The following is a 72,089-nucleotide window of genomic DNA, read 5'->3' as shown; positions in this document are numbered from 1 at the left end:
CTATACTAGTTTTGTGTGTTTCGAACAGCTACCATGACGTGTCTTCTGATAGCCTGTTTGGCGTCCGTGCCACAGCACTTCTTGACTGTGTACGAAAGTTTTAATGAGTTGCTTGGCTAGAGCTTGCGTTCTGCATTCATGATATTTGGAATTGATCTTCTTTCGGTGTCCCTTGTATTTGCGTCCTGATGTGGCCCAGAAAAACTGAATTTTGTCACTGCACTAAGGTGGAGGGACCAGTAGCTCCGCCCAGATGATACTGTTTGTTCGGGTTGTGTAAGACACAGTTGTTCTGTCTGAGTTGTCATAACCGCATCCTGCAGCTCTTCAAATTTGCTGTATACAACTGTGTGTGGCAGTCTTTCCTTTGCGGTGTTGTTGTACTGCAGTGACTATTGCAGAATCAGATGTCACTGATGTGTATAACATGGAATTCTTTGTGCCAACACAGACGGTACTAAAGCTTGAAAGAGTGGTCTCCACGGTGTGTCCCTTCTCTTGTGTCCCCATGTAAAATATTGCGCTGTTCGTTATTTATTACTAGAAATATTTCATGGATACTCAGCCCAAAAGACCTTAAATAAAGGCACAACATGTACTGGCGTGCCCAAAGCAAAGCCGTGGGAAGTTTTTGACCCATTTTTATGGACCTCCAGGCAACTATGAGACTGTTACAACTGAGGTCAGCGTGGCAAGATGTTACCCGACCAAGCAATTTCTGGGAGGAGCACTCAAACGGCACACATGTAACTGCTTAAACTGGAGGACCGAACCTCGGAAACTGCCGAAAAAGTATTCAATGCTTGGTATATTCATAGGTCGACTAGAAACATTCAGGAACAGAGCCTACGTACACATATCAAGGCAGCAAAACACGAGTAACACGCAGAAACGGCATCCTCTGATTAGGCAGGCGCTGTGAAAATGCGTATTTTAAACAAAAACTGTTTGAACAAAAGAAAACAAAACTGTTCATGCACAACCAAAGGAACAACCTAGTGTCACCCCTCAAACAGTAATATTCTGGGAGACAGTAGGCACAGATATACAAGAGCCCCAAATTTAGATTTATTTCAGCAACTTCAGAGAAGTGCAGAGAAGTGATCGCAATAACATAGATCACAACCTTCGCAGCAAGAAAACTCTCGAGGCCACATTTTCCAAACCTACTAGGCTAATCAGCGACAACATTTGTTAGTTCACAAGTACTGCATTGGTAGAATTTACTGCTCCTTCGCAGTTCATTCACAGCACACGAAGTCTAGCTTTTGACTAATGCTACTTCATGGTTGAAAAAGATTGCAAGAATCTAGTCAGTACAGAAGAACTGGAGACCGATCACAACCCACAACTGCCTTTTCTAGATCATCACAAAACGTCTTGTCAAAACAGAGAGGCAAACACAGTGCGATTACTCATAGGCACAAGAACTCAGTTCATGCGCTCCCCTATCAGTGAACTTTTAAAGGTATGCATACGCTACAAAAGAACTTTATGAAAGGGGATGATACTAAAAATGAAAAGCTATACTAGACATTGAGAGACTTCCCAACAATGCAGAAAGGAGCCTTAAATCAAGCACAGTCAACCCCATGAAAAATGACCAAAAAAACGGTATAGTCGGTTAGATATGGACTGTTCAGCCAGTTGGTTATTCAGATCTCTAGTGCCTAGGTCTGGAACAGAGGCATAGGAACTTGAGCCATTTGCTAAGTAATGTCTTGCAATTGAAGCAAAAGAAGTTCAAGTTCTCTGTTACCCAACAGAATAAGAGGTCCTCTTCATGCAGGAAAATATTGCTGCCTCTATGCGTCTTCATAGTTATTACATATCGTGCAAGGAGTCCAATAACCTGAAAATACGGCCATGCAGTTCTCTATTGGCCAAAAATAATGCCACCTGTACCAACCTACCGATTGTAGAAACACTACGTCGTGTGCCCGAGTTCGTGATTCACTGAAAATGATCTGCTGGAAGCATTATACGCACAACAACCCTGATAACTTGGTTTGTATTTGTGCCATGGACTGCAACGAATGATTTGCTGCTGTCCAAAATACTGAGCCTATGTTTCCATTCTACTAAGCTCTACAAGATGGAAATAAACCTGAATTTCCCACTCGCCCAAAAATTTTTTTCCCATCTCGTACATATAGTGACGCGATACTTCACAGAGCCTGTGGCGCCAAGTTCTTCATACTATTTCAACATTCACGGCCACACTATAGGCAGAAAAATGCCCAGACGTCAGTCCCAGGAAAAAACCCTGCAACCATGCAATCGCCGACTACTGTTCTAAACATCGTTAACATCACATCAGAAACAGCACGAGGCACACAGAACCTTTCAGCACCTATTCGCTAAAGATGGTGGAAGTGCGACTTGATGCACAGTACTCAGAAACAATCTGGACGATACAGACCTTGACCAGCGAAAAGGAAGTTGATGCTACAACACTCCAGTACTTCATATTATCATAAACGGAGCAGGAAGTTAACGAACAAGGCGAAGATTTATTAACATGACAGCAATAAAGAGCTGTTTCCAAGAAATTCGCACGTCGGTGTCTTTGGCTGTAAGTAAAACTTATTTTTTTTCGAAGAATAAATTGAGAAAGGCGCAAAAAAAACCAAATAATAAAATGCTTCAGTTTCAGTGAAAATCACATGCAAGGTGTCTAGATGGTAAGCAGGTGTCCTACCACAGAACCACCTTATTGTATCACACTGCTTCGAAAAAAAAAAAACTTTATCAAAATGATGTTGTGGTTGAATGAATGGATGGACGAAAAACTTTATTGGCGAAAAAAAAATACTAAAAGATGGAAAGCAGATTACCACTGCTCAAATTTGTAACTCCAAGTGCAAGTTACGTTAAAATTATTATTGGCTAATAAATTCACTAGGATAGCTTAAGCTTGGTTTGCATGGTACAGGTTGAAAGCGGAAAAGACAAAGACAGAGAAGAGGCTTTACACCCGTCTTTCGTGGGCGCCAAATGTATTTTCTGTCCGCGTCTTATGCGCTTTCATCCTATACCATTAACTAAACAAATTGAATACATAGAAGAGCATATCTCTGGGCAAGTTGGTTGTACATGCTGAAGACTAACAGAGTATGTAAGTGACAAATGCGTAGGGATGTAACAAACACGACAATGTTCTGTCATGTTCGCTGCTCTCCACCATAATTTTCATGCCTGCCCTCTAAGTCTGTAGAATAAAGCAATCACCATGCATGGAAATTATTGCAGTATTAGGTGAGCGAGCAATTGTGAAGTAAAACTGTGGCTGAAATATTATGCATCGCCCTAATCATGCTTTAGAGAGTGTTTTCGGATTAAATGCACAAGGAACAGATCTACTAAAACGGGAGCAACACGCTTGCGTGATTCAAGGCGAAAGCTACAACCAACCTCAGGATTGTCAAGAAATATGAAAGTGGAAGAAATAGGAGCCATGGCGCTAGAAAAACCGCCGTTTCACAGAGCCCTTACTCTTGGTGAACAAAAAAGGCAACGAATTGCTTCGAGTGAAAGGGGAAGACAGAAAAGGTTGTGGTTAGATATAGTAGAAAGTGATATCGTTGTCTAACTCACAATAAATATATAAACGTATTGAGGTTTCGGATAAAACAGGATGCCCATTCTGGGTAAAAACTGCCATATTACCTGTTTGCAGTTTGCAAGTATCTAGTAGCATTTGTGACTGTCAAGAAAGCATTTCTAGAACTGCTTGTAAGTAAAGATCAGCCAAAAATAAACAATTGTAAGAAAGTGCGTTAATATCTTACTGCCAAAGCTATCACTAACGGCACACGCAGCAAACACCAGGCCTGCAGAGCACACTGTCTGAAATCAAATGTAACCATCAAATTGCACCACGATGAAAGGGCACACTAATACACAAAGATGATCGCTCACAGCACACAAAGAAGACACCAACGTAGAGAAAGCAGGCCTGCTGAACACACTGTGTTATTGGTGCGAAAACCTAAAGCACCAATTCTACTATCGTTAAAGGCCACAGTAATCTGCACACACTACCAACAACAGAAAATATGACAGAAACAAAGTAGTAGATTCTATACCTGCTCATTAAGCAGGGCAAAAATAACACCAGAGCAGTGCAGTCTTTTTGTCATTCGTCCAAGGCCTGTATTCAGCTTCACTTTGACTGTAAGGCTTATGTCAGTTTGAATATATGCACCTATCGATTGTGATTCCCTTGCTGTTGTAGGCCAAGCGAGAAGATACACAACTGAGGCAAAGCTGCTAACGAGATACCATTCTTTCTTCAAATGACTTAACGCAGATTTTTATGCAGTTGATGTATAAGTAGCACCACGTTTACGCAGCTGTCTGGATTATTGACTAATTTCATGAACTCGAGTGTTTTTTCCAGTTGGTCACTACAAGAATAGCTGAGGCATTAGCCTCAGGCATGCTTCTTTCCCCTTAGCATACCACCATACACTTCAATGCCGTAAGATGTGGTCAATACTGGTCCCTCAACAACGGCTTTTTTCTATGGCACTCGAGGCGTGAACGGTCGTAATCTTAACGAAGTGTTCTTTCTTCAGCAGTGGCAGCTCCCATGCTTTCTCTCTGTAGTAGTTTTTTATTCATTCCATTTTTCCTTCTGATGAGGCTTTTAGTGTATTGTAGGTTATTTAGGCAGCATGTTTGTTGTCCACAGAGCAGGTATGGTAACCTATAAGAGGTTAGGCAGGCCTCACTTTTTCTTCCAGCAACCTATATATATATATCTGTGGTCAAAAAAAGCATAGGTGCAGCTCATGAAGAACTTCCAATGCTTTCTTGAATGAAGGCTTAGCTGCATTTATCATACTATCCAAAATACAATTTCACTAAGGATGATTTGAGATGGACGTCGGGTGCAAGCTGCCACTGCTTGATGAACTTGGCGAGCTCTGTACATGACAATTGTGGACCATTGTCGCTAGTCCGTAATAATGGTAATTGATACCTGTGGATGTTTTTTGTCCGATCATCTTGTCACATTCCTGCTCATTGTTACAATTATGCCCTTATTGGAGTGAGGCGGTGAGGAAAGAGCAGAAATGTTACTTAGCTTGCCGATTTCCACGGCGAAGGGTGTAGGAAATATACTCTTTGTAGTGTGTCAGCATAGTGTGCATGAAGTGTCTGCTACACGATAGAAAAGTCGCTTTCTGGTGGCAGAATCGCCTCAGTTGGAGGACCGATGTCTAAACGGTTGTACAAAATGGCAACAGGTGCACTGCTTATGGAAAGTCGCAGTATCACGGTCCTTTCAATAGATACAGCTTTTCGACTTGCAACAGTGAAATAAAGCTGAAATTCCTCTGTCAACAGCAATCAGTTGACCTTCAAATCGCCGATCAAGAACTCAGGCGTTCAGATGTCTCTGCTGTCGACGTTATTTTGTGCTGCAATATCCCCATAAAGTAAGCTCAATGATGATGCTTATCTTTTGCTGAGAAGTACTCTGCTTTTCCCACTAGAGCTTGTCTTTTTCGGTCACTTCTGCACGACTCCTCACACTTGATTAGGCCACCCTAACTTGACGCCTTTGACCGAGAATGCAGAGCGGTGGGAAAATGGTGATGTTTGGTAATGGTAATGCAGAGCGGTGGAAAAATGGTGATAAATTTCAGTGGGAAAATGTTGATTTATCTTTTTATCGTTTGTCCCTCCTCTCGCATTTGCTCGGAGCAGTCTTTGCAGGCGAGTTCACTTGTGGGATATATATGTAGGGACACACTTGTCGTCTACAAAATATCGACAAATATTATATGCTTGAACACACCTAAAACTAACTTTACCATGCTTCTCAAGCAATTACTTGCAAAACACTCCCTTGTTATTTGTCTTAAAACCCTCTTCCACCTACGTCTTGAGTTTCTGTTGGCTTCCTCGACGCTTGCAAGTGCTCACCTAGCAGACTTTTCAAAGGAAAAGGGCGCAGACCTGCAGGGAGCACAAAGGCTATGCTTGTTTCGACTGGGCATTTTATGGGTCATTCATATTTACAACGTAACAGATACAATTACAGGGGCACCCAGGAAGCCTTAATTTAAGAAAGTGGCCATTGCAATGACCACGTGCATGCGGTTTTTGGTTCATGTAGCCAGCTATGCTCACAGGAGAACCACGTTAGGTACCACCTCACTTGGCGCTCTCCAAAACCGAAATTGTGAGTTAGCGTTGTGAAACAATTTTTCAAGTAGCTAATCATTCCAACCACGGTAAGTGTATTGTTAACTGCTTAAGGCAACAAAAATATGCTACGTAAATTTTTTGTGTGAGTTTTCTTGCTAGGCCTATGAAAGCAAACTCAGTCCTTGAACACTCCTTCCATTCTGTGACAGGCAGGAGGCCAGTGGCTCGGATAGGAACCTTACCAACTGATACACGCAGTGAGCATGATTTATAGTAAAAACTGCAGTTTTGGGTTTTTTCGGAATTTATGTTTGGGTCGATGAGTTAGGCCTGTTTTCGAGGAGAGCGTGGTCCTTGTATTTAGTCGAGGTCGAAAGATCAAGGAGACAGGTGCAGGAGATAGCAGGGTCAACTGAAGAAAGTGTAAGCATGCTATCGTTGGACCTTTAGGATGATGAGCGTTCTTTTAGGAGCGAAGCTCCTTGAAGCGGCTACCGTTCGTCTCTCATCGTAGTACGTAACATGTCTTACGGTTGGACCTGCAAGGTGGTGCCGGTGGGAGATTTCTCCTTGGCGTTGTTGAAGAATAAAAAATTCGCAGTTAGCGCGTTAACTAAAAGCCAAATTCTCCTGTTTCTCATTCACCATTTGCAGCCATTGGTATGTACATTGGGCACTATCTAACAAGAAAGGGTTACTGCGTTTTACTCACTGGGCGTAACCTTCTTGGTTTTAGAAAAGTTTAGCGAGCATCGGGCTGCAGTGCCATGAATACAGTGAACTAGTATATACTATGAACTCGAGGTGGTTAAAGGTGGGAAGTAGACATGAAGCGCAAGCCGTAAGAAAGTGTGCGTGTGCCACCTCTCGTTCAGTCCTTGGACCATCCGCTGGATGGCGAAGCTTCTACATGCGGAATATATGATGAAAAGAGGCGAGGTGGTGGTACTTGGAGTTTGGACTAGATGGACGAACGGACACACAGACAGATGCATGAACGGACGCACGGATGGCTGCACGGACAGATAGAGTCATGGACGGATGCAGGAGCGGATGCATTAATGAACGCAGGGACAGACGCACGGATGGACGCACGAACACACGAACGGATGCACGCACAGATGGTTGGATGGACGCACGGACGGTCACACAGATGGACGCATGGATGGACGGAAGCAAAAAGGAATGGACGGACGGATGCTTCGCTCCGCTCTCCTTCATTCACTCCGTGGTTATGCTGCCATTTTTTTGGGGGGGGGGGTTATATTGGGAGGTGAGAAATTAGGCTGCATAATTTTCATTTTGACTATTCTGATAATATCATTCTAGTTCATGGTTTGGTTTTTTTGATAATTCTTTTTTTTCTTTGTACAGCTGACCCTTGCTCTAACTAGATAGCCATGTGAACAGAAAAATGTTTGTGTTTCAAGGTTTTGTTATTGTAAAATAACACAGTGCTTACTAAAATAAAAAAAATGACGCATAACAGCGGGGAGCGAAACTGAGGACAGAACAGAAGGGCGCCACTCGTAGCTAAGAGTATGCTCGAAAAATCAGTGAAACTTATACCTGTAGCTACTATGCGCACGCAGATGGCCTCAAATTCTAGTAAAAAAACGCACCATAAGATCGACAACAAAAAATGATGACAAAAAAGTTACAGAACAAAAAAAAAGATTCTAAAAAAATGAGCTTCATTGCTATGCAAAGCCACAGATGTATCACTAACACACGTATCGCCCTTATTTGAAAAGTAGTATGCATCCATATTTCACGTACCAAGATATCATTACTCTTTCTATGGATGCATAGTCGGAAAACCATGGCCCACACTCGCAGAAACTCCAATGTACAGGCCTCATCAATTATACTCCGTATGACCTGTTATTGTTGTTGGGACTTCATTCACCATGGAAAAGCCGCATGATTGATAGACACGCCGAGCCACTACGGCCGACAAGATCCGTCTTCTGAGAAGCAGTTTCTGAAAGGCACAGTTTTGTTGAGACATTTGACTTCGTTCCGGAGTGGTTTCTCCTTCTGGACGCTGGTGTGTTTGCCTGACTTCTGATGATGTATGCTGTGCGTAGTTCACAGCCCAACCGCGGAGGTCTAGTGGCTAAGGTACTCAGCTGCTCACCCGCAGGACGCGAGATCGGATCCCGGCTGCGGCAGCTGCATTTTCGATGGAGGCGGTATGTTTAGGCCCGTGTGCTCAGATTTGGGTGCACGTCGAAGAACCCGAGGTGGTCGAAATTTCCGGAGCCCTTCACTACGGCGTCTCTCATAATCATATAGTGGTTTTGTGACGTTAAATCTCGCATATCAATGAATCAATGCGTAGTTCACAATTACTGATGGTGATCTCATGCATGAGACGAGCAAAAAATACACTGGCATGGCTCAGTGACAAAATAGTGGGATGACAAGCAGCAGTGGACCCGCATTCGAATCCCACCACTTTGTACTTGGTGTTTTCAATGCGAAGCATTTCTTGGCGATCTTCGGCAACTTTGAGCATATCTATCTATCCATCTGCCCCGCCGCGGTGGTTTAGTCGCTAAGGTACTCGGCTGCTGGCCCGCAGGTCGTGGGTTGGAACACCGGCTGCGGCGGCTGCATTTCCGATGGAGGCGGAGATGTTGTAGGCCCGCGTGCTCAGATTTGGGTGAAAGAACCCCCGGTGGTCGAAATTTTCTGAGTCCTCCACTTCGGCGTCCCTCATAATCATATGGTGGTTTTGGGACATTAAACCGCACATATCTATCTATCTATCTATCTATCTATCTATCTATCTATCTATCTATCTATCTATCTATCTATCTATCTATCTATCTATCTATCTATCTATCTATCGATCTATCTATCTATCTATCTATCTATCTATCTATCTATCTATTTATCTATCTAGTCACCTACGACTTTTAGCTTTTCTGGCCGTTTGGATAAAGGTACCAATACTGTAGTTGGTATGATATAACATTAGTGTATGACAAACATAATAACTAGTCATAACATGAAAATAATGATATTTATGTTGTATGTATGTTACAAATGTTATGATATAAATGGCATAGTCTTACAGCTCTTGCGGTGGTTTCAATCACATGATATGTCGCAAAACTGGTATGGTGTGGCATGACTTCATGGCCATCCCAAGCGACAGACCCTAACATCAAAATCATGACATGGATGTCATGTAACAGCTTGACTACATGCCAGAGTCATGGTGTGCTCACGGCTGTTTCACTAGCTTTGCATATACCGAATTTGGCATTATGAGACGCGAATGAGTGACGAAGGTATGTGACTGGTGCAAACATGATAATCATGAGATGCGTGTCATGTAACTACATGACTACCTGCCACACTCATGATGTGCTCGTGGCCGTTTCGCTATCAACGTACCAGATTCGGTATTACGTGACGCGAACGGACGACATAGGTAAATAAAACACCCGAACTTGAGCACTACATACGTGTCATGTAACAACATGAATACGTGCCACACTCATGATGCGCTCACGTCCATTTAGCCAGCTTCACGTATGCCAAAATTTGATATCACGTCACGTGAATGGATTACAAAGGTAAGTGACTGGTGCAAACACGATTCTCATCAGATGCGTGTCATCTAAGAACATTAGTACACGCCGCACTCAGGGCGCCAATACACGTCGACGTGGGCCGTCGCGAGTGCCCGCCGGCGTTCGCTTTATCGCGTGCCGCCGCTGATGCCATGCCAAGTGTCGATATCTCCCTAGTAGAGATCAGTGGATATGTCCATTGACTTTCATTGTGGATCTGCATGCCATACACTCGCAGGCGCGCGCCGCGCTGCGTGGCTTTGACGCATGCGCGTTTGAGCACACACGGCATCCCTGCGTCACGAAGAGAGGCAGACGCAGTGATGTCTGAGCAACGCCGTCGGCGCGAAACTCAGTATGTCGCTTGTAGCGCCGGTTGCCACCGGGCCACACCGACGGACGCTGGTAGCATTATTCGTGCCTGGCGTCACAATATAGAGTGCTTGCGTTTTACTAGCGTTGCGTCGCGGCGCCCAGCCTGCGCTTGCGTCAACGTTGCGTCGGAGTATATTCGCCCTTTCATGACACGCTCTCCGCCGTTGCGCTAGCTCCACATGCACTAAATTTGATATCACGGGAAGTGAATAGACGACACAGGTAAATGACACGTCCAAACCTGATAATCATAATATGCGTTTCACGTAAAACATGACTACATGCTACACTCATAGCGTTCTCGCGGCCATTTCCTTAGTTCCACATATTCCAACTTTTGTATTACGTGACGTGACTGGAGGATGAATGTGAATTACACGTCAAAATATCATAATCATGATATGAATTTTATGTAAAACATGACTACATACTACGCTTATAGCACACTCGTGACCGTTTCGCTAGCTCCATATATGCGAAAGTTGGTATCAGGGGACGTTATTAGATGACGAAGGTAAATGGAACTTCCAAACATGATAATAATGACTTAGAAGTCATTTGCGGCATAATTTACTTTCGCCTCTTAATGTTGTGCTAATTTTAAAGCGACCTATCATCTTTCCTCATTTGTGCTTCGCTATCATCGATTCCCAATGTACGTGGGATCTGCAAACTTTTTATTTAGTTTGTTTTAATATTATGTGCGATATTGGTTACGAACGCCAGCAGCGGCGGCAGCGGAAAACAACGACGGTGCCACGCGTGACCTGTGTTGTGGTCTCATGACAGCTTTTGCTGCAAACGAACCACAAATAGAGGGGGCGTGGCTTGCCGAACTCCCATCATTCAGTGGCGGCTGAATTGGAAAGTTCAATGCATTGATCCATTCAAAAGCGCTCCCCTTGTGATTCAATGTCTTCTATGTTTAGGTTGCCTGTTCGGCTTAAAATAAACGACTAACGTCGAGGTGCCACAAATATTGCGCGACAGTGACGTGATAATTCGTGAAGCTTCCGCGGCAGCGCGAGCGGCGTTTGCAGCAACATTTGGCGGCTGCGGCGCGGTGGCGCACAGCTCTAGTATGTGATTACGTGAGGCAGTGCTTCTTGCACATGTGGGATGCGGTGTATATACTTTTTCGGGGCGAAGCTCCTTTAGTCGTCGTTCGTGTGTCCCCGACTTATGAGTAGTACTAAGTAGCCACCAGTGGCACATACCTACTCTAGAGCGGGTATATGCCACCTGGATTGCGATATCGCGGTACTTGTAGAGTGTACTATATGGACACACGTATGGGTTAACGGACATATGGACAGACAAACTAGCAGACGGACATAAGGGTGGATGGATACGCGGAAGTAAGGATGGATGGACGCGCGAACGGACAGACAGACGAATGGACGGACTCACGCACGGATGCATGGACAAACGAACGGACGCATGGACGGACGCACTGATGATCGCGCGGCCAGACGCGAGAAAGAGCGAACGGACGGATGTAAGCACGGACGGGCTGATAGACGCTTCGCCCCACTCATCATCATTCAGGAGGACGCGCCACAGACGCCACCAGAAGAGGCCGCGTTTCGCAAGCACTCCGGCAAAACTCCTGTTTCTGACTGTTTAAGTCATTCAATGGCAACTTGAACAAGTGTGAAGCTTTCTACGGAATCGACCGCATCATCTGAAGTGATTTCAAGTGAGTGCTTTGCTGTTCGCGTCCACGAAGATCGACTTTTTGGCAGCGTTCAACTACCTCGTTGGGCCTACCGGCTAGGCCTACCAACATGGTCATTCACGAAACAGAGGGAGAGGAGCTTCCCTCCACCGAAGATCTCGACGATGACGAAGGCAGCTGGCGTCAAGTGTATTCCAGGGCCAGGAAGCCCGTTTCATCCCCGAAGAAATCGACGCCTGACATCAACACTTCGCTAGAAGAGTCACAGAAAGCTCTCCTATCGACTCGTCGCACTGTCCCCAGACCCCCTCCACTTCCAGCGGATGACTACAAAATAGTTCTGCAAATACGTGGAGGCCTCAGCTGTGCTGACACTTTATTTCTGAAGCTCATTCATTCCGTCCTAAAAGCGGCAGCGCTCACAAGCTCCCTACATGACCAATACCGCATCAACTTTGTAAGCAACATTCTGCTCATAAGCACACCGGACTCGGCACGCACCGAAGCATACCACCGTATCAAATTCATCAAGATGGACGAGTGCAGCTTTGAAGTGGTCCCCCACATTACCGATTCATCGAATACCTGCCGAGGGGTCATCTGTAATATTCCTATAGAACACACATGTGAAACAGTCTTGTGAAGTCTGTTGGACTAAGACAGACTAGGCCTCATTCTGACCGGACGTCGCATGGGTTCCACAACGTCCATCTTGGTCACCTTCAGAGGTACGCGCGTGCCTTTCTACATAAGTTATCAGAATGGCATCTCCAGATGCGTATTCTATCGTCATAAGACGGAAGCCTGTAATCTCTGCTGCAAACTTGGCGACAGACCAGACGTATGCCCAGGCACCCCTCAGCCTTTATGTCCAATGCGTGGCATTCCGAACCCACTCCTTGATCACGAATGTGAACCTAAGCGTGTGGTTTGCAACAGTGACCACCCCACCGGCTCGCCCCAGTGCCCACAGCTCTACAAGCCCAAACCAAAGCACGCACCCTCAACTTTCCAGCATGATGCAGCTCCATTCCTTGACCCAAGCCCATCTTTCAAGAACGCTCCTAGAAGACGCTCGCCCAGTATCACAAGACAGCAAAGCCGAAAGAGCCGCAGCCGCAGCCGAAGCCGCAACAAAAGCAGTCGTCAAGACCCCAGCCCTCGGACTGGCCCTGGACACGAGGTGAGCTGGGTTGATGTAGCCTCCTCTTAAAGCTCCATTCAAAAGCAGCTCAAACTATTGCAGGATGAGATGGCTAAATTAAGGGCAGAAAATGAAAAACTACGCTTAGAGCGTCAGTTCCTAAAACACCCATCTACCTCCCGCCACCTCCCCGCCTCATTTTTCACCCCTACACCTATCTCACTAGCACCAGCTCCACTCTCAACTACCCCTATAGCTAGGCACCCCACTCAACCACCTGCGCAAAAACGAAAAGTCTCGACTCCCACGTTGTCATTCGATGAGCGAGTAGACCAAGTCGAAGCGCACTAGAGAAGGTTGACAAAGAGAAAGAAAAGGTAACCAAACTTGAGGAAAAACTAGACAATTTTATTACCTTCTCCACAGCTTCCTTGCAGAAGCTACACGAATCCGTCGCCTCGATATAACAAGCCATGTTACCGATGCAACAAACCCTAGATAGAGTCACGCAGTGGATCGACACGGTCCACGCTAACCATCCAGAGCTCACCCAACCTAAGCCAAATCAACTTAGTGAAAATGGCTTCTCGTAACCGCACTGAACTTTGCGTATGGCAATGGAATTGCAGGGGGTTTCGCCGAAAAAAGGCAAACCTCCTGCAGTACATCAAATCACAAACTACCCCTACCCCAATCATTGCGTTACAAGAAACAAATGGTGTAGTGCAGCTGCCAGGTTATAGAACGCATCAAACCCCGGCTGATACCAAACCAAACACTGCTGTCTTAACTCAGAAGCACCTTACCTATTCAAAATTTGCTGACATCGACATTGAGCACGACTATCTCAAAATACTGCCTGATACACTTAACTCGCCATTCTTATTCATTCTTAACGTATATAGTAGACCACAATAGCAAAGGCACCGCTTCAATTCCCTGTTTTCCCGAGCTACAGCCTCAGCAGGCAAACACACCCTCCTCATAGTGGGGGAATTCAACGCCTCCCACCCATCGTGGGGTTACACCGCATCTACACCGAAAGGTAGAGTCCTCTGGTCCCATATTCAGGCACATCGTTTTACGCCGCACAAGACCCGGAGGAGCCTACTCGTTTGGGCAACAGTGTGAACAAAGATACATCCCCCGATCTTACCCTCACTCACAATGCCCCCAAAATAGTTTGGACTAACACCTAAACTTATCTTGGCAGTGATCATTACATTATTAGCATTACTTTACAACTAAAACACAGACCTATTGCACCTAAACCACTGATGCTCACAGAATGGGACAAATTTAGAGAGTCCCGCAACAGCACCGCTCCTTCACGTATTGCAGACCTTAGCGAGTGGACCCAACATCTTGAAAAAGATGTTGAAATTCACACGAGAGCTCTACCCCCCGACACCCCAGTAACTACTCTCGACTCCAAACTTCTCCATATGTGGGAAGCAAAACAGTCACTTCTGTGACAGCGAAAACACCAGCACCACAACAGGAAACTCCGCATTAGGATAGCGAAGCTAGACCAACAAATCGAGCGATACACGACTCAACTGGTGACACAACAATAGGGTCAGCTTTGGGAAGGAATGCATGACCACCTCAGTAATAAACGAACGTGGCAACTTCTTAGACATCTGCTAGACCCCAGCACATCTCGCGCACGACACTCTCACGCTATCGCTAAACTGTTACACGAGCACAGTGACCATTTAGGATAGCTCTTCGATATCCTCTGCACGTTACATTTACCTCAATTACGTAAGAATCCTTTACCATCTTACACAGGGAAACCTAATGAGTCATTAGATGCTCCGATAACAGAAGGGGAAGTTAGGCACGCCCTCGCAACACTACGTACCACGTCGGCTTCAAGCCCAGACCGCGTTAACAACAAATTACTTAGAAATCTTGACCCTATCTCTATTAAAGCTTTGACTGAGTACTTTAACGACTGTTTCGACATGGGCACCCTTCAACCTTCGTGAAGAGATGCCAGAGTCATATTTATACCTAAACCGAACGAAGCTACCTTGGTAGAAAATCTGAGGCCCATTTCCTTAACATAGTGTCTCGGAAAGACTATGGAGCATGTTGTGCTTGCACGCCTCCAGGGACACGTGGAGGATAATGGACTACTGCCTCCAGAAATGTTTGGTTTCAGGGCCTCACTTTCAGCGCAAGATGCGATGCTTCGCCTTCAACACGACATCATAACTTCTAACCAGAGCGAGGATAGTCAGGCAATCCTTGGTCTGGACATACATGGAGCATTCAATAGCGTAGCCCACTCAGCTATATATGCTGGCCTCAACCGCATTTCTTGTGGCGCTAAAATGTACTCTTACTTCGAAAGCTTCCTCAAACACCACACAGCTACATTATCATTAGGACCAGAACATTCCTCGCCCTATACACTCGGCAGCTTCAGAACACCTCAAGGGTGAGTGCTTTCTCCAATCCTTTTTAACCTGAATATGCTACCTATACCCAACGCTCTTCAACGTATTCCTGACTTCAACTTCTCCAGCTATGCCGATGATATCACCTTATGGGTGAAAGGAGGCTCAGATGGACGCATTCAAGACACCCTACAAACAGCTGTAGATATAATAACAGACTAACATCTCAGATGAATCATTATTGTACCCCGAGTAAATCAGAGTTACTCCTTCTACCAGCTCATCGTCGGAATAAACACGTTCCAATGATCGAAGTTCACATAAATGGATGCCTCATTCCTAGAGTATCACGCATTCGCGTGTTAGGTTTATTTATCCAAAACAACCGACTTAATACGCACAAACTCGAAGATTTACGCAATACCGTTGTAAACACCCTAAGAATGATAGGAAGAATCTCAAGGAAAAATTGAGGGCTCCTAGAGTCAGAGCTACTTCGTAAAATACAAGCTTTTGTGATTATTAAAATCACATATACCCTCCTTTACCTTCACCTTAAATTAGCAGAGGAGGAATCGGTCAACACCCTCCTCCGCAGAGTTTACAAATACGCACTAGGCACTGCAATCAATACCTCTAGTGCACTACTCCACCAAACAGGAGTCATAAATACCCTATGTGAAATCCATGAAGCCCATTTAACAGCTCAATACGCAAGGCTCGCGACCACTAGCGCAAGTCGCCACATTTTATCGTCTACCCGAATTAACTTCACCTCACTCACCAATGCTAAATACAACATTCCCCTAAACATAAACAAACAATTACTCATACCGCCCCTTCCAAAAACATGCATTCAACATATCACACTAGGCATAGAATCCAAAGAGCAAAAGCTTTTCAGAAAAAATTGCATGGAGCCAATGACGTGCTCTATGTCGATGCGGCAGAACACCCATCCTCCTAATCCTATGCTCTCTCTGCTGTCGACAATAACGGCAAGGCGCTCACAACGGCATCCGTCACTGTCACCTCTTCGGAGGAAGCAGAGGAGGCTGCCATCGCTTTAGGCCTATCCATCCCCAATATCACTATGATTGTAAGTGACTCTAAAACTGCCCTCCGCAACTTCAGCGCAGGTAGCATCTCATCAACTGCCCTTTCAATTCTTAAGAAACATCCTCCCACACAAGACGTTGCTCTCATATGGACGCCCGCGCATGCGGGGTTGAGTGACAATGAGGCGGCTCATACCTGTGCTCGAGGAATGACTGGCCGAGCGCTGGCCTCAGATGGCGCCTCAGATGGCGCCTTAGACCACGCGGCCTTTTTCAGCGCGAGAGATTGTCTTTTGACCTTCCACGATATAACAAATAACTACCGCCTACAGCGCACTATATACCCCCCTTACATCATGGAGCTTTGCGCTATTATGAAATACTATGGCGCCAGTTATAGAAGCGTACGTTTCCTACCCATCTTTTCGCCATCTTATACACCCTGCAATATACCCCTCCCCTTTGTGTATTTTCTGTCAACAAAGAGCTAACCTAGACCATATCATGTGGGGGTGTACTCGAAACCCACCACATAAATCTCTACACATTAATAGTAAGGAGCAGTGGGAGGCTGCTATGTGCAGCTCGGCGCCCGAGGTCCAGGACCAGATCTTGGATTGAGCCAAGAGTGGTAGCGGAGACCTACGCTGGGTAGGCTCCTCTGACACTCCCCCACCACACCTTTCCCTCTTGGGATAAATAAAGTATTTTTTCTCCTCCTCCTCATCATTCACTCCGTGCATATGCTGTGTTTTTTCTGCAGTTCACCTACTAGTATCTAAGTTGTGAGCGATGCTCTTTCTTTCTGCTTCTTACTTATTCTTGTAGGGCCACTAAGGGCGAATATTTTTGTTATCCCTGACTTTTTTGTGATCATCTGAGTACTGAGGCTCGATTCTTTATCAGTACCTTTACGCAGTTCTTTCGGCGAGTCGTTAGTTTATTATTTCAACAGACCTTCCCAGTGGTCATCGTCAACGCTGAAAAAAAATTGAAACGTTTTCTTGCTCTTGAGGGTACCTGTGTGCACTGGTATGACCCTCCTCTACAACCATCCTGTAAAAGGCCTTACTGTAAAATGCCTTCTAGTGCTTCACAGCACACTGCAGTACACTGGGAGACAATGCAATGCGTTTGCAGCGCCACCCAGTGTGCTGAAAGACACAGGTAGGCAACGGAAGCGCTGCTTTCAGACATTATACAGGACATGCAGCGATGTTAGAGATTTGAGCTTCATACGCATAATTAGCGCAATGCCGAGAACACCCAGAAGTTGTGCATGCATTTTTGGTTGCGATAAAAAGAAGCAGTCGAAAGAACGTTGCGTTTGCCAGGAAAACCACACACACTTTCGTTCTTGTTGCATAGCTGCAGGTTCAAAATTTAGGTGTACATGAAGTTTCAAGTAATGTTCGAGTTAGGCGTATATGCAAACTTTAAAAGCGATACTTTTGTTGACATTTTTTGAAATTAAGTCAGATGATGAAGTTGTGTAAAGTAGGACAGAGCAAAATGGCACATTTATGATAACGAAAGATTTTGAGTTTGCTTCAACCTTTGCTGAAAAGACTCCAAACTTCTCTTGCTCTCAGCTGTGATGGTGTAGTGATTATGGCACTTCGCTGCTGATTCAAAGCTCACGGGTTCAGTCTTGGCCTCGGCAGTCGCATTTCTGTGAAGATGAATTGTCATGGGCCTATGTATTGTGAGTTTCAGTGCATGTTGAAGTACACCAGACAGTCAATATTGCCGGAGCCCTCCACTATGACGTCTCTGATAATCATATCGAAGTCTTGGGAAGCGAAATCCACGATCCAATAGAAAAGAATGTAATTGTGATCCCTATATTTTCGTACACTTTCTTAGAACTACTCTTGCCCGAGAACAGAAAACATTGATGTCATTTGAAAACCAGAAATAGTGTTCCTCGCGAAACAATAGTTTCGAAATTCTGCGTGCTAAAGCGAGAACTTTTAATCGATGTAATGAATATAAAAAGACAATCTTGGCGAAAATCATTGAATAAGGAGTAAAATAATCTTCATGAGCTAGTATATTTTATAACGGCGCAGTAAAATACGTTGTTTATGAAAGTGCTCCAGCCATACAAGAACAAATGATGAATAAAATTTTTAGGGCAGAGACAGAAAAAATGTACTGAAAAGAATTGAAGACAGTATACAAATGTTGAGTTTTGTCGAAGTTTGTTCATTCTCTCCGACGTTTTAAATTCAAGTCTCAATTGAGAACTCTATATAAATTTATAGTTGCTCATTTTTTGTTTTTACGTAAAGTCGCCTCGATGAGTTTATTGCATTTGCAGGAGTGGCAAAAGAAGAAATGAAAAAACAAAAAGTTAGTATTCATGGACAGGCATCTGGGAACTACGTAATTGCTAACGAACAGACACATCTGGACTAGGAATTCCAAGCTTCTATCGTTCAAGGAATGAAAGCTGTTCTGGAGCTTGTCGGAGCGTATGAATGAGGCTTTGATATTAGAAACGTGGCAGATTCTCGCAGACGACGGTCGGGAGAAAGTCTGGATGACTTTCTGGCTTTTAGAGAGAGGAGAATGAATGTCTCTGTAAAAACATAGCTGGAGTAGGAAGTTTGACGTGGAAAAATTGCTGTCATTATGTGGCAATGCGTGATCGACGAGCACACGACGCTTTATCGATCACAGGAAACGAATGCGACATCTTTTTTGTCTTTGTGCTCAGCGAAGGACACTCTCGCTGCTTCTTTGTCGCTGCTACTGGAACAAATGCGCAGCATTATTCCTCAGTGATAGAGCTTATAACACCTCCCTGCGTCTGTTGAGTACTAAGCATGATGCAGCATTTCAACTACAGAAGCACTCGCATGATAGAAACAAAAAAATGTAGAAAGCCTTGAATAAATTGTAATCTTTACCGATGCATTCAAGAAAAGAATACGTTGTACCATGATTTAATTCGTTCGCGGAACGCAGATGCCTTAAGTGAATATAGGAAATACAGGAACATCCTAAATTCACAATTACGTAAAGCTAGAATGAGCTACTATGAAAATTTATTGAAAGAATCCACAATGCTCAGAGGAAATATTAGAGGTCATAAATGGGCTTATGAACAGAAACAAGGGACGATATAGGACACTCGACTTAACAATTGATGGTCAGACATACAGTGGTGAAAGGGTGATAAAAGTTATGAATGAACACTTCATAAATGCCGGCTGCTTTGTTTCAACGGATGTAAATTGGGATAGGGCTCCAACCACTCATAAGTTTACTATGCCTCATTGTATTTTTCTTCTACCCACAGATTCGGCGGAGGTAGAAAACCTAACCGGTAACCTTAAAACTAATGTCGCATCAAGAATCAACAAAATGCGTTCTGTCGAGCTTGAAGGGAGGTCACCACTCATTTCTGACATGCTGGCTTATATTATTTATTTATTTATTTATTTATTTATTTTCATACTCTCAGGGCCCGAGGGCATTACAGAGAGGAGTGGTCTGACAACAATATATCAATAACTGCAATTTTGAAGGCGGCAGATTCTTCGATTGCAGAAATGGAGGCAGGAAGGTGGTTCCAGTCACTGCTTGTTTGAGGCAAGAAAGAAGCATGGCAAGTGTTAGTGCGGCATATGGGAACTTTAACTTTAAGATGATGGTCTAACCGTGGTGATACATAATCTGGGGGAAGGAAAAGATCATTTTTAAGTGTTGGATTTGTGTAAAAGATTTTGTGAAATAGGTTGAGACGGAAGTACTTACGGCGTGACTTAAGTGTTGGTAATCCTAGGGTAGCTTTCATTGAAGTACACATGAACCTCACCCTCACTAATGGCGTATTTCCTGAGCAGTTAAAGGTGCCAAAAGTGACTGCAGTAGATAAAGTTGCTGATATAAATATTTTGGCGAACTATTGCCCTATATCTGTGCTTTCGTGTCAAAAATTTTTGAAAGGGTGATTTTGGATAGACTTGCATCCTTTTTTCTTAACCATCAAATAATATTAAAAAGCCAGTATAGTTCTCTTAAAATAAATAAAGTGAACAAGCGTTGTTGTATGTTAAAGATTAGATAATAGAAAATATGAAAATAAAAAATACACGCTTGGGCTTTTGCTCAATCATCAGGAGGCGCTTGACATCATACAATTCAGACTATTGCTTAATAAATAAGCCAGGTATGGGGTGCATGCTGTAGCATTACAATTGTTGAAGAGTTACTTGTCAGATCCCTACCAGTTTGTACAAATCAACAATAGAATATCTACAACAATCAAATTAAACGAAGAAGTGCCCCACAAGTTCATACTGGGGCCAGAATTGTTCTTTGCTTATATAAATGATTAAATCAATATACCTATTTTTCCTTAAATTGTTGTCTACGCTGATGATACGATTGTGCTCTTTACATCAGACAAATTATTATCAATCGAAGTAAGCGTAAATAACCAAGTCATCTTTTGATTCGGTTAAAACAGAATGAACTGCGCTTGAATGAAAAAAACAACCTATATGATATTCCGGCCTTTGAACAAACTTATCAGCAACACAACTGTAAATTCTGAAGGAAATGGCATTGTGCGTGTTAGGGAACAATAATTTCTCTGCATGCGGTTTCAGGAAGAACTAATTATAAACACTTATGCCAACCACTTGATTACCACACTGGCACGAATAGTCGGTTGATTTTTTAGAACAATGCTTTTATTTCCACTAACGTTAAAAATAATTGTGTACTACGTGATTTTCCACTCTAAAGTGACCTATGATATGCTAGTTTGGGCAAAAACATCATAAAACAAATAATCATTAGCTTAGACTCATACAAAAAAAATACTGCGTTGTTTCAAAAAATAGAGAGGTAACATACAGGGCCTGAGAACTGCTCCATTATTGATCAAACATTCCATGTTCAGGGTAGATCAATTATATTACTTCAAATTGCCGCAGCTAACTAAAAAGGACCAGATATACGCGGAAACTTGTACCGAAACGTTACACTACTAATTGCGACAACAGAAAAAAAACGAACACCTAGAACAAGAACCAATAATGAAAAACAAAATGTCGCGTACCAAACATCTCACGTGATAAATACCCTAGCAAATAAATTGAACTTTAAGGCTAGCAAATCAGCCTTTAAGAAACAATCAAAGAACTTGTTACTAACTGCTGGTACACATTATCAAAACTAATGAGTAGAGTTTTATGCCTAGACTAATCCTGAAATCAATCAATAACTTCTAATTTTATTGTATTATGTACAGAGTTTTATCGGTGTTTCAATTTTTTTGTCTATTTTACTTGGCTATGAATCTCCTTATGAGTGACATTAAATTTTTCAAATGTGCTATGTAAACATCTTAACTTAGTGTTTGCGTGAATTACGTATGTAATCTTGCAAGCAACTTCTATACAATTTCTATGTATCCATTCTTTTGAGTTTTGTCTGTTTCTGTCTCAGCTCATAACGATGCCTGAACTGCAGAGAGACAGGGGCCTTTGTCGGGCTGATTGCCTTAAGCCCTTGCCTCTGCAGTGAGTTTTGCAATGTCCCTACTGTAAATAAAGCAATCTTACTCTTACTCTTTAAAACATCGTTCCGAGGGTTAACGCTCCGGAAGCAACGTAAAACCAAAACTGCACAGTTATTGACTGGAAGTAGGGCTTTATCTGAAGAATGTGGATAGATTCTGGTGAATGTCTGCGGGACTTCAAACACTGATTGCTGTCCCGAACAACCTCGTTGTTGACGTCACTGATGCGTCGCAGGACAGCGTAGAATCTGGCGTATCTTTGCAAGAGCTTTTCGGAGAGCCCACGCCAAAGAATAGGTGCCCAGACTCACACATTCTCGCCCACGTTGTATAAGGTGGTTCTGTGCCGGAGGCTGTATTGTTTGGCATCAACATCTTATTGTTCGATGATTCGCAACCTCTTCAGGTGTCTGAGTTCTTCTGCTCGCTGGGTAAACTCCTCGGCGTCCATTTCATTACCATCATTTTCATGGGGCAGCATCGCGTTTAAAGTTGTCGTAACTTCACGTTCGTAAACGAGACTGAAGGGTGTCTTCTGAGTGGTCTCCTGACGATCCGTGTTGTACGCGAACGTGACGTAGGGCAAAATGTCGCTCAGTTCTTGTGTTATATATCTACATACATGCTTATCATGTCAGCCAGGGTCTTGATGAAACATTCGGAGTGTCCATTGTGTTGGGTATGATACGCCGTTGTCTATCTGTGGGCTGTATTACTTAGATGTAAAATGGTGTGCAAAAGCTCAGCCATGAACACAGTGCCTTTGCCCTTGATAACTATTGTGGCAGCACCGTGTCTTCAAACTATGGCTGCGATGAAAACTTCTGCCGCTTCAGCTGCCGTTGCCCGTAGCAGAGCCCCTGTCTCCGCGTATCGGGTTATGTCATCAGTGGCAACGATTCTCCACTTGTTTCCAGTGGCAGACTTTGGGAACGTAATGAAAAAATCCATGCCAGTTCATGCGAATGGTGCCGTCGGGACTCGCACAGGCTGCAGCAGGCCGGCTGGTTTGCTGTATGGTGGCTTGCGACGCTGGCATCAAGACATTCCTGAACGGAAGTTTTGCCGACCCCGGCAAGTCTTGGCGAGTAATATTTTTACCTAATCTTCGCCAATGCTCTTATGTTTTCTAGCGACAAGCGGAAGGTTTTTCATGGCAGGCTTGTCATACATAAAGTCGAAGCGAAGAAAGAAGGACGAGCAAGTAGCTGCTGCCACCGGGTGCAAAGTTTCTTATAAAGGGCGTCACTCAGCAAGCACATGACGCCTACCTTCTCGCAAATAACTTCAGCACACTATTCATTCGTCCTTCTATGTAATTTATGGAAGGTAGCAGTTAAGCGTCGTCTCGCTGCCGCTGAGAAAAGGCGGCAGTGTCCGCAGTTCCTAAAGAGGCGGTGTCGTCGTCGTGACACCGAGACCAAAAAGGACAGTGGGCATTGATGTGTCGTTTTCCCGACTTGGCAACAGTGAAGTCAAACCCTTCGCGCCGATTATTCCAGCTAGCAAGCTGGCCAGAATTTTCTAATGTTAACTAACGAAAAGAGCGAGTGATGAATGATCATAATGGTGACTGGGCACCCGTACAAATATGAGCGAAACTTCAGGATGCCCATACCATTGCAAGACATTCTTTCTTTGTCTTAGTGTAGTTAACTTCTGCTTGGGAAACGTCTTACTGGCGTAGGCGATGACCATATTGTTGTCGTCCTGCGACTGTACGAGCAGTGCTCCCAACCTATATTACTAGCGTCTTTATGTAGTTTTGTTGGCGCATCTACATCGAAGTTGGAGAGAGTGATAGGTTGTTTGCATGCGCGGGCAAAGCTCGTGAAACTCCTGCTCCTGGTTTTCGCTCCACTTGAAGGGGATATCTTCCCTAGTGAGCTGTGTCAATGGCAATAGTATACGCACAAAACTGGCAAAAAACCGTTGGTAATGCCACAAACCGGTTTCCCGACGCCGGAAGATCAGCGGGTACTCACTGCTGAACTACGTTGTGGGGTTCACAAGATGGCCATACGGCAGTCTCGTCGGCGAGATAAGCGAGGTTAGGAATGTCGCTGGCGCTGAGAGCTGAGTTGGTGGTGGTCCACTAATTGGAGTCGCTGTTCTAAACGTGCGAGGACAAGGTGTCCGACTGCAAGGCGTAAGTAAGATGTCATCACACATCATCTTAGCCGGATGAAGAGAAAGCCTGACGGAATTCATCCCGGACAACATCGGCGACAATAGACAATGCCGGCGTCGGTTCAGTTGCTAGAATTATTCCAAACTGCCAAAGCTCCTTCCTTAGAATCTCTCAGATGACTTCTAGGAGAGGCTTGTGGTTGTCGCAGAGGCTTTCGCAGCTGCACCTAGACTACTCGCTAGAAAGGTGACCAGGTTTCGCTGGTGTTACCGTCGTGGTAGGACCCGTTCAATCGCTGTGCCTTCTTTCGTGAACTTAGCTTCTGTGGTTGGTGGATTCCTCACAAACCCTGCATACAGTTGCTCCTTCACGTCTCGCATGAGATACCGTAGCTGCATGTCTTCCGGAATCTTCGGATCTGCCCTGTTGAAAAGACAGGTCATGCCTTCGGCGAACACAGCAACGCTCTCGTCCGGTATTTAACTTCGAGCTTCCAAGAGACGTTGCACAATCTCCTGCCTGTCGAGGTGTTGGGATGTCAAGCAGCTGGTTGCTGAAGTCATCCTACGTAGCCAAGTTTTTTTTCTGCTCATGTACCACGTCTGAGAGTTGTTTTTCAGGTGGAAGTAGACATTCGAAAGCTTGTCCTTTAGGGTGGCCCACTGGTTGTACTTCAAACAGCGTTCGAACTGACCCAGGCAGCCTTTGGCGTCTTTATGAGCCTCACCATGAAAACAGTCACAAATATAGGGTTATGAAGTGTCATGTGGGATGTAGCTGCAGTGGCCATGCTGGCTGACAGAGGCAACTGATTGCTGGCAATTTCTCGCTGTGGATTGAGCTCAGGCGCCAGGCGTAGCAGACGGTGACTGAAACAGTGCACCAATGTGTTGATGCGTGGTAGCGATTCCTGGGCTCGATTGTTTGTTCCGCGAAGGCGTGCCAAGCATGAAGACCACCCAGCAGCTCCACCAGTTTGACGAAGAGGAATCGACTTGCACGCAAAAGACCACAAATGAATACACTTTTTTCGATCCCAGGAAAAGTTTGTTTCCTTCGATAAATGGCACGCACCCACTTTAGGGGATTGGTCAAGAGTGTGACGTAAAAACTGATGAATGATATTTCAGGTAAGATATGTAATTAAAAACCAAAAATAAAGCAGGCAATTCGCAATATTACTTGAAATATTCAGTTTAAATACAAGTTTTATGTTTTACAGCTAGTATTTCAGACTTCCATATGACCCTGCAGGGAACAATTAGGAAAACTTAGTTTGCTTTTAACCAATTGAAATGAATATATAAATACCAGAGTAAACAATCCTCATTGAGTAGCTATAATGAAATTACACACGGCATGAAAGGCATCCCTGTGGTAATATTCCAAGCTTGAGGCAACGAACCTAAACAATTTCCCACGATAAGCTCAAGCCTATTTTTGCAAGAGGAGTAAAATAAAAGTGAAGCTTTATTATGAGAATATCTTGAACAATACAAAAAGTAGTGTGCAATATTTCCCAAATCTCCACAGAATTGGCCGAGGAGTGGCATCGTCAGACCAGCTCTGTACAAGTAAAAGTTTATTGGGGGGAAACAATATCAAAATCTGGTGATCGACACTTCTGATTGCCGAAATTCGCTCCGCTGTGTCTTCCATGGATAGCTTAGGTGATTATATTCTGTCGACATGATTATTGTCTCCATCTTATCTGTGGGAATAGTTATCGCATACCTGAATGCGGTGAAGTATTTTACGATTGGGAGAACCTGAACTATTGGGAGATCTAGCGATGAGCAGGCTAAGGCGTCGGTTATTTTATTTGTGTTAATCCACAGTGAGCTAGGTTTCATACTAATTACAGGTACACCAAAGACGGAACTGAAGGTCATAATGTCGTGATCGCAAGAGTATCAGAAGCTGTAAGAACTGCGCATACTAAGAGCGAATCAATAGCTATTACTACCCTGTTCTTATCCATCGGCACTTTTCTCAGTGCCAAGACGACTGCCATAAGCTCCGCTTCAAAAACTGGAGTGAGATCAGGTAGCCTCACGGCAAATTGTCAGCCAAGGGATTGGGAGAATATTATTACGCCTCCCTCTCCTCACTGACGGAAGCATCGGTAGCTATGATGTTACGTGTCTCTGTATGTATCGAAAAATCTGCTAACCTGTTCTCTGAGAATTTGCAAGATTGAAATTTAGAATGTTGAGGAAACATCTCATTATATTCTATAATAAGAATGTGGTTTGAGTTATGAGATGCATATACCTTTTTAATGTTGAGATCTACACTTGTAAGTTTCTTTTGTACATAGATTATTTGTGGTGTATGAAAACGTGGCCAATGAGTCAGAAAGAAAGAATCTGGGTCACTGATGAAAGTTTATTCATCTCTTCTCACTGGCAACCTGTAAAGTTTTAGAAAGGTTTGTACTGTTAAGAAACGGATTCGACAAATTAATGTAGGCAGACGCGCTTTTTAATAAATATCAATATTGCTGGAAACATAGGGAGCCCCAGACACAAACGAAAACCCCCCGCTTCAAGAGACAGAACGGCTTTGTTTTGTACGCCGGTCCTCCTCAAAGCAACACACATCCGAATTCGAATATTGCGCGTATATAAATTTTGTGCAACATTAACATGAAGTATCTACCCACGCCTAATTCGAGATTACTCATTTTTTGCAGTAAGCGTAAAACCCGTTAATCCTTATTTATTATTTATTTATTTATTTATTTATTAGAATACCCTCAGGGCCCGTAGGGCATTACAGAGGGGGTGGGTACAACATATATAACACACAAGAAAAAAAGACAAAATAAAGAAACAAGTATCAGATGCGCAAATCAGGAAGGCAACATAAGTCAACTAAAAATGTATAAGAATTCAAGCACATACAAGACAAAGATAGATAATGGAAATTGCGTATAGTTACAAGCATTGCTGAGAAATTGCAGTCTTGAATAACAAAGGGTCTGTTATTGATACAACGGAAGAGGGAAGGTGGTTCCAATCGGCGGCTGTTTTCGGTAAGAAGGCTGCTGAAAAGAATTTGGTGCGGCAAAACGGAATGGCAACCTTATGCTGATGATCAATGCGCGATGAGTGGTATGACGGTTGTGCAATGAGGTCTCGCTTCATTGATGGATTGTGAAAAAATATCTTATGAAAAAAATGCAGTCGCTCCAGTTTCCTCCGGACAGTTAAATTGGGTAGGTCAAGGTTAGATTTCATTTCTGATATGCTAGCAGTACGGGAATAATTAGAACAAATGAACCGAACTGAGCGGTTCTGAACAGATTCTAACGCGTTAATTAAATTTTGCTGCACGGGATCCCATATAGCGGACGCGTACTCAAGCTTTGGGCGAATCAGTGATCGGTATAATAGAATTTTGAGGGACAGTGGAGCGCGAGAACAGTTGCGGCGTAAGTATCCTAGCGTTCGGTTAGCGTTATTACAGATGTAGGTAACATGCGTGTGCCAAGATAGATTGTTGGTAATGTAAACGCCGAGGTACTTATATGAAGAGACATGCTGGAGGGGAACGGCGTTAATTCTGTAGGTACAGGGGGGAGAAATAGATCGCCGGGTTATTGACATGCATTTAGATTTGTTAGAGTTGAGAGTCATAAGCCATTTATTGCACCAGGTTGAGACAGTGTCAAGGTCTGACTGTAGAAATTGGTTATCATATTCATTGTTTATTTCGCGGTAAATTACACAATCATCTGCAAATAACCTTATAGCGGAGTTAATGCTGTCTGGGAGATCATTAATATATATAAGAAAGAGTAAAGGGCCTAATACGGAACCTTGGGGTACACCGGATGTTACTTTAGAAAGAGGTGAGTTATAGCCATTAGTTGTTACAAACTGAGTGCGATTAGTCAGAAAGCATTCAATCCATTTAAGAATGTTCGGGTCAATGTTTAAGGCACTAATTTTCAGGAGGAGTAATTGGTGAGGTACTTTATCGAAAGCTTTTTGAAAGTCAAGAAAAATGCAATGCACAAGTGAGCCGCGATCTAAAGCCGATGCTATGTCATTAGTAAAATAAAGAAGTTGGGTTTCACATGAGTAACTTTTTCGGAATCCGTGCTGGTAGGGAGTAAAAAAAGAATTTGATTCTAGGAATGAGACAAGGTTGGAGTAAATTATATGTTCTAACATTTTACAAGGAACACTGGTTAGGAACACTTAGCCAAAATGTATACTATATGTGGACCCCAGTCAAATTTTCCTGTGTACAACACACACAAATATTTAGGAGAGTCTACTTGCGGAATAGGTTCATCATTGTATGTAATGAAAAGTGAAATAGTACTGGCTATAGAAAACTTTAAGTGAGCACTCTTATTTACCTTTAAAATCATTGAATTTGACTGCAGCCATCTTTCTGCATGTTCAAGTATACTTGTACTTTTGGCTGTAAAATACAAAATTACTGGTTATGGCAGCATTTTTCTTCTTCTTATGTATCAAAACAGTGCTTTCTTATTTTTTAGTTTTGAAAGGAAGTCGTCAAGTCTGTGACCCTGTTCCTCTTTCTCTCTAGCGGCTATGCGTTTATTAAAGGACCACTCACCAGGTTTAAAAGTCTTGAGCCGACAAGCGCAATGCGTGGACGAGGCGTTCATGCTCTGCGAAAATTTGCATCGCTACGCGCCGTGGAACTGGGTCAAATTTTAAGATGAACGCTGGTACCCCTCCCCTCTGCGGGCGCGTGCCTAGAGGATTAGGGCATGACTTGCGCGTATGAATGACCCTATGTACACGGCAATGCAGTGACTTTGGTCCGCTACGTATACGGCTCTGCTCTGACGTTGCAGACAGTGGCACGTGATATGGCGAAAATTATTTAACATAATATGCGTTGTTCACGTAATTTGTTGCTTGAAAAGATGAATAAAACCCTAGATAAATAATGAGCCACACTAAGGGAATGTAAGCGTCTTTTCCGTTTTTCTCCGGTGAATTGCAACGAGATGCGGGGCTAATGTGTCGGCGTTTCGCATGCATTCGTGTCACCGCGGTCAGCACATGAAGCAGACGACCACCATGGAACGCTCCTACGCGTTCGCGTACTCATTGTGCTCATCGATTCTACCGCGTCTAAGCCAGCGTTTTCAAACGATCCCGCAGAAACAGGCAGAAGACCACAAAATAACGCTGGCCAATAAAGCAACGCCGCTCGCGTGCTCGTTTGTTGGACCTGTTTGGGCCCATCTTGCGCACGTCACCTCTTGGTCGGATGCCGGCGAAGGGGGGTGGAAGAGATTTGGCTTGCGATGGCTATGCGGATAAGCGGCAAGGGTCTCCAGCTCACATCCTCTCATCTTCGTTTCGCGCCGCTGTAAAAAAAACCTTTTTTCTCCACTCGTGATGAACCGACTCAAAATATTTTTGTAGCGAAATTTTTCTCATTGGACACACAAGAACTTCCACTGTCTAACTAAAATTTGGTATGGGGTCTGGTGAGTGGCCCTTTAAAACTAGCTGCCATAGATTTATAGGAGACCAGTTTTTGGGAGATTATTTGTGAATGAGCTATTTCCAAGTTGCCTGGCAATGGCGGTGATCTTGTGCGGAATCCTCGTTCCACCAAAGACTCGAAGGCACCCTCCTGGCCGATTCAACAGAAAATTCAGCTTGTTTAAAAACATTTTTAATATTTGCGTTTAACTTCATTGTTTTTTAATCGTTAACCGTGTCGTAGGAAGCAGAAAATTCTGATTTCAGATCATGTTTATATTTTCTGTAATTCGCATAGCGTCTGGCCTCAGAGCAAGCAGACGTTCTCGGGCAAAAAAATCAAAGCGTATGAAAAGATAATCACTGCTTTTAGCACAGTCTAGCGCTGTCCAGGACTAGCTAGAAATATTCAAACATGCGTAATCTAAATTTTAGTTTGATCGACATCGATTGCGAATAAATGTGGGGTTCTGGCGTTTAAGCACGAAAAGTTATAATCTGTTGCCCACTCCCACAAACGTTTTCTACACCGATCAGTTTTCAAAATCAACACGTGTATTGAGAGTTAAAACCGCCCACTACAATTTTTCTTCACACCATGATCTGATTGCACTATCCAATCGTCTGGTGTCCTGTACACCATCGAGTAAGTACGCATTAAATAAAGAGAAAGATCGGCGGCTGGGTAATGTGACGTCTATTGCAAAACAACTCGCATTCTGGGCACACATACTTGTACAAGATTTTTGCCTTTAAATGATTATGTTAGAGGTAAAAGCTGTTAGTCCTCCACCTCTCGACGTGTGGTCTAGTCTTAACGAATGGTACTTGGTTAAATGAAACCGTTTATCTACAGAGAGCCATGTCTCCTATTATATGATTATAACAAGAATGAATTAGGAAAACAACTTTACTAAATTACTTATTGAAAAGTAAATAATCTCCACTTCCGATGAAACATTGACTCAACGACTCCTTTATTCAAAATGAATTTTAAAAAAAAAATCTGTCTTTGAGGTGGTCGCTGTGTCTTATAAGTGCTTTTTTGCTTTTAGCATGCTATGGCGAGCTTGTGTTCTTTGACAGAGGAGACCTAATGGGTTTTAGTGGTCTAGAGGCAAAATCCTTGTCACCGGACTCATCAATTTTTTATATACACCATTTTTTGGTTCTGGTGTCCATCTAGAGAGTGTCCTGCGTGGACCAAATCAGGTGGCGTGGTTGCCGTATTTCCTTCATTATTCGGTCGTGGAAGCTCAGCAGTCTGCAAGAATATAATATTTGGCGGCGTTCCAAATGTGCGAGCCATTTTGTTGGTCGAAATTTCAGACGTATCATCACAAATGTTTGCAGCAAAGCGCTCCATAGCCTTCTTTTTTGCTCGTTCGGCCACTTCCGCTAGGAATTGGGACAAAGATTCATCCGTCGACGTAGTTTGACAGAATGACAGAAAGCTACCCCAGCATAAACATGACTTCTAGTCTGAATTTCAGCTAAGGCCTCTTTTCTGGAGCAGCATCTCCGATCTACGATTTCGAGAATTTGGATTTCTCGCACCTCAGCAAAGCAGTTTGGATTTTCAGCACTGTGCGCTCCATTGCATAAACAACTTTTTTTTCTTGGCTTTGGCACTCACTGTCATTGTGAGTATCCCCGCACATGCAGCATCTGAGAGTGTACCTACAGCCTTTCCCCGTGTGACCATAGCCCGAGCATTTTACGCACAGCAGTGGTCGAAGAGAAAGCGGTTCAACAAGGTAGGTAAGGGGCCACGCCTTATTTTTTGTTGGTCGACTCCATCTAGCAAATGTTGTAATCACCAACTCCGTGGGGCCTTTGGTCTTTTCAACCACATGGGTGCACCTGTAAATGAAGTTGCACAAGCCACCGCGAACATCTCCAATACATTTGATAGAGTCAAATTAATGTCTAGGCTTCCCACAAGCTCTTTCATGCATGCTAAGTTAGAAGAGATGAATGCGCTCAGCGGATAGGAGGCGAACATAGAATACTTCAGGAGGTCTCGAACACAGAGCTGGTCTAACGACAAGCAGAGGATACCACCATTGCCAGGCTGTTGAACCTCTGAGATACTTTGAAATGAGCTGTGTCTCTGCTCACATCTCTGCCTGTAGTACTTTCAGATTCTTCATTCGATGGGGGCCCTATTTGTGGGCGCCAAAGACACAGGAACTGAGGAGATACCATTACGCAAGAACAAGTCCACTGAGTTCACTTGCGGTGGAAGAGAAGCAGACTAGAGGAAAGCTGCTAGTTCAGATGGCAGAATATTATCTAGCGTTAGATGTTAGCTTAATCAATGCCTCTGAAAACGCGTGATATGTTTTCCGCTAGATTTATATAGTTGTCCATCTTTAGAGCTGCTTGAAAATTGCTGTGTGTTTTTAGCGGCAATGGCTGCACTTTTCCGGTCATTTTCGACGTAGTAGGATGGCTTCCCAAACGTCCCTACAAATCGCCGGTTGGCCTCGTTTTTCTCGTCACACTTTCAAACAAAACGCGTTAACGAGACTCCTTCCACTACACGACATTTAGGTAGTGTTTTTTCCCGAAGTAACTGCAAGTGACATTGTGGCTTCGTGGTAGGACGCCTGCTTGCCCCGCTTACAGCCTGAGCACAATACTCAATGGAGCTGCGAATTTTATTCCTCACTTATTTGCTTCTTTCTCCATTTTTTGCTCACGGACGATTTTTCGCTGACAACGAACGGTGCCAACACCGCAGAATTTCTGTGACACGAGCTCTCTAACGCTATCGCGTTAAAAGTTCAGTTGTCCACGTTGTGCTATGCATATCATTCATTCGGCCTAGTAAATGGAAAAGTTGAATCTTCAACGGAAAAACGAAGTGGAATCCCCAGGCAAGTGCAACCATAGTTGTTAGGGTAGAAGAAAGGCCCTATTATTAAAATGAGCTGAAGTCACGGGCGCTGGTTAGCGTGACATTTTGCGGCTCACTTCTATTAGCCTTCCTAGAACCGCCACATACGAAGATGTCTACGTACTACGCAGCACTCTTTCAGAGTGTTCCAGCGGTGAACGCACATGCGCGTGGATTTTTTTTTGCTTTGAAATGAAATGTTCTGACGTACTATCATTTTTAATTATTTAATTATTCAACTACCCTAAATGCCCAATAGGGGCATTACATAGAGGAGGAAACATAAACAGAGTACAATTTGTACAGAGAATGAATAATTGCAGGTTAATACAATGCCATATATATAGTACAGAAATTCATAAAACGTAGTGACAAGGCAAGCAGAAAAACAAGAGTAAACATCAGATAAAGCAAATATAAATGAAAATAACAGAGCTGCAAATAGGTTAGTAATGCTGAATTAAACAAAGAAAGCTCAGTTATTCTAGCAATCCTGGAAGGTAATACATTCTTTTCCATTATCGGTAAATGTAAAGGCCAATTTTCTATTTATTTTAGTATGGGCAAAAATAGGGATGACTTTGAAAGAATGATCGGTGTGACTAGAAGTATGAGGTAGCGGTAAAATATGCTTTCAATATTTCCTTACTATTTTCACAATAACGGCTTTCGGAAATCCTGTATCAAGCATGCTTTTGTGTTTGCAATGGAAACGTTGGATTATGTATATTTAACTTAGCAGGAGCTTCGATATTTATAGATGCACATGCACGTGAATGTTTCTGCTTGATTTGTGTTGTAGCGGGCGATGACGCCGGTGATCGCGATAATTTTATTTGTGTTCGCATACCAATTCGTATGCCGAAGCGCACGGCGCAGACGCGGCCAACATGCCTCACGTTATCTCCGGAGGGCCGCAGAAGATACGCAGCCACGCCCCATTTGGTTTTCACCTTCGAAGCCTGTTTTTCTTGGAAAATAAACTAGTCTTGTCTAAACTCCAACTGACTATATATATATATATATATATATATATATATATACTTGATCTACTTGACTATATATATATATATATATATATATATATATATATATATATATATATATATATAGTCAAGTAGATCCTCCAATAACAATAACATCTTAAAAAGAGGAAGTACTCCAGCGCAGAGGCAGAGCATCGAGAGCACAGCAGAGGCCTGAGCTCATCGTGGTCAAGAATAACGGAAGTGGCAACAACCATACTTCGCTGCCGGGTTACCTCCCTCAACTTGTACCTGCATAGAGCAAATTAAGCGCTGTCTTCTCCCTGTATCTTCTGTAAGGAGAAGGAGGAGGAAAGAATGAGTCATTACGTTCTCTATTGTCGCCGGCACGTGTCATTGAGGAAAAGGTTCACATCACCACCTTCTCAAAACTTTGGTCTAAAAATATCCGATTCAGTTGTTCTTTCAGTTGGCGCCTCTACTCTGGGCTACAGTCACAGGGATGTTTATTACGCCAAAGAAGAATTTTGTCAGACTAAAGAATGTTCAGCTAAATTCTTCATTTCCTATACATTTAAATACTCAAATTCCGTAATTAAGTTTGTTTAGTAGCTATTCCTAGATCATACCAGAAGTATTGCGAAGAAACACTTAAAAAAAGAACTTCACCTAACACTTGGCCAATCCTCTACATTGGGCAAGATCCGCGAGAAGAACAGAAGAAGGAGAAGGAGGACTGGAGGAGCCAGAACGATCACGAGGCATTCGACTGCGGGACGATCGCGAGGACGGCTGCCACAGCCCCTGGCTCCTTCCCCATTCGACGCGGGGCCGTTCAGTGCTTCGCGGCGCCCCTGGGCTCACTGGGCGTGGCCAGGGGTGGCCACTATGGAGTCGGAACTGGAGACGGGGGTAAGCATCCCCGACGTCTTCGTCAACCGCCGTGACCTCTACGTGATCGTGGCCGTGCTCGGCGTAGCCACCCTGGGCTGTGCCTGTGTCCTGGGCTACTTGTTCTGCAACTTCGCCCTGATGAAACGTAATGCCGAAGAAGTACGCAGTTACATCGCGTCCAGGACCAACTCAACAGATCCGTTCGGTGGTAGCAACCCGAGTATCGACCATCTAAGCAGGAGCGACGCCCACAAGGACGTCATCAAGGCTGCATTTCTTAATATTCGGAAAGGACGGGAATTTGACAAGGATGCCATCAAGGCTCCGTTTCTTGATATTCAGAGAGAATGAGAGTTTGACACGGACACCATCAATGTTCCATTTTCTGGTAGTCTTCTAGGATGCCCGTTTGATGTTCCGGAACGCCGCTCGCCGTTGAGTTCGTGGTCCAGAGCATCGACTATGTCTTCAAGTGATGTCCACGGAGTCAAGAAACTTGTTGTGCTCTCTCTGTGTTTCAACAAAGCTGTTTCTCTCTTTCGCGTCGTTCAGGGTGCCAGTCGTGGCTTTACCTCTGCTGCTGCCTTTGCACCGGAGTACTTCCTCATCTTTACAATAACGTGTCTCAACGATGGTACGGGGATAGTCATTTTAACTAGCACATGTTCTGGGCATGAATAAGTCACAAAAACATTTAGTGGGACAAGATTGGATCCAAACATTATTGGGGTGATCAATGTGAGCTTGTATGTATGATGACTGTGTGCGTGATTTGTTTTGAATCCGAAGCATTTCTTAGTGAAGATCAGCGACTTTGAGCGTATCTATCAATCTATCTAACCATCTACGATTTTTAGCTCTCCTGGCCGTTTCGATAATTGTATCAATACAAAACTTGGTATGACATAATGTGACTCAATGAAGAAAATATACGACTTATATTAACATGAAATTCATGATACGTATGTCATGTGATATCATGATGTACTTTACATGGTCTTTCATTTTTTGCGGTGGTTTCGTTCACATGGAAGGTTGCCAAACTGGTATGGTTTGGCATGAGTGCATGGCGAACACAAGCCAAAAGACCCTAGCATAAAAATCATGACATGCGTGTCATGTAACCAAATGACTACTTGCCACGCTCATGATGCGCCGGCGGCCGTTTCGCTAGTTTCACTTATACTAAATTTGGTATTACGGGGCGTGAAAAGATGAAGAAGGTATGATACTGGTGCAAACATGATAAGCATAAAGTGCATGTCATGTAACAACATCACTACATGTCACACTGATGATGCGCTCGCGGCCGTTTCGCTAGCTTCGCATATGCCCAATTTGGTATTACGTGACGCCAATGGATGACGAAGTTATGTAGCTGGTGCAAACGTGATAAGCATGAGATGCGTGTCATGTGAGAATATGACTACATGCCACAGTCAAGGCACCAATATTTTTCGATGTGATGCGGTGCGCGTGCTCGCCGGCGTTTATTTCGTCGCGTCACGCCGGTCCTGCCTTATACTGGCTGGCGTGCGCCGCACTGCGCCATTGACGCAGGCGCGTTTCACCACGTCCTGCGTCCCTCCGTCACGAAAAGAGAAAGACGCAGTGTTGTCTTTGTCACTCATCGGCGGAAAATGAAGGATGTTGCGTTTCCCACTGCTGCCGTCGGGATGCGCTGACGGACGCTGGTCGCGCCTGGCGTCAGACTTAGAATGTTCGCGTTTTTCCAGCGTGGCGTCACTGCGCCCAGCGTGCGCGCGCATCAACGCTACACTGAAGTAAATTGGGCCCTTCATGACGCACTCGCGGCTGTTTTGCCAGCACCAGATATACCACATTTAGTGTCACATGACGTCAACGGATGACGAAATACATGACTGGTGCAACTATGATAATCCTGACACGCGTGTCATGTAAGAACAGGACAACCTATTACGGTCACAGCGTGCTAGTGACAGTTTCGCTACCTGCACATATACTAAGCTTGGTATCATGTCATTTGAATAGATGACAAAGGTAAACAACACATTCAAACATGATAATCATGACACGGAAATATTGTACGACATCATTTACCTACACCTCATAACGTTGTGCTCATTTTAAAGTGACATATCCACATTTCTCATTCGTGCTTCGCATTTTATCGATTCCCACTGTACGTGGGATCTGCCATTATTGTTGAGATATTTGTTTTGGTAAGATTTATGACAAAGAAAATAATTAGAAAAAGGAGGGAGGGACAAAGTTTTTGGGTTAATAAAAATTCTAACCATATTTTATTTTTTTGAATTCAGGTTCCTAATTGATTGATTGATTGATTGTTCATTTCATCTTGGCGTCACAAATAAATGGAGATGGGCCTGAAACGAGTGACTCCTTCCGATATAAAAGGAATTTTTCGTGATGTCCAAATGTTAATCAAAAGATGTTTTTAAAAACACTTGTTAGATTAACTCATAAGAAAAAGGGATTATTAATAAAGAATAATGTGTAATGATATACATCAAACGATTATTTGAAAAAAAAACAAGGAAAAAAGATACGAGGAGCTTGTGGGTGAGGCCCCTATTCCAGGGCTCCACTGGCTCTAGTGGCCACCTGCGCCTGGTCGAGGAGCGCTAGTTGCACTCCCAGATCGTCGCTGGCGAGCTAAGTCTCCTACTTCTCCATTGCGAAAATTTTGGCGGCTATTTGCGGCGAGTTAACTTCGGTTGGCCTATTCCGACAATCCCACCTTATGTGGGTGAAAGTGCGCCTGCCTTCGCACCACGGACAACTATGGCTGTACATCGCAGGGTGAATGGCATGCTTCAACGAAAGATTTGGATATCTGTTTGCTTGTATACGGCGCCAGTCATAAGAATTCCAGTCGGGTAAAACTGTGTGTGGTACACAGCACCTTCGTCACTCAAGCCGTTGGTTTTCAAGGATATCTCGCGGAAAAAGGGGCTGTCGTCGGAGTGGTAGGCTGCTCGGTTGGTTACAGCACGAGCTGCGCCGTCCGCTCTCGCGTTGCTATCAAGTCCTGCGTGACACGGGCACAAGATGATAGCATGGTCCTGCGTTAGGTCCGGTCCTAATAGGCGAATGGTGGTGTGTGGTAGTCTTTCCGCGAGAAAGAGTCCACAAGCGACCATGGAATCGGTGAGAACAAGGGACGATCGTCCCAGAATATCCTTTGCTTTAATAGCAAGCGCGATAGATAAAGCCTCAGCGTTATTCGCGGACGCGGCTCGTGCCGTGGCGCAAGTCAAAAGGCCTTGACCGGGGCTGCTCCTACGACTGCGAGCGCGTACCTGTTCGTGCCGCATAGGGCGACATCTGTGTACACAGTGTCCCGATTGTTCCGGTATTGCCACTGTACCTTGTGACCTCATGCACTCCTACGACCTTTGTGATATCGGGGGCTCATGTTTTTTGGGATAAGGGATAATAGAATCTTTTCACGCAGCTGTTTATTCATGAACTGCAGTTGCTCTTCCGCATACTGAGGACGAGCTATGAAACATACACGGCGTAGCAATCTTCTCCCCGTAGTGGTTAAGTTAAGCCTCTCCCGTTGAGAAATGAGCACCGCTGCGCGTAACTACTCATAATGATTGTGTATACCGAGGTCTTTGAGACCTTATGGGGACGTTAATGTGTAATGAAAATGCTTGATACTGATATCCTTATAATTCATTTCGTTTCAATAAATAAAAGAGGTCAGCATAACCATGAAGTGAATAATGATGAGGGGGGTCCACCATTCCGTCCATTTGTTCATGCTTCCGTCCGCGAGTCTCCCCATCCGTCTGTCCGTCTGTCCGTCTGTCTGTCCTGTCCGTCTAGTGAATACTTCAATTACCGCCATCTCGCATCTTTTCAATATACATTCATCATATACAAGTACTGCCATCAAGCGGACATTCTAAGGACTAAGCGAGAGATGGCTACAACTACAAACACAGGACGTACACCCACGGTGCCAGGAGCTTCGCCCCTAAAACAAGATGACTATTCTTTTTTGAAAAGTATGCTAGATTTCGATAAACTGAGCAATCAATTTATCTTGTCTACCGTAGGTAGTTGGTTGGTTGGTTGTTCATCAGAGTCCTGGCGCAACCAACCACGAGGATCGGCCATGGAATGGATGGTGCCTCATTTGTGAGGTGGAGTTTTTTTACAATCCTGATTATTTAGATAACAATGTTTAAACAAAGAACCAATTGGAAAACGATAGATTAGAAATAAAACTGAGGTAATAAAAACAACGAACAGGCTAATATGATTTGAAATAAAGCAAATTTATGCCTCAGCTTAACATTCTAATCTTATTGTTGCCTTTAGAAAATTGCATACGGCCTCGCAAACATTCTTGTGGCTAAATTCCTTTTCAGTTGCTCCAAAGGAGAGGACCACCGGAAGGGATAAATTTAGAGCCAATCTACGGAGAGGTTCTTCTAACAATCTCCTCCGTTGGTTTGTGTATAACCTGCATGTTAAGAGGAAATTGTGAAGGGATTCACTCTCGTTGCAGTGGTGGCATAGGGGAGACTGTGCCAGACCAGACCTGTGTAGATAAAAGTTCAGGGGGGGGGGGACTCGGCATCTTAGTCTCGTAATTGATATCTCCGCCGTTCTAGAGGAGCACCATCGATTTTTCCAAGGGTACTTAGGATGGGAAAAATCCGATGTTACCAATCGATAATTTTCAAACTGATCTGACATGACAAAATTTTCAAAGCGTGCCACGGCAATAAACGCTAGCGTCAGTAATATAAAAATTATGAGATAATTATGCGAGGCTGCTGTGAGTGCATCTGCATATTCTTTGAGGGTTAATTCTTTATGCCTTGGTATCCACACTAAGCGAATTAGTCGTAAATGTGAAGCATTGGACATATTAGGCGCAGCTAATGAACTACACACAGACAAGCAGCCTGAAAGAATAATAGCATTTGTTATTGCTTGAGGTAATTTTTGTAACGCTAACAGAATTGCCAGTGATTCCGCTTGATAAATAGGTGTAAAAACGGGTAAACAAATCGGAAAAGACCAATCCAACACTGAAGATGTAATTCCTACTCCTGCCTTCTCTTCGCGAACTGAAGCATCCGTTGCTATTACAATCTTTGTGTCTAATCTTGCCAGGTGGTCTTTCAAAATGGCATTAAATATCTAATGGGAAGAGTTTTGGACTTATTAGGAAAAATATTGTCAAATTCTATTATAATTGTTTGAATAGGTGTTTTTAGTACCCGTACTTCACGAAGGTTAACTTCTAATGTTTCCAAGAGCTTCTGTTCGACGATGACTTGTGGACATTTTAATCTAGATCACTGTTGGTTAAAAAAGAACGTCGGCTCAATAATGAAAACTTATTGTGACTTCCTATGTGGGGATGTGTATATTTTTAGGAAGGTATGGACTGCTAGTGTTTGGAACCTAGCACGAAGAGAAGGCAGGTGCGCTTCCTTATATAAAATAATAATTGCGACAAATTTCGGAAGCCCAAGACATAACCGTAGCGCTTCGCGTTCTAATAGTACCAGTGGTCTAATTTTGTAGGCGGGTGCTCCAGAAAACAAGACACAGCCAAACTCCAGTATTGGGCGAATATACATTCAATATATAATTACTAGCACATCACGACGTAAACCACAACGTTTATTGCTGAGTCTACGAAGAATTCCACGCGTCTGTGCTCCTTTAGCTGCCATATTTTCTATGTGTGGACTCCGATTTGGGTTTTCAGTGTAAGTCACTCCTAAGTATTTAATCGATGTCACCTGCGGGATAAAGTCCTGTCTGTAAAGTACGAAAATCTGCACTGGAACACTTATAGGAAAAACTATGACTGCACTTTTCCTCATGTTTAATGATAGTATAATGTCGTCTAACCATGTGTCGAGAGCGTTCAAATAAAACTGTACCATCTGATATAATGTATGTATATCTGTAGCTGTGGTAAAAAATGCTATGTCGGTGCGTGTACATAAACCTATACATCCAGTTGTACTGGAATTGTGCGCAATAAAATAATAAACAATAATGGTGAAAAAACCGATCCTTGGGGAGAACTCTAGTTTGTTTATAATTTGAAGACGATATGCCAGATTGAGAGCAATAGAATTCTCTATCTTTTAGAAAGGAGTAAACCAATGCCACGAAGTAATCTGAGAACCCGATGTACGATAGCAAATTTATTAGTTTAATGTGTTCCACACTGTCAGAAGCCTTTTCAATATCTTAGGTTACTAAGGCGGATACCTGTTTCTTAGAACGAGCTGGTTGTATCCTGCTTTTCAGATCAACATGGTCACACCAAATGTAGGCCCACGCCAGAATCCAATTTGGCATTGGCCTAAAATTGCATTTTTGTCCAACCAGTTGTCTATTCTATTGTGTAGAAGTCTTTCAATTAGTTTCACCAGATTAGATGGGAGCGAAATAGGCCTGATGTTATCCAAAGTAAATCCAGCTCCATGTTTCTTTATTAAAGTAATTATTTTCGCAAATCTCCACTCAGGAGGAATCCACGAATGTCTAATGGAGTGGTTAACTATTGCAAGTCAATCTTGAGGTGATACTTTATGGATTATTTTCATTACCGATGCAGTTACTCCACCGGGATCTGGAGCAGAATTGGGTATTATTTTCACTACTTGGGCTATTTCCGACGCTGTAACCTCTTCAAAGTCATCGCTGTTAACAGGGCAAGGCAAGTGGTAAAAGTTAGCAGCCGTGAAGCGGCTTTCCAGCCTTTGAGCAATATTTTCCAGAAAAATAGGCAACTCACGTAGCAATAAAACTATCAATTCGAGGTTTGACGCCACAACGTCAAGGATCTTGACTTGGTTTGACTTCACGATGACAAGGCATTCGACTCCGGGACGACGGCTAGGACGGATGCTGCAGCTCCTGATGCCTCTCCCATTCGACGCGGAGCCGTGCAGGGCTTCGCAGCCCCCTGGGCTGGCTGGGCATGGCCAGGAGCGGCCACTATGGAGTAGGAGCTGGAGACGCGGGTAAGTATTCACGGCGTCTTTGTCAACCGCCATTACATCTACGTGATCGTGGCCGTGCTCGGCGTAGCCATCCTGGGCTGTGCCTGTGTCCTGGGCAACTCGTTCAGCAACTTCGCCATGCTGGAATGCAATGCCAAAAAAGTACGCAGTTACATCGCGTCCCGCACCAACTCCACAGATTCGTTTGGTAGTAGCGACCTGAGGACCGACCACCTAAGGAGGAGCGACGCCCACAAGGACGCCATCAAGGCTGATTTTATTGATATTCGAAGAGGACGAGAATTTGGCAAGGATGCCATCAAGGCACCGTTTCTTGATATTCAGAGAGGATGAGAGTTTGACACGGATGCCATCAAAGTTCCATTTCCTGGTAGTCTGCGAAAATGCCCGTTTGATGGTTGTGAAACGCCGCTCGCAGTTGAGGGAACATTTCTGACATTTTGTTCGTAGTCCAGAGTGTCAATTACGTCTTCGAGAAATGTCCACAGAGTCAATAAACATGTTTTTCTCTCTCTGTGTTTCAACTCTCTCTTGCGTCGTTCAGGGTGCCAGCGGTGGGTTCACCTCTGCTGCTGCCTCTGCGCTGGAGTACTTCCTCTTCTTTACAATAACGTGTGTGAACGATGGTACGGGGATGTTCATTTCCACTGACGCGCTGCCGGGCAACGGAACGCTGCGGACGCGCTTCACGTCAGCTCAGCCTTTTATGAATATTTTCCGCAGTTTAATCAAGTCAAATACCTGGCAATCGACCACCACCGGATAGAGCTAGTCCATCCAAACGCTTCGACACCAAAAGCCTTGGTGAGAGACCTTTTTTGAAGCTTTTTTGATGTGAAAAACCACCCGAGTTACAAGCGTTTCCAGCCAAGCCTACACCAACAAGGCCGAGGCCGGCCTCGGAAAGGGTGATCAACGCTGCCGAGTTGTAGGCCAAGGGATCGGACGCACCTCCGAAACAAACGTAGATGATGCAGAAGTGGGGGAAACTCCAAGTAATGATTCCGGAGAGGACGATAGCGATCCGACGAGACGAGACGCTGACGGTGACGCGGAGGGCTGGATCGAAGTCACGTATAAAAGGAAGGGCCGTGTGAGCCCTGGCAAAGAGGCAGCACAGAAATGCACCCGCTCAAGAAGCCCGACGCGTAGAGGTGGGAACAGCATCGTGAACAGTATTTTACAAGCAAGCAAGATACCAAGTCTACCTGCACATGACATCAAGATAATCGTAAGACCAAGAGACGGGCTGAGCATTAGACACAGGTGCGGAGCCAGCCTCGACAAAGCGATACGCCAAGAAGCAGGGGTGAGCAACGACAAAATCTTCAGGATCTGCCCCAACCCCTCACAAAATATTCTGGTGATCAGCACACCGGATGAGAAAAGGGCGACGAAATTCGTCAAAATCAAGGATTTAAAAATCAACGGGAAGAAGTACGAGACACACGCGTACGTCTCGGCACCGGAACATATGGCCAAGGGGATAATCCGCAACATTTCGTTGAAGTACACACATGATCAGCTCATGCATGCACTGGTGAACGCGAGGAACCCTTCATTAACGTACGCCAAGAGACTGGGCAGCACGACCACAGTGATACTACTGTACGAAGGCAACAGAGTCCCCATATGGGCTTACTTCAACAGCATCATGATGAAAGTTTCTCTCAACCAGAAGCAATTAGACTTTTGTAAAGAGTGCCGGAGGCTCGGGCACAGGCCCGATTTGCCCAAGACCGCCAGGCAAGTTGTGCCCAGCATGTCGTGCCAAAAATCCTTCCAGACACCACGAACGCACACCCAAGTGCAAGCTCTGTGGAGACGCACACCGCACGGTAGACCGGACTTGCAGAACTAAATTTAAGACGCCATACTTCGTAAAGCAACAAAGGTGGGCTGCGAAAAAGAACGAGGCAGAACTCCAGCGGGAAGCCGACTCACTAGATCAGGACACCTGGCGAAGCAGCAACACACAACCAGCCCGTCAACCCACATCAAGGTCCAGATCCAGATCTAAGTCCAGGCTGGGAGCCTGGGAACTACGTCGGTAGGGGCAAGGTCATGAAGCAGACCCAGGACCAGGAGTGGGCCAAGATCCACCTCGAGGGGAAGGACGCCCGATGCGACAACGAAGCAGCAAGGAGAACAGAAGAAACCAGACAGTGTGGGCTGGTCAGACGTAGTGGCCAATCGTGATTCGGCAAAGTCCTGCAATAATAGTAACGCTAGGGATAAAACAGATACATAGAGAAACGCGTAGAGGAATACAGAACGGAAAACAAGCTGCTCAGACAGCAGCTAGAAAACGCAAAACAGTGAATCAGCTAAAAAATTGATGAACTACAGCACACACCTAATGAAATACTCATGAAAATGCAGATACAGACGTCGCCTCCGTTGACCGCCATCGTGGCCGTCTCCACGCCAGTTACCAAAACCACCGGGAAGGGAGAGAATGAGGAAATAGAAATGGTAGCAGTGGAAACACAGCAACCAGGCGCCAAGCGAAAATACCCACCGACGAAGACCAAAGAGCAAAACGACTAAGAAAGTATCACAGAAATGAAACGAGCATTGAAATGGGAGACACTGATGGCAAGGAGTCAGAAACTCAGGCTTAAATTTCTTAATTGTATATATTATAATGGAAATGCCCTTAATCCTCTCAATTATCTGTTCACACCGACGTACGTCTCGAATAGTCAAGACCATTCACGAAAAATATTAAAATACCGTTACGAAACCCACTCTTTCGGTAGTTTTTTTATCGTAAAAACAATACAGGGATGGAACCGTCTACCGGATGATCTCGTCAATGAAAGTGCTAATCAATCCTTTTTTTCTTCATTGTAACAACTCCTACAATACCACTGCCACTAAGATTGGTTTGCTGTCTCGAAGCGTGTGCGTGTTTTCAAATGCATGACTGTGACGTTGTTTTCACTCACCAATATTCGAGTGTTTTTTTTTTGTCTTAAAATATTTTGAGTGCTGTCTTAATTGTTGAATCTATTGTTTTGATTGAAAACTATGCAGTTAAATTATTATGTGTACCTCCCCTACGCAATGCCTCACGGCGATGTAGGTGAAATGTAAATAAATAAAAATAAATAAAGAGAGATCAAGAGGCCCCGTCCTAGCACGAAGAAAACAGAAGTCCTCGAGGACATCTTTCGGGCAACATCTTTCGGGAACAAACTTTCGGGCAAAATCGAGAAAATGTTCGAGATGCTGGTCGTGCGACTTAGCGACTGTGAGGCAAAGAGTAAGGCGCTGGCACTAAAACACGACAAGCGGCTCGAAGAGCTAGAGAAGAAAATTTCTTACAATTGGCGGGCACCAAAATGAGAAAACTCGTCATCTGGCAGTGTAACTGCCGTGGCTTCACTAATAAAAAAGCATCAATGACGCAATTAATCAAAATCACCACAAAAAGAAAAAAACCTGACGTGATCATTTTGCAGGAGACATTCGACCACGCCGAAATTCCCGGGCATGCCACCCACAAACAACGCACAGAAGACAAGGAGAGAGACATAGTCGGGACCACATTAGTGAAGAAGGGGCTAGTTGCTATCCCACACATTACAAAACAAGTCACGGATATCAACCACATTCTTGTAGAAGTCGTGCCACGCAGCAAAAAGGAGAGCAGCACTTTTGTCCTAAACGTATACAGCAGCCCATCTAAAAAGGGCCTAAAGCATAATTTCGAAGAACTAATAACGAAACGATGAACATCGCAAGCGACAACCGTCTTGTTATCGGAGGAGATTTTACCGCTCCACACACGCAGTGGGGATATGGGCACTCGTCGAAGAAAGGAAAAAAAACCTTGCCCACCTCATCGAAAAGGCCGGACTAGCCATTCAGAATGAGCCAGCCTCGTACACCAGAATCTGTGTAGGTCCTGACAGGGACACCACGCCGGACTTGACCCTCAGCAAGAACGCCGGGCGAAGCACGTAGGAAAATTCCCCTGAAGACCTGGGAAGTGATCACAGGATCTTAAGCATCACCCTAGGCAATCCTCCTACCAGGAATTGCAAACGGACAATCAGGCGCGTAGATTGGGACAAATTTTTTAAAGCAGAAACGAGAAAGAACAAGGACCCATCGAAAACATAGAAGAATGGAGCAGTGAACTTCTACAAGACGGAGAAAAAGCCACAACCGAAATGGAGTGGGATGACTGGTTGGCTCGACGAGAAGAGGAAAATGAGTGTGGCGGAACCCTCTCAATGCGGATGAACAGCAGGCTCGCACACCTTGTCGAAGCCAAAAAATCTATTCAGAAACGGCTGCATAGGCAAAAACACAATCGAAATCTAAGGAGAAAACTCGCTGAGCTAAACAAGCACATCGAAACACACTGTACCCAGCTATGCCATCAGGAATGAAATGAAGTGTGCGACGCTATGGACGGACATAAACACACGCAAGACATGGAAAATCCTCAGGCGCCTGCTGGACCCGTCGGCCAACAGAATGGCGGGGAAAGTGGAAATGACCAAGATAAGACACAGGTAAAAAGGGAACATCCATCAGATGGGTGATGAAATCGTAAAGCTCTACCTTGGCAGACCCCCGGCAGTCGAACACAAGGAATACTCGGGCTCTCCCAACGAAGATCTTGACAGAGACTTTTCACAGCAAGAAATCAAGGCAGTCCTGCACACTATTAAGTCCAAGTCGGCTCCAAGTCTCGACAAAGTGTACGACAAGACGCTCCGGAACTTGGACGACCAGGGAAGGAGCCGTTTGACAGACTTCATCAACGAGTGCTGGAGAAACGGAGAGATACCCGACGAATGGAAGGAATCCGACGTAATCTCATTCCTAAGCCGGGTAAACCCCTAGAATTCCAGAACATGCGGCCCATCTCCCTCACTTCTTGCGTCGGTAAAGTAATGAAGCATGCTTGCCTGAACAGGGTTAACGGCTAGTTTGAGTCTAAGAACGTATACCGCAGCAACATGATCGGCTTAAGAAGAGGGCTCTCCACACAAGATGCCATGATAGAACTAAAGGAGCAAGTCATAGACCCCATTGGACGAGGCGTGAGGGCAATAATCACGCTAGATCTCAGGAAGGCCTTAGACATAGAAAGAAAACATAGCATTAAAGGCAACTCAAGAAACCATCTTGCAAGAACTTGAGTGCCTCAGAAAGACGACGCAAGAAAACGCAATGCGCATCACCACACAATATCAATATTCGCGGAACAAAAACGTCAAGATTGAAAGCATCCCCCAAGCAGGTAATGAAAACCTTGCACAAGTGCTTACTAAAATAGGGGATGCACTAGGCGAAACCATTAGTAAACACGACTTGAGGCTTGCCATCATGTTCCGGCCCGAAGTGCTAATGCTCGTTCGAATGCTTCCGGCAACCAAGACAGCTATGTAAACTCAAATATTGTCGTACCTTTCAACCACCGAGTAAAACGTGATGCCCTATTGGCTAAGGCAAAATGAACTCGGATAAACACGGCAGACATTGGCTTTGCCACAAAGCAATCGGTGTACATTAACGAGCATTTGTGCCCACAACTAAAGAAGCTACTTGGGCTGACGATTGCACGAAAACGAGAACTGAACTGGCGACTTCCATGGACCAGATGTGGCAAGGTGTTCGCTCGAAAAACAGACACATCTCGTGCTATCCAGATAACCAGCGAAGCAGATTTGGATGAGATGCGCGAAGGTGGTCTCACTTCATAAAGCAGTGACTACCTCGTCGCAGATTTTTAGTTTTCTGCTTTACTTTTTTTCTTTAGCATGGCGTCACCAAAAGATATCACACATCAGAATGATGGTGCTCACCTGGCAGTTTTACACTGTAATGCACGATCGGCTCGAAATAAGTACGATGAGCTCACCACCTTTCTAGATGAATTTTCATTTAGGTTTGACATTATTATGGTTACAGAAACCTGGTACACATGCGACGAGGAAGTGTTCAGATTACCAGGCTATATTAGCTTTTACTTGAATAGATCTTCCCGCCGAGGAGGAGGAGTACTGCAGTTAATCTCGGAAAAGCTTTCTTGTAGCTTACTCACTGAATTTACAACAATCATGCCGAATTATGAAGCTTTAGCACTAATCCAAGATAACCATGCTTATGTTGTTCTTTATCGCCCCCCTGATGAGTGTGTTGAAAAGTTATATGTCTTCCTTGAAAGGTTACTAAATTTTGTAGGCACAAATAAGCAGTGCGTCGTAACAGGTGGTGTCTGTAACATCAACATTTTACAAAGTAAAGCAACGTCACGTTCATTCCAGCTGTTGCTTGATTCTTATGCATGCACAGTCACAATTAACGAACCAACTCGTGTCAGTATTCTCTCTGAAAGTCTTGTAAAGATATTTATTACGAATAATAGAAACAACTGCGTGACAGCAGGTTCCTTTATATTAGATGTGAGCGATCACTTCCCTGTATATATGATATTGTTGCGGATGTGATGGGTTTATTTACACTGAAAAAGATGTCAGCGCTCTACCGTCACTGCCGAATCACCATTGCTCGAGAGCGTCCGATCTCTTCTTTTTCCTCGCTCTTTCAGTCCGCGTTACATTTCCCTCCGGGCCAGACGAAGCTCACCTAGCGAGTAGAAGTGATCGGTTGTTGTAGGGCTTCAATCGGGCAATGTGCACAATTTGCGTCTTGCGCGAACGCTGGTTCTGAGCTGTCACTTTCGCAACAGCGTAAGTGATCTCACTTAGGCACTGAGTAATGACGAATGGTCCTGAGTACTTAGAAACTTCTCGCAAAGTCCCTTCTTTCGAACGGGCGTCCACAGCCAGACCAAATCACCTGTAGCGAAAGTCACGGGCGGGTGTTTTGCGTCGTAACGGTCTTTCGCGCGAGCGTGGGTGGAAAGAGCTCGGAACCGAGCAAGTCGGTGAGCCTCTTCGACGCGACACAAAGTCTGCGCGACACTGGCGTTTTCGTTCGTCGAAAAAGGAAGTATGGTGTCAAGAAAACTTTGGGGATGACGAGCGTAAAAAAGAAAAAAAAGGCATATAACCCGTGACTTTGTGTTTCGCGGTATTAAAAGCGTATGTAACAAAAGGTAATACGGCATCCCAGTTCTTGTGATCCGCTGCGACGTACATTGAAAGCATGTTGATGATGGTACGATTGGTGCGCTCAGCGAGGCCGTTAGTCTGAGGGTGGTATGGCGTGGAATGGCGGTACTGTCACCCACAAAGCCGTAGCAACTCTTCGACAACGTCAGCGGTAAACTGTCGGCCGCGATCACTAATCACCACACGAGGGGCCCCTTGACGAAGAATGATCGAGTGTAGAAGAAACCACGACACATCAGATGATGTGGCTGAAGCAACCGCCATTGTTTCAGTATACCGCGTCAGGTAATCTACGCACACAATAATCCAGCGGCGGCCGGTGGTAGACTTGGGGAAAGGGTCCAGTAAATCTATGCCGACTTTTTCGAATGGTGATGTCGGTGGCTTAACCGGCTGCAGTGGGTCGGCCAATGGCGTGGTAGGTTGTTTGTGGCGTTGGCAGACATCACAACTTGCGACGTTGTGCTTGGTGGTCTTCCAGAGTCGAGGCCAGTAAAAACGTTGTCGGATACGGTGAAGCGTTCGGGCAGCAAATCCAAGGTGCCCAGACGTGATGTCATCGTGCATGGCTTGGAATACCGCAAGACGCAGGCATTCTGGCACGACTAGGAGTAGTATAGAGCCATGGCTGGAGTAATTCTTGCGATATAGTAGGGCGTCATGAATCACGAATGGTGTGGTGCGTGCCACATCAATCATTGGTTTCAGCAAAGGGTCACGCTGTTGCTCGTGACGGAAGACGTCCAAATTTGGGAAGTTGGATGAGATTGCGGCCAGGTAGTTGTCGAAATCATCATCAGCAGCATCCACAGACGGAGGTTGAAGACGAGATAAGCAGTCGGCATCTGCGTGATATTGACCGCTCTTTTAGGTCACAGAATAATTATATTCTTGAAGTCGTAAGGCCCAGCGCGCCAACCGACCCGCTGGGTCACGTAGTCCGACAAGCCAACAAAGCGAATGATGATCTGTGACAATCTTGAACTGCCGGCCGTACAAATAAGGTCTGAACTTTTGGACGGCGAAAACAACTGCAAGACATTCCACTTCGGTGACCGTATAACTCCTCTCCGCCTTAGTCAAAGTACGACTTGCGTACGCCACGACGTGCTGGCGGCTGTCGTGATATTGAACTAGCACGGCACCAACACCGATACCACTAGCATCTGTATGCAGTTCCGTGAGTGCCTCAGGGTCGAAATGGCGCAAGAGGGGCCCGGAAGTAAGCAAATACTTCAGCTGCTCGAAAGCAGCCTCACACTCTACGGTCCATACGAATGGGGCGTTTATGCGTAGCAACTCTGTCAGGAGATGAGCCAGCTGGGCGAAGTCTTTGATAAACCGATGAAAATAAGAACACAGGCCCAAGAAGCTACGGAGATCCTTCACAGATGTCGGTTGCTTGAAATCTCAGACAGCACTGATTTTGTGCGGGTCTGGTCGTATACCGTCCCTGTCGACTAGATATCCCAACACAAGGGCTTGACGCTCATCAAAATGACACTTCTTTGCGTTTAAAACAAGACCAGCTTGTTTGACGCAATCTAGAACAAGGCTAAGCCGATGGTTGTGCTCGTGGAATGTCTTGCCGAAAATAATTACATCATCGAGATAACACATACATATCTCCCATTTGAGGCCGCGATGGATGGAGTCAATGAATCACTCGAAGGTATCTGGGGCATTGCATAAGCCAAAAAGCATAACATTCAATTCGTATAACCCATCAGGCGTGACAAAAGCAGTCTTCTCTTTGTCAGACGGATGCATTGGTATTTGCCAGTATCCAGACCTTAGGTCGACGGGCGAAAAGTATGCGGCAGACTGCAGACAATCAACAGCATCGTCGATGCGTGGTAGCGGATACACGTCTTTCTTTGTGACGGCGTTGAGACGGTGGTGGTCTACACAAAATTGCCAAGAGTTGTCTTTCTTTTTTACCAATATAACAGGAGCTGCCCAGGGACTGCTAGACTCTTGAATAACACGTTTCGACAGCATGTCGTTGACCTGATCGGCGATCACTTCACTCACTGACGGGGATACGCGATAGGGTTTTTGGCGTATCGACGTAGCATCTCCAGTGTTGATGCGGTGGTGCATACGCAATTCGGGCAACATGGAAAAACGCTTGTTTTGAGCGAAATCAATGACTCCCGCGTAGCGTGTAAGTATCTCCGCAAGGACATTCTGCTCGGAAGAACAAAGACTTATTGATCATACGTTTAATCTTGGCTGAGTTGTTGGGCGAAGTCTGACTGATGGCTGGAGACTCTGCGACCGTTCTGACGTCAATTGTGGCCTGCTCCTTGAACGTTTTAGTTTGAATCCGGCTGGTAGAAGAACAGGCTCCGAGGCTGCGTTGAGCGCCCACAAGCAAGCATGTCCGTCGATGGCTGTAAGGACAGACAGGGGGACCAGCACATTCTTCTTGATGGCGTTTGCATGATCAGGCTCCACAAGTCCAGAGCAGAGTCCTGAGCGGATATGAGAAGAGCATACGGGTACAGACACTGCGGTCCGACCAGGGATCGTCACATCTTCAGACAACGAAAGAGCATCGATGCGCAGGGTCGGAAAATCGTCAACTATTGCAGCGGGCAACGTACTTTGTAGAAGAATCTCTCCAGTTGCACAGTCAAGCGTAGCGCCGCATTCATGAAGGAGGTCTATCACTAAAATGACGTCATGAGTTGCGCGAGCCAGTACAGAGAATTTCACTCGGAAAATTTGTCCACCAATTGTGAGTACAACTGAACAAATACCAACAGGGCATAACGCTTCGCCTCCAACTCCTCGAAAAGTTTCTTTACGATTCCACGCGAACATAACTTTGTGACCCAAGAAACGATGTTTGAAACGATGGCTCATAACCGAAACAGCAGCACCAGTGTCTACAAGAGCAAGAGTATCTACACCGTCTATACACACACGCACTTTGTTCATCAACATCACAGCAGAAGGAGGAATTGGCGAAACTGACTGTCCCGCGACCGCACCTCCATCAGTCGCACCAGTTAGTTTCCCAGCCGATGCGAGGAAGGTGACTGACGACGCGGAGACGGCGACTGGCGGGACCGTGTCGGAGGTGGCGTCAGGCTTCGCTCGGAGGCGGGGGACACGCTGCGAAATTCGTTAGGCCATTGCTGTCGGGGGCGGTGGTCGGCCGGGTGAGAGGTCCAGGTTTCGTGCATACGAGGCGGGTGCGTCGAGAAACGTGGTGGCACAGGCGTTTCGTACATACGAGCCGGATACGTCGAAAAATGTGGCGGTGGAGGCGGCCGTTTGGAACAGAAGCGCGAAATATGCCTTGGTAGACCACATGTGTAGCAAAAGGGTACTTGTCGGCTTACATTAGCAGGAGCAGAGGTGGCAGAAGTACGCGGAGACGGGTCGTGCTCCTCAGGAACATTTTGTGATGACGCCTAGTAATCTTTTGGTAGAGGCCTGGTTGACCACGGTCGCAGGTCTGCAGCGGAACGTCGAGATGATGACATCCGGTGGTGCCACGACCCGTCGGGGAAAACGGAAGCCGCGGGGTAAAATCTGCAGTTTCAGTGCGTGGTCGGTTTTCGGCGTGGCGCTCTCGCATCCAGTAGGGAGGAGGTTCGGGTCACGCGGCGAAAAAACATTAGTGGTGAACGTCACCTGCTTGAAGTCGTACGAGCTCTTCTCGAACTACCCGACATACGAGGAAGGAAATGTCTTCGCAGGTGGCGACGTCGATACTTGCGACAGTGGGAACATTGTCCAAGCGCCCGAACTTGGATAGAATTCTCCGGGTCTTCAACGCCTCGAATGCGTGACACTGCTGCCTGAAATCAAAGGAGTGTTGAAGTTTTCTTTTGTTATCAAAAAATTGTACACGTCCTCGGCGATGCCTTTTAACAAATGACCGACTTTGTCTTCGTCAGACATATATGCGTTGACAATCCCGCAAAGCTTCAATACTTCTTCAATGTAGGTAGTGCACGTGTCACCGGGCAACTGAGCCCTACGTGACAGCGTTTGCTCAGCTTTCTTTTTCATGGAACTCGTGTCCTCAAAGCAGGCCTTCAGTTCCTTCACAAATATATTCCAAGTGGGGAGGACATGTTCATTGTTCTGAAACCAAAGCAAGGCTGTCCCAGCAAGAAAGAATACTACGTTCACGAGCTTCGCCGGTGCGCCCAATTCGTAGTAGCGGCTCACTCTGTCCAAGTGTTTAAGCCAAGCGTCCACGTCTTCGTCAGTTTTACCTGAGAAAATTCGTGGCTCGGGTGCCCAGTAGTCTGGTTGTCGAGGTCGACAGACGCCTTGTGCCGTGTCGGTGGCACTGGTGGATGCAGCAGCGTAGTGCGTCAATGGGACTGCTGTGTCGTCGTTCATGCTGATGTTGTCTGGGGGTAGGCCAGCTAAGCGTCTGCTTCTTTGAAGAACTTCTGCTGCAGGGTCTAGAATGGCAAGTTACCCAGCACCACTCCACCAAAGCTGCCACGGATGTGATGGGTTTATTTACACTGAAAAAGATGCCAGCGCTCTACCGTCACTGCCGAATCCCCATTCCTTGAGAGCATCCGATCTCTTCTTCTTCCTTGCTCTTTCAGTTCGCGTTACAATATATAAAAAAACAAGCTTTCTAGACACCTAAAATCAAGTCCTTTGGAACCCTATAAAATACAGCAAATCAATTTAAAAACATTAGAGCAATTTAGACACCATATTGAAAGGTTAAACTTCAGTGCCTTGTATAACTGCAAAAATGCTGATGAGGCTTACGATACTTTCATTCGTCTTCTAAAAAATGCATCACTATTGCTTCAAACTAAAGAATGTGAGAGCCACAAAGAAAATTCGGAAGCCGTGGTTAACAAGCGAATGCCATGAAATGATTCGTAAAAAGAATGCTTTATATCATAGATTTATCAGAATAGAGACAGCAGTCATCTGGCCGAAGTCAAGAAATTTAGAAACACGTTAAACAAAACTTTACGCAACAAAAAGAATGCTTATTTTCTAAACCTATTTGAAAAGACAAGTTCTTGTATTGATGTTTTATGGCAGGAAATAAATCGTCTGATTCACTGTGGCACTCACCAAATTAAGGAACTAGAGCTCGTAGTGCATAATGAAATACTTAGCCGTAAAAAACTGGCAAATAATTTCAACAAATACTTCACGACTCTCGTCTCAAATAGCACGTCATGTGTGGACAAACGCTCTCTTTTGCAATTTATGGGCACAGCAAATATGAAATCTGCGTTCTTAGAATCAGTAACGGAACAGGAAGTACATCCCACTTTTATAGGCCTCAAGAGTAGTAAAGCGCGCGATATTGATGACATTCGAATTGGCCCACTTAAACACGTACTTGACCTCCTAGTGCCTCCACTAACCTCTCTGTTCAACTTGTGTCTAGCCACAGGAGTTTTCCCCGAGAAATAGCAGCACGCTAAAGTTAGCGTGTTGTACAAATCAGGAAGTAAGAATGACTTCTCAAATTACCGTCCAATCGCAATATTGCCTGTTATTTCTAAAGGGGTAGAAAACGTTATCTGTAAGCGAAATATATCTTTCAGCGATAAGCTTTCTTTGATTGCGACAGAACAATTCGGTTTTAGTCAAGGTTTATCAAGTTAACACGCTTTGCTAGCACAAAAAGAAATCATCTTAAAGGGATTTGAGGAAAAGAAGCAAACAATGGGTATTTATAATAATTTTTCTAAGGCGTCTGACAGAATACACCACCAAACTCTGTTTACTAAACTAGAACATTATAGTTTCCGGGGTGTAGCCCTGAATCTCGTCAAATCTTATCTAGGGAATAGAAAGCAATGTGTAAGCAATAAAGATAAAAGTTCTTCGCTATTCAACATAAACACCGGTGTTCCGCAGGTAAGTGTGTTAGGACCCGTGTTATTTAACATCTACATAAACGGCATAGTAAGAGTTAGCGAGAACGTCAAATTTTCAGTTTACGCCGATGACACAAGCTTGTTCCTCCAATCCGACGACGTATCTAATCTTAGTATACTAGCTTACGACGCGCTATAAAAGCTACAAAAATGGAGTGAAGTGACTTCTCTTGTTTTCAATGCTGCTAAAACAAAGGCTGTTCCATTCAAACCAACTAATAAAAAAATATATTCTAGCTTAGACTTATACCTCAGTTACAAAGAGATTGGGATTGTACAAGACGTTAAAATATTGGGGGTCACTTTCAGCGAAGACTTAAACTGGGATTCGAATGTGTATGCTGTTGTCAAAAAGCTTGCCAAGGCATGTAGAGTGCTTTTGAAATTCCGAGATATAGTTTCTCGAAAAGTTAAACTTCTCATTTATAATGCTTTATTTCACTCGCACATCAATTACTGTACCCTTGCCTGAGGAAACACCACGCAAAAGAACAAATTAAAATTGATCAGGCTACAGAAGAAAGCAATACGACATACTGCAGGTGTTTCATACGACGCTCATACATCAACATTATTTACAACATATAACGTGCTCCAAGTAGAACAACTGTACAATTTCAATCTCTTTGCTAAATACAAACATGGTTTGAAAAGTAAAACCAATTTTCTAACACTGTGTCAGCTCAAAGAGTCACCCGCAACACCTTACAACATAAGGAAAAGAGACACTGGGCAAACACTGTTTTCGCGAACGAATTTAGGTTTTAAAAGTCTTAAGCATATCATGGCAAACTTTTTGAATCATTTAAACAACAAAAGCATTACGCCTGATACGCTGACAAAAAAGCAGTGGAAAGAATATTTAATTAGTAACCCCAGAGAGTCTGGGAATTTGATGAATCAATCTCGAGTACATTTTCACTATGTAATATTTTATAGCATCATATTCAGTTTGATAATTCGTTTGAATATAAGCGCATTTTTGCCTTTTCATATGCACATGCACAAACATGAGCTGTTTCATGTATTTGTGTTTTTGTTATGCACACTGTTTCAAGGTAGTGTTTCTTATATATATAAATCATGTTCGTTTGTATTCATTCTCACTTTGTTATCCCATATTATGCCGCATTCTTTCAGTGTTTGCGATTTTAAATTATGTCTGCAGTTGAAGTTTGCTGCTAAATTTGTTGATATTTTACTTTCTTGTGTTATGCGTTCGTGTACTTTTCTGTTTTACTTGCTTGTATTTTATTTCTTTTTTACACCACGAATCTGGGGCCAATCTGCTCAGGGTCAGGAATCCCATCAAGCTCCTTTTTAGCAGCCTTTATTTCCTGTCCCTGCATTTTTTCACTTTTTATTCTAGTTTACATTTTGTTTTGTGTTCACCATTGCCATGGTATGAAAACATTGAATCACTCTACTTTAACTTGATTGCTGAAAAAGATTGCTAAATAAACTGAAACTGAAACTGAAAAATGGTCGAGCACGCAGCCATTCTAAAACGAATTGCGCAACTCGGTCTAAGCGAGCGCGCGTACAAGTACATCAGAAATTTTCTTACGGGAAGAACTGCCACGGTTAGACTGGACGATGAAGAGAGCATCTAAGTGGACATGGGCAGCGCTGGCACACCGCAAGGGTCCGTCGTGTCACCGATGCTGTTTCACCTCGTCATTAATGGATTATCAGAAAAATTGGAGCGAATCGAAGGCATCAATGACACAATTTATGTAGACGACATTGCAATTTGAACCACCCAAGACACCAGTGCAGGCGAGATGAAGAATAGACATCAGGAGGCGGTGGATGCAGTCGAGAGTCATCTGGATGGAACCGGATCGGAATGATCACCGGGCAAATCAGAACTGCTACTATACCACCCCCAAAAACTAGGCATACATTGCAGAAACGTAGCAGAATTACACAGAAGAATAAGGATAACCACTAGAAATGGTACGGCGATACCCTTGGTTCAGAAGATCAGAGTCGTGGGTCTGTGGATTGAAGCCAGGGGAACGAATGCGGAAACTATAACGCACCTGGAAAAGAAAGTCCTGGCAACCGTTAGGCTAATACAAAGAGTATCCAATTAAAGAAGGGGCATTAAAGAAAGAAACGTACGACTCGTCCAGGCCTTCGTGATCAGCCATGTTGCGTACGTAGCGGCGTTTGTCTACTGGAACAAAGCCGAGAGGTGCAAAGTCGACGCACTGGTTAGAAAAGCACACAGAGCTGCGCTGGGTCTACCGCAATACGCAAAGAACGAAAGGCTACTACAACTCGGAGTACATAACAGGCTAGACGAGATCGCTGAAGCACAAAAGATAGCGCAACTCCAACGATTGTCTGGAAACATGGCGGGTAGAGAAATTATGGAAAACATGTCCATTATTAACCACGGAATGAAAGGTTACAAGACGCAGATTCACCCGAACGCCCGGTCCGCGATAATTACGAAAAACATCCCAAAAATATGCACCCTGCACACAACGTTGAGAGACGAAAATGCCACACAAAAATCATCCTTAAAAACCATGGCACGCGGGAGGGTGTTCTTTTTGTAGACGCCGCCAAGTATTCCCGAAATAATATCAGTAATAGGGTTGTGCACGGCTCCTTCTTCGCAATGGCGGTCTTAGACACAAAAGGGAAGACCTTGACCGCGGGCTTCGTAAGGACCACATCGTCGGAAGCAGTGGAAGAAATGGCAATTGCACTGGCCGTAGTCAATGGTCGAAAACATGACAGATTAATAATCAGTGACTCCAAGATGGCCATTAGGAATTTCACAAAGGGATGGGTCTCCACCGAAGCAGCCATAATCCTGAACCGCAGAGCAGAAGACTTCCGGAACGGCAAAATTGTACCCAAATACCTGAAGTGGATCCCGGCGCACATGGGGGAATTAAACATTGAAGACACGACCATCCCTCAAAACCTCAACCAGAAGGCCCACCGAACCGTGCGAGAACTAACCCACCAGGGCTTGGACAATCACAGCCCGGCCCCCCGCACCGACCACAGAAGGGGGGGCGAGTCCGGTGGAGATGATGGGGACAATAGAGGTGATGACAATAATGAATATGCGATACAAGACGACAGAGACAGACTGGTCACGTATCATGACATATTGACACATTAAAAGCGACAACGAGAAGAATATCCGCCACCACACAAACAGCTAGCCAGATCTCAAGAAACAGATTGGCGAAGATTGCAAACCATAACCTTTTCAAATCCAGTACACCTGAACAGAGTAAATTCCGGACAACACGCACAAACAAGCTGTACAATCTGTAAGCTCGAACACGCAGATGTGGCACATATTCTATGGCAATGTACACAGGTCGCAGTAATATACCGAGAGGACAATTGTTTACAGCCAGGTCCACTTCGATGGGTAGTTATCAGTGACTCATAGTCTTCATTAGTTTCTTTAAAACGAATAAGCTTGGGAAACAAAGCTAGTGAGCTCGCATATGAAATACAGAGGAGGTACGCTATAGCAAGACATTTAAACCACACCATAATGTTCCAGTGGGTGCCAAGCCACTGTGGAATCACAGGAAACAATATAGCTGATCACATTGCACGCGCAGCACATCAAGAAAATAATATATCACTGCTACCTCTATCGATGAGCGATGCACGGTGTCTAATAAATAAGCTGAGCTGTCAACTGTCTAAGAAAATCTGGTTCGAAAATGGTGCGCAAATCTCTCTTTTGTATAACATTGATCCCGGTATAGAATTGAATATTTCGTTAAAGGTTAGCCGATCGGTATAAACAGTCATCCATAGGCTTCGACTTGGTACAGCCTACACGAAGGCTTTTCTGTATAGAATAAGGAAAGCTGGCAGTCCAACCTGCTCATGTGGAGAAGCTCAAGAAGACGTGGAGCACATTCTTTTGCATTTTAAAATTCATAAAGTACCCCAAAAGAACCTTTTTCAAAAACTCAATTCTTTGGATAGAGAGCTCCATCAATTGCAAAAATCTTGGGTCCATGGCCAAAAGGAAAGCTACAAGCCACTGCAGCGCTGGCAGTCACTCACTTTCTGGAGGAATCAGAAATAGCTCAAAAGTGCTAAACAAAAAAACAAATGTTAACCGCGGTATGTTTCAAAACAGTATTTTCGTGTTTCACTACAATATCTTTAGGAAAACCTTTCTGAAAACATCCCAGTATTTAAGCGACAAGATCACCTTAGACATTTTATTGAGCTTTCACGTTTTTGTGTGAACACTTAAATTGGCGTGATTACTTGTTGTTTTTTTTACAAACTCAGTGTGATGATGACACAGTTCTATGCAGCGTGGGCCCATTTCTCTTTGGTGTGGACACTCAGTGTGGAAGAAAACGTTAACTCAATGTGTAAGTGTTGTGCTATGTACATATGTATAGCCTTGTGTTTGCTACACAATGTGCGATGTTGACTTTTGTGCAAGAGAAGAGGAATAGCCGGTGCCACGCATTGGCACCAACCTCTCTTTACATACATTTATTAAAAAATATAAAACCGGGCGTTCTCGAGGAGCGTTGGCTAAGTAAGTGCGCTGACTAGTTCAGATCTGCACGACCAACTGTGGGCCCGGACAGCGGTGGAGAGCCTACGCCTCACCGCACAAAACGTCGCGGTGGCCTGAGCCCGGGCAGGTAATCCTGACGGGTTTCTTTTTTTAATAATGTTTTTACTACCATCCATTCATAACTTCCACTAGCACAAGTTCTGGGCGTGAATGAGTCACAAAAACATTTTGTGGGACAAGATCAGATTCCAATTTTATTGGGGTGATCAATGCGAGCTTGTATGTATGATGACCACGTGCGTGATTTGTTTCAAATGCGAAGCATTTCTTAGCGAAGTTCAGTGACATTGAGCGTATCTATCAATCTATCTAGCCACCTACGACTTTGAGCTCTCCTGGCCGTTTCGACAATGGTATCAATAAAAACTTGGCATAACATAACATGACTGTATGAAGAACATATATGACTAGTAATAACGAAAATCATGAGATGTATGTCATGAATATCATGCTTTATCCTTCTTGGTCTTTCACCTTTTGCGGTAGTTTTCTTCACATGGCATGTTGCGAAACTGTTATGGTATGGCATGAGGGCATGGCGAACACAAGTGACAGACCCTAGCATGAAAATCATGACATAAGTGTCATGTAACAAAATGACTACACGCCACGCTCATGATGCGCTGGCGGCCGTTTTGTAGCTTCACTTATACCAAATTTGGTATTACGAGGCGTGAAAAGATGACGAAGGTATGATACTGGTGAAAACATGGTAAGCATAAGGTGCGTGTCACCTAACATCACTACATGTCACACTGACGATGCACTCGCGGCCGTTTTGCTAGCTTTACATATGCCTAATTCGGTAGTACGTGACGCCAATGGATGACGAAGGTGTGTGGCTGGTGCAAACATGATAATCGTGACATACGTGTCATGTGACAACATGACTACAAGCTACAGTCAAGGTGACAATACATTTCGACATGATGAGATGCGCGTGCTCGCTGGCCTTCATTTCGTCACGTCACGCCGGTCCTGCCATATACTCGCAGGCGCGCGCCGCACTGAGCTGCATTGACACAGGCGCGTTTCACCACGTCCTGCGTCCCTGCGTAACAAAAAGAGGGAGACGCAGTGTTTTCTTTGTAACGCATGTTACATGTAACACATGTTAACGCATGTAACGCATGTTACAGTGTTGTCTTTGTAACGCATGTTGGGTTTTGAACTGTTGCCGTCGGGCAGCGCTGACGGACGCTGGTCGCACTTGGCGTCTGACTTTGAATGTTCGCGTTTTTCTAGCGTAGCGTCGCTGCGCCCAGTGTGCGCGCGCGTCAACGCTACACAGGAGTAAATTGGGCCCTTCATGACGCACTCGCGGCAGTTTTGCCAGCTCCACATGTACCAATATTGGTGTTACATGACGTCAACGGATGAGTAAATACATGAATGGTGCAAAAGTGATAATCGAGACATGCGTGTCATCTAAGAACATGACTACATATCACGCTCATAGCATGCTCGTGACAGTTTCGCTGCCTCCACATATACTAAACTTGCTATCACTTCACTTGAATAGATGATGAAGGTAAACGACACATTAAAACTTAATAATCATTGCACGGAAGTCATGTACGGCATCATTTACCTAAGCCTCGTAACGTTGGGCTCATAATAAAGTGACATACCAACATTTCTCATTCGTGCTTTGAAATTCATTGATTTCCACTGTACGTGGGATCTGCCATTATTGTTCAGATACTTGTTTTATTAAACGTTACAACAAAGAAAGTGATAATAGAGAGGAGGAAGGGACAAAGTTTTTGGGTGAATAAGAATTCAAACCATATCTTGTCTTTTTAGAATTCAGGTTCCTGATTGATGGATTGATTGTTCCTTTCATCCTGGCGCCCACCGTAAACGGAGATCGGCCTGAAACGAGTGACGCCTTCCAATATCAAAGGATTTTTTCGTGATGTCAAAATGTGTATCAACAGATGTTTTTAAAAACACTTGTTAAAGAAACTCATAAAAAGGGAACATTAATTAAGACTAATGTGTAGTGAACATGCCTATTATTGATATCCTTATAATTCATTTCGTTTCAATAAATAAAAGAGGTCAGCATAACCATGAAGTGAATGATGATGAGGGGGGTCCACCATTCCGTCCATTTGTTCATGCTTCCGTCCGCGAGTCTCCCCATCCGTCTGTCCGTCTGTCCGTCTGTCTGTCCTGTCCGTCTAGTGAATACTTCAATTACCGCCATCTCGCATCTTTTCAATATACATTCATCATATACATGTACCGCCATCAAGCAGACAGTCTGAGAATTGAACGAGAGATGGCTTCAACTACAAACACGGGACATACACCAGCGGCGCCAGGAGCTTCGCCCCTAAAAGAAGACGAGACGACTAATCTTTTTTTGAAAAGTATGCTGGATTTCAATAAACTTAGCAATCAATTCATCTTGTCTCCCGTAGGTAGTTGTTCCAAATGTACTTCTTACTGTTTCGTCAACTTCTTCATGTTCATTACCGAGCTATCTGGTGCAGTGGGCTGTCCGACTTCGATTCAAGCCAACCGAGCTATCTGTCAAAAAAAGAAAAAGACGACGAGCCGCTCTACCTTGATAACGTTTTACAAGATGTACATGCGCCCCATCATGGAATTTGAGTGCATACTATTCTCGGGTGGCCCTTCTTATAAAACGAAACTTCTAGTTGTCTTGGAGCGAGAAGCACTGCGAATGTGTCTGGGACTCCCTAGGTCTGGGGCTATCAACGTACTGTACCAGGAAGCGCGCCGGCCTACACTACTTTGTCGATTTAGAATTTTGACCGTGCAAGCATTTTTAAAATTTTATAGCTTACCGACAAGATCTCAATATCCTTTTACCGTAAACCCAGACGCCTTATTTCTTGCTCATTGGCCACGGTTTCACACACCTCAGATAATGTTTGTAAAAAAAATCTACAAAGTATAAATGTGAACATTAGAAATGTAATTGAGACTAATGACTTGAATTGTCATGTTATATTTGAGTATGATGATATATTCCCCCAAAACGCCAAGTTACAATCTCTCAATTTTTTAAATAACATACTATTAGATTACTTGGAGCATGCAAAATACTAAAAAATATAATAGGCACAGATGCTTCAGTAAATAATCAAAACGTAGGTATAGGCATTGGTTCTGACTCGCTTTACTTGTCCTTTTCAGTGAGACTGCCTGAGTTTACTCAAGTTTTTGAAGCGGAGCTCGTGGTGATTAATTTAGCTCTTCGAAAACTTCCGTCAAATCAAATCAACGCAGTCACAATGACGGATTCTCTTTCAGTATGTGCAGCTCTTACAGCTTCACAGAACTGTCGAATTCTAAGCACATTCAAAACATTAGTACCCCCGCAGTCGAAGCTCCTGAGGTTTCTATGGGTTCCGATACACTGTGAATTAAGAATAAATGAAATGGCTGATTCTTTAGCACGAGCCACACTTGATGGGCCAGTTTTATCCGTACTTCCATATGTTGAATATATAACGGCAATAAGATATCAAAAATCAGTAATCTCCTCTGATACGATAGAAAAAGTAACTACAAGGACAGAATATAACCACCTCATGGTTCCATGACGACGCCACTGGAGCCAGTCCAGAAAGTCGAATTTTTATTTACTACATTTCGATGTTGTGTTCCCCCCTAAACCTGTATCCACACAGAGCTGCTCAGACAAGATCACCCCTCTGCAAATTCTGCGGAGAAGTGGAATCACTAGAACATTATTTTTTGTATTCTCGCCGCTACGCTATACTTCGAAAAAGGTTACTAGTTATTCCATTTCGCAAAATAGGCGTTAGATTTATGGTGGAAACTGCGCTGAGCTTTGGTGCCTCAAATTTAGGACATTGCCACAATGATGCTCTAATGCCGTTTGCGATTATATTCAGGCAACCAAGCGTATACCTTTGTGATCTTTAATAAAAAAATTATTATTTTTTACTCCCCTGGGCAGAGTAAAGTAAAAGCAGCAGAGTGGTAATCACAACACCTGAAATCTCTAAATTGCTCAACTTGATTTTTCAATTTTTTTCTCGTTTGCTATCTTTTGATGTGATTTTTCTTACATTAGTCATATTATGTCACAAATTCATTACACATAGTTGAAATGATCACAGAAAAACTGCACTACACTTTCTTGGCCAATCCCCCTGAGTGGGTGTGAGCCATCAACTCAGGGCAACAAACAAACAAACAAACCTCTGGTCTGGGCTACAGTCACAGGGATCTTTACTATGCCAAAGAGGCATTTTATCAGTCAGACTAAACGAATGTTGAGCTAAATTCTTTATTTTTGATACATTTGAATACTAATATTAAGTAAAATATATAGTTGTATTTGCTATTCTTACCTCATACGAGAAGTATTTCGAAGAAACGCATAAAAAAGAAATTCACCTAACACTCGGCCAATCCTCTGCATAGGGTAAGATCCGCGAGAAAAAGAGAAGAAGAAGGAGGGCTGGAGGAGCCAGAACGATGATGATACAATCGACTCAAGGACAACGCCGAGGAAGGCTGCCGCAGCTTCTCGCAACTCTCCCATTCGACGCGCAGCCCTCCAGAGCTTCGCAGCGTCCCTGGGCTCGCTCGGCCTTTGCAGGAGCAGCCACTATGGAGTCGGAGCTGGAGACGCGGGTAAGCATTCTCGTCGTCTTCGTCAACCGCCATGACCTCTACGTGATCGTGGCCGTGCTCGGCGTAGCCATCCTGAACTGTGCCTGTGTCCTGGGCTACTCGTTCAGCAACTTCACCATGCTGAAACGTAATGTCGAAGAAGTAGCAGTTAGATCGAGTCCCGGGCAAACTCCACAGATCCGTTAGGTGGTAGCAACCCGAGTACCGACCATCTAAGGAGGAGCAACGCCCACAAGGACGCCATCCAGGCTGCATTTCTTGATATTCTGAAAGGACCAGTATTTGAGAAGGATGCCATCAAGGCTCCGTTTCTTAATATTCGGAGAGGATGTGAGTTTGACACGGACGCCATCAAGGTTCCATTTCCTGGTAATCTGCGAGGATGTCCGTTTGATGTTCGTGGAACGTCGCTCGCAGTTGAGGGAACATTTCTGCCATTTCGTTCATGGTCCAGAGCGTTGAGTACGTCTTCAAGTGATGTCCACGCAGTCAATAAACTTGTTTTACTCTATATCTCTTTCAAAAAAGCTGTTTCTCTCTCTTGCTTCGTTCAGGACGCCAGCGGTGGCTTCATTTCTGCTGCTGCTTCTCCGCCGGAGTGGTTCCTCTTCTTTACAATAACGTGTCTCATCGATAGCACCAAACGGTCATTTCAACTGGCACAAGTTCTGGGCTTGAATGAGTCACAAAAACATTTAGTGGGACAAAATCGGATTCCAACTTTATTAGGGTGATCAATGCGAGCTTGTATGTATGATGAACGTGTGCGTGCTTTGTTTTAAATGCGAAGTATTTCTTAACGAAGTTCGGCGACTTTGAGCGTATCTATCAATCTACCTAGCCGCCTACGACTTTCAGCTCTCCTGGCCTATTCGGTAGTGGTATCAATACAAAACTTGGTATGACATAACATGACTGTATGAAGAACATATATGACTAGTAATAACATAAAAATCATGACATATATGTCATGAATTTCATGCTTTACATTTCATGGTCCTGCAGCTTTTTGGTGGTTTTGTTCACATGGCATGTTGCGAAACTGGTATGGTATGGCAAGAGTGCTTGGCGAACACGAGCGACAGACCCTAACATGAAAATCATCACATACGTGTCATGTAACAAAATGACTACATACCACGCTCATGATCCGCTGGCGGCTGTTTTGCTAGCTTTATTTATACTGAACTTGGTATTACGGGGCGTGAAAAGATGACGAAGATATGATACCTGTGCAAAGATGATAAGCATAAGATGCCTGTCATTTAACAACATCCCTACATGTCACACTGGAATCCGCTCGCGGTAGTTTCACTAGCTTCACATATGCGTAATTCGTTATTACGTGACGCCAATGGGTGACGAAAGTATGTGGCTGGTGCAAACGTGATAATGTTGAAATGCGGGTCATGTGGGAACATGACTACATGCCACATTCTAGGCGCCAATACAATTCTACGTGATGCGGTGCCTGTGCTCGCCGGCGTTCGTTTCGTCACGTCACGCAGGTCCTGCCTTATACTCGCAGGCGCGCGCTGCACTGCGTTGCATTGACGCAGGCGCGTTTCACCACATCCTGCGTCCCTCCGTCACGAAAAGAGGGAGACGCAGTGTCGTCTTTTTAACGCATCGGGGAAAAATGCAGCATGTTGCGTTTCGCACTGTTGCCGTCAGGCTGCGCCGATGGACGCTGGTCACGCCTGGCGTCAGACTTAGAATGTTCGCGTTTTTCCGGCGTGGCGTCGCTGCACCCAGCGTGTGCGCGCGTCAACGCTACAATGGAGTAAATTGGGCCTTTCATGACGCACTCGCGGCAGTTTTTTCAGCTCCTTATATACGAAATTTCGTTTTACAAGATGCCAACGGATGACGAAATACATGACTGGTGCAAAAGTGGTAACCTTGACACGCTTGTCATGTAAGAACATGACAACATACTACTCTCATACCGTGCTCGTGACCATTTCTCTACCTCCACATATACTAAACTTGGTATCACGTCACTTGAATAGATGACGAAGGTAAACGACACATTCAAACATGATAATCATGACACGGAAGTCATGTACGGCATCATTTACCTACACCTCGTAAGGTTGGGCTCATTTTAATGTGACATATCAACATTTCTCATTCGTGCTTCTTATTTCATAGATTCTCACTGTACTTGGCATTTACTATTATTGTTGAGATATTTGTTTTGGTAAACTTTACTACAAAAAAAATGATGAGAGAGACGAGGGAGGGTTGCGTGAATAAGAATTCAAACCATATTTTATTTTTTAAATTCAGATTTCTAATTCATTGATTGATTGATTGTTCATTTCATCCTGGCGTCACAAATAAAGGGAGATCGGCCTGAAACGAGTGACTCCTTCCGATATAAAAGGAATTTTTCGTAATGTCCAATTCTTAATCAACAGATGTTTTTAAACACACATGTTAGTTTAACTCATATAAAAAAGGGAATAATAATAAAGACTAATGTGTAATGAACATGCTTGATATTGTTATCCTTGCAATTCAATTCGTTGCAATAAATAAAAGAGGTCAGCATAACCACGGAGTGAATGATGATGAGGGGGGTCCATCACACCGTCCATTTGTTCATGCTTCCGTCCGCGAGTCTGTCCATCCGTCTGTCCCTTTGTCCACCTGTCTGTCCTGTCCGTCTAGTGAACGATCCAATTACCGCCATCTCGCATCTTTTTATTATATATTCGTCATATACAAGTACCGCCATCAAGCGGGCATTCTAAGAACTAAACGAGAGATGGCTACAACTATAAACATGGGACGTACACCTACGGTGGCAGGAGCTTCGCCCCTAAAAGAAGGCGACTAATCTTTTTTTGAAAAGTATGCTGGATCTCGATAAACATAGCAATGAATTAATCTTGTCTCCCGTAGGTAGTTGTTCCAAATGTACTCCTTACTGCTTTGTCAACTTATTCATGTCCATTACCGAGCTATCTGGTGCAGTGGGCTGTCCGATTTCGAGTCTAGCCATCTAGCTCGTAGTTTTCAAAGATAGTGGATATACTATATCATAGTCACACTACTGTGATGTTATATTTTGTGGTTCTAAAAGGTAATAGATATACTATACCATAGTCCCACTATTGTGATGTTATACCTCGTGGTTTTAATAGGTAGTGAAAATACGATACTCGCGTACATCTACTCTTAGCAGCGAAAGGAAAGTTGAGGGGGCGGTGCTTTTGCGAATGCACACTTACGTGAAATACACTCCTGTTTCGCACGCATCTCGCATCGCTGTCGAAAGTGGTCCTCGCTTCTCGCAGTCAGCGTTGGATTTGGACGGAGATGCAAATTAGGGTTTGAGGAACACGTAAACGGTAGAAGGCGATACTTTGTCGGGTGTCCAAAAACGCAGTGACAAATGCGTAAAAAATAAATATGAATTTTTCAATGTAATGTGTGCTTTAATATGTCTGAAAGAGCTGCCTGTAGAAAGTAGACAGGCAATTTTTATGTCTCACATAGAAAACACGCAGAAAATTCTAGAACCAGACTCACACGTGGTAGAATAGGCGTAAATTATACCTATAGCCTTCACTTCAATGTCAAGAAAAGTTTTCCGCAAGTATACCACCTTAAAGCTCAACATGGAGTGTTTTCAATAAAGATAACTGTTAAAATGTATCTGAGGGACTTGCAAAACATACTTATTCAATTTCTTGATGAAGAGAAATCTCTAAGCTTCTCTCAGCGGCTGTAAGGTGTAGAATCGTTAGTTTTTTATATGCAGTGGATATTTCCGGAAAAGTGCTCAGTGGCCCGGAATGAGAAGACGCAGGGGGACGATGAGGGCTTCGCCACAAGTCGGGATTACGCTGGCCCCACCGTTCGTCGTAAGGCCGAGGATACCACGACGCTGGTATTTGCTCAGAGCAAGTCTCCCTTGGTTCTCGAGCAGCAAGAGAAGAGTGCCAAAATCAGCCCCGATAGCTGACTGGCTGCGTCTTTTCGCTGCAAAGGGCATTCGGTGCTTTCTACGTCGTTCCTTTTAGCTGGTGTATTATAGCGTTTTGATGGTTTAAAGCTAATTTTAAACGTAAAAATTATCCACGTATTTCGGTGCTTTGCTGCAAATTCAGTCAAAGACGATAGTCTCCTGCCGGCCTTCTTTTTTGTGCAGCGTCGTATTTGCAGCGCAGCCTAAAGAAACCACTGAAGTCTGTAAATTTACGCACCTATGTACTTTCTACTAAAAGAACACGCCAACTCGTTCTCGAGTGTTGATGTTATGTTTCAAGTATGCGTAATATTCTATTTTGATCGACAATATTGAAAAGTATGAACACGGCCACCAGTTCAAGATGAATCGGTGTCGAGTAAATAGCTAAACATTGGCCGGGCGGTCGAATGCTTCGTGTGGCAGGTAGGTAGCCAGACCGAAGTTTTGGCGCTCAAGTGCTATAAAACGACATTCATCTTCAATATACTTGGAGGTTGCAGTACATGCGCCTGTCTTTTGGGGTTCGGAAAAAAACCATTGATGTGAGCATGAAATCCTAGCGTTTTTGTTGGTACTGATGTGCGAAGAGATTCTGCAGGTGACATGATCGAAAGCCAGCTGCGGTGGCTGCAATTTTAATGAAGAACAAAACAATGTTGGCTTGTGTGCTCAGACTTAAGTGCATGTTAAACTACCTCATAGAGGTGGTCAAAATTTTTGAAGCCTGCTTGCGGTCATTGCGGCAGTGATGAAACTATAGAGCACGTTCTCTGTCACTGCCCTCGTTACAGCGTCCAAAGACAACAACTAGGTGCTGCGTTAGCTCGTCTTGACGACAGACCTTTGTCTGAACAATCAGTGCTGGAAAGACGACATGATTTGTGTGCTCACAGAAAATCAGTGAAGGCCTTACTGAACTTTTTGCGTGGCAGCGGCCTATTGTATAGACTGTAGCACCCCCCCCCCTTTTTTTTTCGCGTGCGTCTATTTCCCTCTTCGCTTTCTTTCCAATCTTTCTTCCCCATTCCCCCTTCCCCTAGTGCAAGGTAGCAAACCGGATGCTCCATTTTCTGGTTGACCTCTCTGCCTTTCCCTCATTTTATTCTCTCTCTCTTGGAGCCCTCAACCACGGCATCTCTCACAACCATATGAAGCTTTGTTGACGTAAACGACACATATCAATCAAATCAACGTATAAACAGTGTAGTGAAGCCTCCGAACTTTGAAATGAGTCGAACTCGAGTACGTTCTAGTGGGGCTACTAAACAAGGACGTCGCTCGCGCTGAGAGTCCGTGTTTGGCCGTGACTGTCGCCATTGTGTATGCTCACTGGTTGCCGGCTTATGAACGCCTTAACAAATTGGTGGAGAGTGCTGCGATCCCCTTCGATGCCATCGGAGCTACAATCAGGTACCCTGCCATCTACCATGTCTTACGACGACTCTGAGCAAATGCCTCCTCCCATGCCACCCTCTTGTCGCGGTGTCCTCAGGATCCGCGATCCACCCATCTTCACTGGCGCCGATGGCACTGATGTGGAGGGCTGGCTCGCCATTTACGAGCCCGTGAGCGTCCCTAACAAATGGGATGAGGACAACAAGTTGACCAACTTGGTTTTCTACCTTTACGCCGTTGCCAGTTTGTGGTTCAGAAACCAGACGTCCAATTTTGCAACCTGGTCCAATTTTAAGACCGCTCTCATCAATGTTTTTGGCCACCCTGCTGTTCGCAAGCTGCAAACTGAGCAGCGCTTACGTGAATGCGCTCAGGAGGCTGGTGAGTCATTCACCAGCTAAATTGAACATGTCTTGTACTTATGCAACAAATCCAATCACACTATGTACGAGTCTGACAAGATCAGAAACATCATGAAAGGCATTGACGATGATGCCTTCACTATGCTGCTCGCCGAAAACCCTGGCACAGTGGCTGAGGTCATCACTCTGTGCCAGAGCTACGAGGAGCTCCGTCGGCAGCGTTTGATGACCAGTCACTCCCCATCACGAGCTGCAATGCTTGCTGGCTTGGAGGACAGTTGTGACCAAATGGCGTTGATGGCAGACCTCAGGTCCTTCATCTGTGAGGAAATCGCACGTCAGTTCTCTCTCCTGCCCTTTGTCCACCCACCAGCTGGTAAACAATCGGCAACTATACCCTTTTCCGTTCCATCCGTCGCGCGATTGAGCAGGAAACAGCGGAGGTCATGCCCGCGTAGCACCTCCAACAGCCTCCGGCTCCTGCGCTTCTGAGTTACGCCCAAGTGGTCGCCAGGCCGCCTCAAGTTGTTCCAGCACGCGCTCCTCTGACTTACGCCGAAGCTGCCGCTCGACCTCCGTCCTTTGCAGCGGGTATGCTGGCTTCGTATGTTGACGTAAACCCCCAGCCTCAGCTACAGCCCACCATGCAGCCTTGCACCCACCGTTCCGTTCATCGGCTCTTGCGACATGGGTGGGACCTACCCCTGCGAACCAATGGCGCACGCCCGACAACCGGCACTTCTGCTTTGCCCGCGGCTACACCGCTCACATCACACGTTCTTGCCCTCGCGTACAGCCGGCTCCCATTTCTTCGCCTCTTGCTGGCCAGCTCAGCTATCCCTCTCAAGACGGCCCACCGTCTATGCCACCGCCGTCTCTCCCAGGTCCATCTCCTCAAAAGTCGCCGTCTCCACGACATCGTTCCCTGTCCCCTATGCGGCCAAGTTCAGCTGCTCATGAACGGGAAAACTAGTCATCGCAGTCCCCGAGGAGAGGACAGCGACGCTATCGCAATGTGAAAGCTCTCAGAGCAGCCCCTCGAATGCCACTGACGTGCTTGTGGACGGTGTTTGTGCATCGGCGCTTATTGACACTGGAGCTGCCGTATCAGTTATGGGCGAAAAACTCTGCTGCTTACTTGGTAAAGTGACGACACCACTTTCTCGGTTGGCCCTCCGCACAGCTAGTTTGCCTTGTATTCATCCTACTGCAGGTTGCACAGCTCACGTAGTCATTCAAGACGTTCTGTATGCCGCCCAGTTCATCATCATTCCGGCATGCTCGCATGATGTTATCCTGGGTCGGACTTTCTCACTCGCCATGACGCCGTCATTTATTGTGCCGCCGCCAAAATTGAACTCTCAACCTTCTCATATTTGACGCCAGAACACAGTCAGAAGACGTCTTCTGGCGCCAGTTCAAGGCAGAAGACGTAGAATTTGTTGAATATCTCAGGTGGAATCGTTATATGAAATTCTCCTGAAAGTTGAATCATTGCAGTGTATCCGCTAAATCATAAGTGGTAGTGTGGCTAGTAGAGTTTGAGAGCTGATCGCTGACTCAGCAAGGTAATCTTCTTGTGTTATATATAAATTCGAAGAGAGCCCCGCAGATGTTGCTGTCACTGTGTCCCAATGAAGTGACCCCAAAAGACAAAACTGTGGGAGTATTAGGTGATATTCCCAGTTTTCTGAATAAAATTTCGAAGCAGTTTTTCCTTTGATTTTTGAAACGGTGACATGTGATAAGAAAATGGTCGATATGTTCAGGTTCGTTACAGCTTGTGTACAGAAGGGATGGCACCAGACCAGACCTGTTTAAGTAGAAATTAAGAGTTGTTACACGGCAACGTAATTTTTTATAAGGACTTCCATTTTACGCGTGGGACACCATTTATTATTCCATGTGAAGTGCAGGTGCGAGAAATCTGGATTCGGTATCATGATTTTTGAATAGTCTTCAAGAAGGGGAAGTTTTCTAAACCTCGCTGCTGTTACATAAGCTGTAGGAGGCATGATTGGCACAATCGAAAGATCAAGAGATGTTCGCACAAATGTGTCAGCCATCTTGTTTATAAATATACTACGATGGCCTGGCACCCGTATCATTCGCACTAGACGAATGTTTGCTGGGAATAATGGTTTAAAAGTTACTAGTACTGCTGACGTCGACGACGATGATAAAATTGAAGACACAGAATACGAGTCAGACACTGTCAGAGCTGTCGAATGAGTTGCCGGAAGTTTACGAATAGCGAGTATAATGGCCATTATTTCATTTCAATTATTGGTTTATAATCTAGGAGGCGTAATGAAGATGACCAGAATAATGAGAGAGAAAAAATACCCACACCTGTCTTCTCGCCACTCATAGATGCATCCGTTGCAATTAGTATATTAGTACCTGAGACAGGTGTTGTTCTAATAAACCAATCAAATATTTAGAGAGCAAGTGTTTGGCGTTCATGGGGAAGATATCGTCAAATTTTATTGGCACTTGGCTGATTGGTTGGCAGATTGTGTGATCTCGAATATGTTAACCTTTAAAGCATCTAGAAGTGTTTGAACAAATAGCACTTGGGGTTTATATACACGGGACCAATGCTCATTGAAAAAGACATCAGGCTCGGCAAAGAATACAAACTGTTTTCTTCCTAAAGTGGATTCAGAAAATTTTGTATAGTTTTTTACTGTTAAAATACAAAATCTGCAAGCAAGGGTGCGTATCTGAGCTTCTTGATACCAAACAT

This window comes from Rhipicephalus microplus, chromosome 7 (genome assembly GCF_043290135.1).
Source record: "Rhipicephalus microplus isolate Deutch F79 chromosome 7, USDA_Rmic, whole genome shotgun sequence".
NCBI lineage: Eukaryota > Metazoa > Arthropoda > Arachnida > Ixodida > Ixodidae > Rhipicephalus > Rhipicephalus microplus.
This window is presented reverse-complemented; position numbering follows the sequence as displayed.